At 46.1% G+C, this 61,137-nt stretch overlaps 2 protein-coding genes and 1 pseudogene across 2 annotated transcripts; all 3 read right to left on the bottom strand.

Moving 5' to 3' along the window:
* Nucleotides 1–5,498: 5,498 nt before the first annotated feature.
* Nucleotides 5,499–6,446, bottom strand: LOC119565145 (olfactory receptor 52E4-like). The gene has a single exon (XM_037889578.1). It carries the CDS (start codon nucleotides 6,444–6,446, stop codon nucleotides 5,499–5,501), a length of 948 nt encoding a protein of 315 aa, XP_037745506.1.
* A 20,478-nt stretch (nucleotides 6,447–26,924) lies between these two features.
* On the bottom strand, nucleotides 26,925–27,878 carry LOC119565144 (olfactory receptor 52E4-like). The gene has a single exon (XM_037889577.1). The coding sequence runs from the start codon at nucleotides 27,870–27,872 to the stop codon at nucleotides 26,925–26,927; it is 948 nt and encodes a 315-aa protein (XP_037745505.1). The 5' UTR covers nucleotides 27,873–27,878.
* Nucleotides 27,879–44,738: 16,860 nt separating this feature from the next.
* Nucleotides 44,739–45,685, bottom strand: LOC119565143 (annotated as a pseudogene).
* Between the last annotated feature and the right edge of the window lie 15,452 nt (nucleotides 45,686–61,137).

The raw sequence follows: 61,137 nt of genomic DNA, 5'->3' as shown, positions 1-61,137 counted from the left end.
AATGACTCTGGGCCCAGAGACCACATGGAACTCTACAACCAAGGTGTGGGACATGATGGCATCTGTGATGGGGCCCTGAACTGGGATGGAAGACGGCCACCCCTCCTCTGAAGGGGGCGCACCCATGGGCTCGCGGCGCAGCTGCTTGGCACAGGTCATCACCACAAGGGTCTTGGCGGCAGATGGATGAATTCATGTCTGCCCCAAGTTTGAGAGCGGGGTAGCAGCCCAGGGTAGGGGATAGAGAAGAGGAGGGGATGGTGTGACCAAGCCATCGCCCAGTTTGAGACCTCACCCACAGTTTCTCCCATCATTTGGGAAAGGGGCAAGATGTAACACCAGTGGTAAGGGGGAATGGAGGGAGTTGGGGAAGGGGAAAGGCCAACCTGTCCTCCTGGCTAGGATGGGTGCAGGGCAGTGGGGCACCACCCCCACCCCACCCCCGCCAATGACAGGGGATGTGGGGAGGCTGACCGAGGCAGGGAAGTGGGGCACTATGGAAAAGGGACACAAGTGTTTAGGGAGGGGCCATGGGTGCATGAAGCAAGGGGTCCAAGCAATGGGGGGAGCAATGGAAGGTAAGGGAAAAAGAGGGGCAAACTAGAAATTTGTGGGAGCAGGGCAGAAAAACCATAGGGAAAAGCTCTGGAAGATGGGGTGGGGCAGACAAACTATCCAACCCAGGAGAGCTATGGTGTGGGAGGCAAGCTTACAACACTCCAGGGCCAGCCAGGGAAGGATCCAGGAATGGTTGTGGGGTCCTTGCTTCTCTCCAGAGGGCAGGCCAGCAGGGCGCCCCAAGCAGCAGCAGCAGCATCCAGCCAGCAGGGCAGCCAAATAAAACTGGCCGGTTGCAATAGTGAGGTGGAGGGGGCTCCCTCCGAGCCAGAGGGGGAAGGACAATGGCTAATCCCCGACAAGGAATCTTAAGAGGGGTGCTGGTGTGAGTAATGTGGAATCTGAACACAAAATGAAAGATTTGATGGCAAAGCGGGCAAGGGGCAAATGTGTTACAAGCTCTGAAGGAATGTTGGACCTTGTGGCTCAGGAGCGTTTCTTAACCATATGTAAAGATGACGTGAAACAGTGTCGAGGGGAGAAAAAGTTGAAAACTGTGGATGTGATGTGTATCGGAGCAGTCACCCTGCTCCGGCTCAGCCAGGGTTAAAAGCCAGCCCTTGGCGAGGGCTGGGGCTGAGAAGCCAATCAGAAAAGGCTGAGTGGCAGCCAATGAGGGCCAGGCTGGGCCCTATAAAAAGGCTGCAGGGCCAGAAGGCAGGAGTCTCTCTCCAGCCTTGGAGGGAGAAGGGCCTAGCTTGGCAACTCCCCAGGCTGAGGCCTTGGATAAAGCCCCAAGCAGGTACTGGGGCTGCAGAGGTGTAGTGCGGGGATAGGCAGAGGCAGCTGGTCCAACCCCCTTGCCAATCATGAGTGGCCTTTACGGACTGCAGTTAGCCCCAGTGAGTGGGGGCTGGATGACAACTGGCAATAGCCATGGAGGCAAGGTGGGTGTAGAGGGTTCAGGTTTCCCCTGGGAGCGGAGACCCAATGTGTGGGGGTACTGCAGTGGGCAGAACCCCAGGGTAAGGGGCACCAGAGTCCGGGAGGGACACGGGGCCCTGAGGCAGGTGAGACACTGGCCAGCAGGGGGATCTCCGAAGCTAGAGTTGAGCTAATTCCCTGGACAACCAGCAGGAGGCATTTAAGCATGGTGGGAAATAGGGTTCCATTTTACCTCATTCCTCTCATTCACAACCCAAATCTCCTGTAAAAACAAATGAGTCCAGAAGGTGCGACTATTATAATTCCTCTGATCACCTGAGGAATAAACACCCTGTGCTGGGAGGAAGCAGGTAGTCCTTGGGGATGCTTTCACCTGAACACAGAAGTCTCTCGGGTGCCTGTCACTTATCATACTGGGTTTGTGAAATAAGCCTCTGAACAACTAGGCATGAAGCACATCAAGGCTGTCAGCATCAACGGCAGGGAACAACTTGGGTGGGAAGATACAGGGACAGAAATTTCTGTGGGTAGCAGGGGTATAGTGCAAGAAGGTGACACGCTGCCAGAAGAGATTTCTGAGCTTTTATTAGTAGAAGGTTACTGTCAAGGTTCCTCCCCGACTCTGAAGTCTAGGGTATAGATGTGGGGACGTGCATGAAAACCTCCTAAGCTTACTTTTACCAGCTTAGGTTAAAACTGCCCCAAGGTACGAATTAATTTTATCCTTTGTCCCTGGATCTCCACTGCCACCACCAAACTCTAACTGGGTTTACTGGGAAATGTAGTTTAGACACGTCTTTCCCCCCAAAATCCTCCCAACCCTTGCACCCCACTTCCTGGGGAAGGTTTGGTAAAAATCCTCACCAATTTGCATAGGTGACCACAGACCCAAATCCTTGGATCTGAGAACAATGAAAAAGCATTCAGTTTTCTTTCAAGAAGACTTCTAATAGAAGTAAAGAAATCATCTCTGTAAAATCAGGATGGTAGATACCTTACAGGGTAATTAGATTCAAAACATAGAGAATCCCTCTAGGCAAAACCTTAAGGTACAAAAAAGACACACCAACAGGAATAGTCATTCTATTCAGCACAGTTCTTTTCTCCTCCATTTAAAGAAATCATAATCTAACAAATACCTAGCTAGATTACTTACTAGAGTTCTAAGACTCCATTCCTGATCTATCCCCTGCAAAAGCAGCATACAGACAGACACAGACCCCTTGTTTCTCTCCCTCCTCCCAGCTTTTGAAAGTATCTTGTCTCCTCATTGGTCATTTTGGTCAGGTGCCAGCGAGGTTACATTTAGCTTCTTAATCCGTTACAGGTGAGAGGATTTTTCCTCTGGCCAGGAGGGGTTTTAAAGCGGTTTACCCTTCCCTTTATATTTATGACAGTTACACAATCCTTATGCCTTTGGCTAAAGTGCACATAGAAACTGATAGTTTTGAAGCTGTATTATCAGTGAGGGTAGCAGACCATAACCCTATTGATATGCTAATTGGCAACGATTTCTTCTGTGTAGCTCAGGCTGAGAAAGTGTCCGCCCGCAGAAAGAAAGACTGTTCCGCTGGGGCCCTAACGGAAAAGCAAAAATTGTCAGGAACTGCTGAAGGAATGAAAGAGAGTCTCCTTGGTTCCTCTGCACCAAAAGTACAGGCACAAGATGGAGTCCTGTGTCACATGAACTGATCACATGCCTCTGCATGTTTCAGTGAGTCACAGGAGGGACCATAAACTATATTCCAGCCAGAATGTCCCCAGGTAAGTCCATCAGGTGGGGATAAGTTTCTTCCATGGCACATGGTGTTCATTGTTGGGCCATCCACTTGAATATTCCATTCACATTGTGCTGGGTACACTGGATGTAAACTGCCTTGTGGGATTTACCACAGGAGCAAACACATAGTCAATATTCGTAACTGCAAATAAAAAAACGAGACGTGCATACAGATAAGAAAATCATATTCAGCAAACTGTAGCTTTATATTGAAACCTCACATGACCTATTGTTACAAGATTTGTTGCAAATATGTAACAATGGTGATATTTAATGAGGAAATGTTATTTCCTCCTTGACATAACACAAGAACTAAGCATCATCCAATCAAAGGAATAGGCAGCAGGTTTAAAACAAACAAAAGGAAGTATTTCTTCACAGTCAAGCTGTGGAACTATCTGCCATAGGATGTTGTGAAGGCCCAAACTATGACCTGGTTCCAGTAAGAACTAGAGAAGTCCATCAAGGGCTATTGCCCAGGATGGGCAGGGTTGTTGTCCCTAGCCGCTGTTTGCCAGAAGCTGGTAGTGGGTGACAGAACATGAATCACATGGGGATTCCCTCTGAAACACCTGGCACTGGGCACTGTTGGAAGACAGGCTTCTGGGCTACATGGACCATTGGTTTTACCCAGTGTGGCCATTCTGATCTTCTCCTTTAGACCCCAGATGTATCTGCCCCCTGCTGTAACCCACTACACCCTACCAGAGTGAGATACATCCCAGAGCCGAGATACATCCCAGGAGTCCTGACGGAGTCTCTCTCTCCACAGAGGTAGAAGCAAAGTAAGAATAAACATTAAAATTTTAACACTAACCAGTGTCCCTTAAGTGACTTCCCACAAGATGTGAGAACATGTTTCTATTAGAGGTGACTAGGTCCACTATTTATTCATTTATTTTCCAGATATATATTGTCACAAATATAAAGGGAAGGGTAAACCCCTTTAAAATCCCTCGTGGCCAGAGGAAAAACCCTTTCTCCTGTAAAGGGTTAAGAAGCTAGGATAACCTCGCTGGCACCAGAGGAAAATGACCAATGAGGAGATCAGATACTTTCAAAAGCTGGGGGGAGGGAGAAACAAAGGGTCTGGGTCTGTCTGGGTGATGCTTTTGCCGGGGACAGAACAGGAATGGAGTCGTAGAACTTGGTAAGTAATCTAGCCAGATCTGCGTTTGATTCTGATTTCTTTAAATGGCTGAGAAAATAAGCTTTGCTGAATGGAATGGATATGCCTGTTTTTGTGTCTTTTTGTAACTTAAGGTTTTGCCTAGAGGGATTTTCTATGTTTTGAATCTAATTACCCTGGAAGATATTTACTGTCCTGATTTTACAGAGGTGATTCTTTTTCCTTTTTCTTCTATTAACATTCTTCTTGTAAGAAACTGAATGCATTTTCATTGTTGTTAAAATCCATGGGTTTGGGTCTGTGTTCACCTACGCAAATTGGTGAGGATTTTTATCAAACCTTCCCCAGCAAGGGGGGTGCAAGGTTTTGGTGAGGATTTTGGGGGGAAAGACATTTCCAAACAACTCTTTCCCAGTAACCGGTTAAATGTTTGGTGGTGGCAGCGAAAGTCCAAGGGCAAAGGGTAAAATAGATTGTACCTTGGGGCAGTTTTAACCTAAGCTAGTAAAAGTAAGCTTTGGAGGTTTTCATGCAGGTCCCTACATCTGTACCCTAGAGTTCAGAGTGGGGAAGGAACCTTGAGATTTTATATATATATATATATATATATATATATATATACTCACAAGGTGGAAAATGTTCCAGCAACTGACAAGGGGAGGGGAAGAGAGGAGCAAGTGACAGGCGTAGGGCATTGGAGAGAAGACACACAGGAGGGGTGGAGCCTTGAGAGAACAGATGGGGCAAGATTGTCATTTCAGGAGTCCAACTACCAGCAATTGGAAAGGTGGCAACCCAGTGAATTGCACATAGACTGATTCCCCAGTTTATCATGCTGACACAGCACAGTAAGGACAGGAAAGGGTTTAATGTCTCTTGACTGTCCAGAGTAGCAGCCGTGTTAGTCTGCATCCGCAAAAAGAAAAGGAGGACTTGTTGCACTTTAGAGACTAACAAATTTATTTGAGCATAAACATTCGTGAGCTACAGCTCACTTCATCGGATGCATTCAATAAATGATTCAGGGAAGAGGGCCCAGCACCATGCACCAGCCAGCTCTGCACGGACCTCAGTCTGAGAAAACATTTAGGTCCATTTAGGAGTAAAGAGCCAGAGCAGCCTGCCCCGGATTTGTTTGGTCCTCGCCCCATAGATGATGGGGTGGAGCAAGGGGGGCACCAGGAGCTCCACATTGGCAATGAGAACAAGGAAGTGCAGTGGCACATTATGGCCAAACCGGTGCGTGAGAGAGGAGAAGAAACCTGGCATGTAGAAAGCTAAGATGGCACAAAGGTGAGAGATGCAGGTCCCAAAAGTTTTGAGTCGGGCATCCTTTGTGGGGAGGCGGAAGATGGCCCGGAGGATCTGAGTATAGGACACAGTGATGAAAAACACGTCCATTCCAATCTCAGAGAAAAGATCAAACAGGCCATAGTAACTACTGATGCGGATGTCAGCACAGGCCAGGTTCACCACAGCTATGTGCTCACAATAGGTGTGAGGGATGATGTTGGTTCTGCAATATGGCCACCTCCTGGCCAGGAAGGGGTAGGGTAATGCGAATATTCCACTGCGTAGCAGCACAGCCAGACCGATCTTGGCCACAACAGAGTTTGTCAGGATGCTGGAATGTCTCAGGGGATGGCAGATGGCCACGTAGCGATCAAAAGCCATGGCCACGAGGATTCCAGACTCCGTTGCTGAAAAGCAGAGAAGGACGTACATCTGGGTGAGGCAGGCACTGAAACTAATCTCCCTGGTATTGAACCAGAAGATATTCAGCATTTTGGGCAGGGTGGATGTGGACATGACCAGGTCAGTGATGGCCAGCATGCAGAGGAAATAGTACATGGGCCCATGGAGGCTTTGCTCCATCTTTACAATGAACAGGATGGTGAAGTTCCCCAAGACAGCTATGGTGTACATTGTGCAGAAGGGGATGGAGATCCAGATGTGGGCTGCCTCCAAGCCAGGAATGCCAAGCAGGATGAAGGTGGAGGGGTTGTAGAAATTGGTTGTGTTGGAATCTAACATGGAATAGGGGAGAAGGTGTCCAACTCTGAGGCGAAAGGCTGTTTCCTGCATATACCGTACGTTCCCCTGACTTTCTGTGTGTGCCCAGGATGCCTGGATGGAGAGAGAATGTTAATCTGAGATATTACATGCACTACTGGAGGCAGTTCTCATGGGTGAAGCAGATTGTTCGCTCTTCACTCACTGAAAAATGACATTTGAATTATTCAGAGAAAACAACTATGAACAATGACCATATTAAAGCCAATTCCACATTTTATGGGGCTCCCTGTGTTAATAAGTCCTACACTTAGTGGTGGGGGAACCTTAAGAGGCACCAGCAGGAAACACAAGTGTGGATACTGGTTATCCATCATTATTCCTTAATGCAATGAGAGCCAGCACAGGGACACCATGATGTAGGAGTTCCCCATTCATCAAGTGGCTTCATATGTGAGAGTGGAAAAAACAAACTTTTGTAAGACATATGCCAGGAGAAACAACCCAATTAGAACATACCTCAGGGAAAAGACCTGGGCACTGTTGAGAGCAGCTCAAGAGAAACACCTGCTGATTCAGAGCAGTGGACAAAACTAAAGCAATCTTCAGATCACTAAGATATGGGATGGAGAATACCATGTTCTGAATATGTGCTCACTTTTGGTCACCCAGTCTCCGTGCAGGATACAGCATATCTAAAAGGGATTTCCAAGACAGGCTCTGAGAATGGGGGAGGCTGCCATATGCAAACAGATAGAAAAGTCACGGTGACACCGCCTGATACTTGACACCATGCAGAAAAATCTGGGACTCTTTCGTTTACAGAAGAGACAAAGAAGGGAACATATGAGAGAGGAGAGGAAAAAAAAATGATACTGATTTATGTTCCAATGGACAAAGAGAGAACAGTTCCCCACCAGTACTATCTAGAGACACTGAGTGCTCCAAGAGGACTAATTCCCCAAAGCTGAAGAAAACTGACAGCAAAATTGATTGGAGGAAAAATTATACAGAAAAATATTAATGAAAATTGGTTGTTCTTTTGTGGAAAAAGTCATGATTCCACAGTAAACAAAGTGAACAACTTTGGGTAAAAATCCAGTTCAGTGGCAAAGGGAAGGCAGCAATTAGGGGGAAAAGAATATGTAGCAAAGGGGGAAAAGGGAAACCAGAGAGCCAAGAATACAAATGGAAAGTTATGAAAATTGATAAGGGACGTTAAAGATGTCAGGGAAAACTCCACATTTGGCAGGGCTAAGGATAACAAAAAAGGAGGTTATTAAGTATGTTAACAACAAGAGAAATCACAGAAAAATGTTATGGCAATTCCTGTGTTAAATGTCAAGTATTAAAAAATAAAGGGAAAGTGTTTTTTATAAAAGATTTGACAAGGTTAAAAAACAATGGAAAAGCTGGTCTGTGATTAGTTGTTTTTTGTTTTTTTTGAACGGGGCTGTTTGTAGTCAGGTTCTGCAGGGATCGGTTCTATGCCTGTGGCTATTCAATACTTTCATGAATGATCTGGAAGGAAATAGAAGATCACCGCAGATAAAATTTTTGGATGACCCAAAGATTGGCAGAGTGGTTGCAATGAGGTGGCCAGGGCAGGCATATCAATTGATTTGGAGCACTTGGAATGTGGGGCCCATGCAAACAAAATGTTTTAATAAGTCAAATGCAGAATCCTTGGAAAAGGGAATGCAGGCCCGACCCACAGACGACAGCACTGTATTATGGAATGCAAGGACCCGGAAAAGGATTTAGGGGACATTGTGGACAACCAACTCATCTTGAGAGCCCAGTGAGATGCTGTAGCATAAAGGGATGATGGGGTCCTCGGATACATAAACAGGGGAGAGGTGAGTTGGAGCAGGGGAAGGATTTTACCTCTGAAGATGTATAGACTTTGAAGATGTATATCTCTATAGCTTATCAAAAAGATGATCAGGTGGAAACTTTCATGGGGAGAAATCCATGCGTAGTAATGGCTCTGTAATCTACCAGAGAAAGGCTGATCAAGACCGAAGGGCTGGAAGCTGAAGCAAGGCAAATTCTAGCTATAAACTAGGGCCACATATTTAGCAATGAGGGTGATTAATCATTGAGACACACTGAGAAGGGAAGCAGTGGATTCTCCAAGTCCCCATGTTGGCAGATCGAGACTGGATGCTTTTCTGGAAGATCTGCTTCAGTGGTCTACACCAGGGTTAGGATGATATAGCTACATGTCTCTGGGGTGTGGATTTTTTTTGCTGTTTCAAAAAAGGCAAATGCAATGTTAGGTTATATGAGCAGAGGTATAACATGGCAGTCACAGTACGTGATCGTATTCCTCTACTCGGTGGGGGTTAGGTCTCAATAGTAATGTGTCCAATTTTGCTCACCAATGTATAGAAAGGATGTAGACAAACTGGAAAGGATCCATAGGCAAGAGACAAAGGTTATGCACAGGATGGAATGCAAGCCGTAGGAACCGGTATGTTTATTTGGAAAAGTGGAGATTAATGGGGGACAAGATAGTGAACTTCAAATACTTGAAAGGCTGCCATAAAAAGGTGGAGGAAAGTTATTTTGTCTTACATTGAGAGAGGCAGGACAAAAGGCAATGGGTTGAAACTCCAGCATAGCAGATTTAAATTAAATTTCAGGAAAATCTTCCTAACTTGAAGTACAGGAGGCCAATGGAACAGACACCCAGGGAAGTCATGGAATCTCCGTCTGTGGAGGTTTTCCAAAGACGTGTGAATAGCCATCAGTCTTAGATGACTAAGACAAAACAAATCTTGCATCTTGTCAGGGGGTTAGACTAGCAGACCTTTGCCTTCCCATTTAACTCTATGGCTCTATCATTCTATAATGCAAAATCCTAGTGTAGATCAGGCCTTCGTCACACACAAGCCTTTCGGCTCAATACAGAGGTAACTGAGTTGTAATTAGTGGGCCTATGCTTTACAGGAGGTCAGACTGGATGATCACATGGTCCCTTCTGACCTTAAACCCTATGGATCTATTGATAAAGTAAGTAGATCAGGCATTTATGTTTAATGTGTCTCATAACATGAACAAGGGAGCATTTAGTTAAATTGGAAGTCTGAACATACAAGAACGAGAAAAGAAATTGCTAACATAATCCATGTTTGGCCTGTAGAACTCCTTGCTACCGACATTATTGGAGTGAACAGCTTAGCTGAAAGGAATTCACAAATGGATTGGCCATTTATAGATTCTTAGATATTTAGGTCAGAAGGGACCATTATGATCATCTAGTCTGACCTCCTGCACAACACAGGCCACAGAATTTCACCCACCACTCCTGCAAAAAACCTCTCACCTATGTCTGATCTATTGAAGTCCTTGAATCGTGGTTTAAAGACTTCAAGGAGCAGAGAATCCTCCAGCAAGTGACCCAGGCCCCATGCTACAGAGGAAGGTGAAAAACCTCCAGGGCCTCTTCCAATCTGCCCTGGAGGAAAATTCCTTCCCGAACACAAATATGGCGATCAGCTAAATCCTGAGCATATGGGCAAGATTCATCAGCCAGATACTACAGAAAATTCTTTCCTGGGTAACTCAGATCCAACCCATTTAATATCCCATCACAGGCAACTGGGCCTATTTACGATGAATATTTAATTACCAAAACCATGTTATCCCATCATACCATCTCCTCCATAAACTTATCGAGTTTAATCTTAAAGCCAGATAGATCTTTTGCCCCCACTGCTTCCCTTGGAAGGCTGTTCCAAAACTTCACTCCTCTGATGGTAAGAAACCTTCGTCAAATTTCTATTCTAAATTTCCTGGTGGCCAGTTTATATCCATTTGTTCTTGTGTCCACATTGGTACTGAGTTTAAATAATTCCTCTCCCTCTCCGGTATTTATCCCTCTGATATATTTATAGAGAGCAATCATATCTCCCCTCAACCGTCTTTTAATTAGGCTAAACAAGCCAAGCTCCTTGAGTCTCCTTTCATAATACAAGTTTTCCATTCCTCAGATCATCCTAGTAGCCCTTCTCTGTACCTGTTCCAGTTTGAATTCATCCTTCTTGAACATGGGAGACCAGAACCGCACACAGTATTCCAGGTGAGGTCTCACCAGGGCCTTGTATAACGGTACTAAAACCCCCTTATCCCTACTGGAAATACCTCTCCTGGTGCATCCCAAGACCGCATTAGCTTTTTTCACAGCCATATCACATTGTCGGTGGAGTTGCTGTCATCACCTGTAGTTAAGGCTGCCTGATGCTTGAATAAAAGACCCCATTTTCAGTTGCTTATGAATTTGCCAAATTGTAGGTGTTTGGACTGAAATTTCCCATGCCGGGTGGCTGCTTTGAGCAGAATTATTTTTTGAAAGTTTCAGGAATAACAGTTCAGCCGACTTCTCGAATAAAACTTGGAGAAAGTATGTGTTTCCCACGTTGACAAATTCTTATTATTGTTCTAGTGAGGAGAGCTAGCACCTCCAAGCTTTCCAGCAGCTAAAAGTCAGGTATCAGCCCCTGTCCCTCTGTCCCATTAACAGCCAGAGCCCTGAAATGCAAGAGGAGAGGGTGACCGTGTCTGTGCGTTAAAACACAGCTGGCCCCTGATGTCTCTACTCAGTTCTTCCTCCAAGGGGAGCTTTGCCTCACTGGGGCCTGAGCAAAGTACAGGCCACTGATTCAGAATTTGGTCTTCTATTGTACATCTACTAACACCTGTCATTCTGAAGGATCCCCTCTGCCACTGAAATGCAGCCACCTCGGGGCAGTACTCCATCAGGCAGGACGACCAGGGGTGCCCAGAAAAGAGTTACATTTTGGCCAATGATTCTTTAGCAAACTCATCACCTATGGGAAGGGCCCTGGGATGTGTCATGGTTGTGCAGAGCAGAAAGGACCCCAGACGTCCTCTCTATCCCATCACGTCCACGTTGCACGGTGTTTGTCGAGCAGGTGATCTCCTCAGCAAGAGATGGGTACCTGTGAATTCTGAGATGGAAGCGTCTTCCCTGGGAATCCCCCTCAGGTAGCCGTGTCTCAAACCTCTCTCACCCCAGCATCTGCAGCAACATGCCACACCGAGAGCCCATCCAAGGGTGTGCACCGTTTATAATATAGCTCCGTGCAATCCCAGTGGGGTTCGCTCAGCCTCGAGGGGAGAAGAGAGCATCTGAAAGTAAACAGGCTGCAAAGAAGCATGTCTCTTCTTCTGTGCTAATTATTCAGCTTTAGGAGAAAACATTCATTAAGGGACTGTCCCAAAGGGAGATGAGAGCTCCTGGGCTCTGTGCTGAGTGAGAGAAGAATTGGCTGTTTGTGTATTTGTGTATATTTATAAAATACAGTTGATTTGAAAGAAAATAAGGGATAATTGCCTAGATGGATAGATAGATAGATAGGAGACAGACAGATCTGGAAAAAGGTGACCCAGGGGAGACGTGAGCATTTTCTGCTGTTGCTATGGGCTCAGAGATCAGTAAATCTCATGTGCAGAGGTAAACTCCTTCCCCTGCTCCAACTCACCACTCCCCTCTCTATGCATCCAAGCCCTTTCGGCCACAGCATCGCACTGGGAGCTCAGGATGAGTTGGTTATCCACAGTGATCACCTAGTGCTTTTCAGGGTCTCTGCGTTCCATAATACAGTGCCCTGGTCTGTGGGTCGGGCCTGCATTCCCTGTTCCAAGAGGATCACTTTGCATTTGTCTTTATTAAAACATATTGTTTGCATGGGCCCAGCTCACCAAATGTTCCACATCAAATGTTATGCCTGCCCCGGCCACCTCATTGCAACCACTCTGCCAGCCTTTGGGACATTTGCTTCTTTTATCTGCAGTGATTTCCTCTTTCCTTCCAGATCCTTGACTGAAATACTGAACAGCATCTGGCCTAGACATGAGCCCTGCAGAACCCCACTAGAAACAGCCCCATTCACTGACAATGGCCATTGACAGCGGTTTCCGTTATCCGCCAGCCAGTTTTCAGTCCATTTTACGTGTGCTCCACTGATATTGAAGCGTTTTCCTTTTACTATCGGAATGTTTCCCCTGCTAAATCAAGTGCCTCAGAGAAAGCAATTTTACTGCATCTGTGCAGTTCCCTTGATCAACCAAACCTGCATTCTCTTTAAACAATGACATTGGGGGTTTTTTGACAACACCTGTTTTCCATAAACCAAGTTGTTGACTGCTATTAATTATATTCCTGGACTTTTTAAAAACTAATCCCAGACCACTCTTTCCATTGTTTCCTAGCCTTGTCAAATCTTTTTTTTAAAACTTTCCCTTTGTAAAACAACCTTTACATTTCACACAGTACTGCCCTGTACTTGCCTTTTCTTTTTTGTTTGCTCTGCTGCTGCCTGATTGAACACTTCTGCTTCCCCATGAGCTGCGTGGTCATTGTTCAGTTCATACCTCTGGTGTTCACAACTCTAATTTTCTACTATCGATGCTCCTTAACACCCTCCCAGATAGCTAACGGCCTGGAACGCATTTCATTGTGTCAGGTGATACGAGTGTCATACTGCTTCTTTCCGAATGCAGGGAAAAAATGGAACATATTTACCTTTTCTGCAACATTAACAAGTTTCCTTTCTCTGTCTAGTAATTGGCCTAAATCTTTTCAAGGATTTCTTCGGATGTTAATATACTTAGTAACCTCCTTTTTCATTTCCTTAGACATGCTCAACATGGATTTGTCCCTGAAGTCTTTAAAGTCCCTTATCAGTTTTAATAAATTCCAATTTGTATTACTTCCTGTCCATTTTCCCTTTCACCCCAAGTGTAATATATCGCTTTCTGCTGCAATTGCTACCTTCCCTTCACTACGGAAGTGGGTTTTTAGTCAAAGTTGTCCACCTCCTTGACTGTGGACTCCTGGCTTTTTAGCTGTCTAGTAAACTCCTCTTAAATAACTCCCAGTTTTCATTCCCATTTTTCTTTCTGAATTTCCTGCCATTAGTTTTGCTGAGAATTTTCCTCAGCTTTGGGCAATTACCCTTGTTGAAGCACTAAATATCTATCGATATTACTGGTTGGGAACTGTTCTCTGTTTGTGCATGTGAATGTAATCCGTTCCATTCTTTATTTTTCTCTCCTCTATCATATGCCTCCTTCTTTGTCTTTTCTCTTAACTCAACACTTTTCAGTCTGTCCGCATGTGGCAGCGTTTCCCATTCCCATAGCCTGTTTCAGAAATCCCCTTTCTATCTGCTCAATGCTTTATAGAGATTGGGTGCCCACAACTGAGCACATATCCAGAGCAGGTTATTCTCCAGCCTATTCCGTAGGCATCCAAACATTGTCACTGTCTGGTGAGTGCTGCAAATGAGCAGGTGTTTCCGTGGAGCTGCAATGAGTGAGGCTTTTTCCCTGGTGTGTGTCCTAGTTGGGATGTTTCCCCTGGCACATGACTTGGCAAAGGTTTCGTTTTTTACCACTCTCATATTTTGAGCAGCCGGGTAATGGGGAACTCCATACAGCATGGACACTTTTGCCTGGGTTTCTTCGTGTTAAGGAAGAATGAGGGATAAACTGCACCCATACACATTTTTCCTGCTGGTGCCCATGAAGGTTTCCCACACCATGACTTGTAGGAATCGTTGACCAACGGAGCACCATGAAATATGGAATTGGCATTAATAGGGTCAGTTGTTCATAATTTACTTCTCTGAATCATGTAAATCTCATTTTTCAGTGTGTGAAGAATGAACGATCTGCTTCACCCATGAGAACAGACTCCAGTAGTGCATGTAGTGTCTCATATTTACATTCTCTCTCCATCCAGGCATTTGTATTGCGACCATCACCCTAGACTCTGGGCACATACAAGAAATCAGGGGAACATACAGTACATATAAGACACACCACTCTACTTCAGAGTTGGACACCTTCTCCCCTACTCCATGTCAGATTCCAACACAACCGACTTCACCAACCCCTCCACCTTCCTCCTGCTGGGCATTCCTGAGGGGTTAAGAAGCTCTAATAACCTATTTGGCACCTGACCTGAAGGACCATTGAGGAAAGTAGATATTTTCAAATCTGGCGGGTGGGGCGGGGGAGGATTTCTTTGTGGCTCTCTTGCTTTGTTCCCTCTCCAGATGGAGGGAGAGACCAAGCAGGTACAACATCTCCTGAAAACATACCTGGAATGATCCATCTAAAATTATAGAAATTGTAAGTTAGGCAAGAAAATGTGTTAGGTTATCTTTTGTTTTGGCTTGTGAATTTTCCTATGCTACAAAGGTAATTTTATTCCTGTTTTTCTAACTGTGAAGCTGAGGCAGAGGGGAATCTTCTGTGTTTCAAATCTTTTTATTACCCTGTAAAGTTACCTTTCATCCTGATTTTGCAGGTGTGATTCTTTTACTTTTTGGTTTCCAAAGAAAGTTCTTCTTTTAAGAACCTGATTGATTTTCAGTGTCCTGAGGACAAAGGGTCTGGTCTGTGCTCACATTGCTAACCAATTGGTTGGTATATTACTCTCAAGCCTCCCCAGGAAATGGGGGTGAAGAGGCTTGGGGGGACATTTTGGGGGGATAAGGATTCCAAGTGACCCATCCCTGAATTTTTGTATAAATCACTTATTGGTGTAGGGATACCGTCCAAGGACTAGGAAAGGAATCTGTGCCTTGGGGAAGTTTTTAACCTAAGCTGGTAGAATATAAGCTTAGGAGGTCTTTCATGCAGGTCCCCACATCTGTACCCCAGAGTTCAGAGTGTGTGGAGGGGAACCCTGACAGTGTAGCCAGCCAGCCCCCTTGACTTTGAACCCCCTTAAATTGTGTTCGATGAAAGCATCTTCCAGAAATTCTTCCAGGTCTAGATCCACAAAGGAATTCATGTAAATACTGAATTTAGGCTCCACGGCCATTTTCAAACCCCGGCTCATCTGCTGTCCAACCATGTAGGAGCCTAAGATTCCACCAGTAGCCTGCACAAAGTAACCTGAAAGCTGACGCTGCTTCACAGCTAACGAGCTGCTCAGAGTCTTTGCTCAGGCCTCAATTCTGGTGGGTTTCTCCAACGAGATGTTCCTCTCACCCATCTGCCCCGCAAACCCGCTCTGTTAGGGGTTCTCTGACCATGCCTCCTGGATGGGGCTTTGCAGGTCATGAATGTATGTGTGTATGTCTCTGTGTGTGTGTGTACACATGGGTCCATGTGTGTCCATGTACGTCCATGCGTGTGTGTGTGCGCGCGCGCATGTGTGTGTGTATGTGCATGTGGATCCATGTTTGTGGGTGTGCGCTCATGGTCTGTGATACTTCTTACTACAGACCCAGGCCACAGAATACTATTAATATTATTAGAATAGGTTTTTTTCTGGAGGTTCCCAAGGCATGCCACTGAGTGTGTACAGGACTAGCAAGGTGCAAGCACTGCCAAATTCAAGTACCTTTAGGAGTAAAGGGATTTCAGCACTGGAATGTTTAAGATTGCCTTTAATGTCAACAACATCAGGCACCCAGGCAGACAGGTGAGTGTTGCCCACTGCCAAGTAACCCAGGGAGGAAGGGGGGAATTACAAGAGGCTCGACTTAAATGTATACCCCAATCTAAAATAACATTGTAAGAGAACCAAAAAGTGTTACCGTAGCTGAACAACAAAGTAAAAGAAGCAGTGAGAGGAATTATTTAAGCTCAGTACCAATGTGGACACAAGAACAAATGGATATAAACTGGCCACCAGGAAATTTAGACTAGAAATTAGACAAAGGTTTCTAACCATCAGAGGAGTGAAGTTTTGGAATAGCCTTCCAAGGGAAGCAGTGGGGGCAAAAGATCTATCTGGCTTTAAAATTAAACTCGATAAGTTTATGGAGGAGATGGTATGATGGGATAACATGGTTTTGGTAACTAAATATTCATGGTAAATAGGCCCAATGGCCTGTATGGGATATTAGATGGGGTGGGATCTGAGTTAGACAGGAAAGAATTTTCTGTAGTATCTGGCTGATGAATCTTGCCCATATGCTCAGGGTTCAGCTGATCGCCATATTTGGGGTCAGGAAGGAATTTTCCTCCAGGGCAAATTGGAAGAGGCCCTGGAGGTTTTTCACCTTCCTCTGTAGCATAGGGCACTGGTCACTTGCTGGAGGATACTCTGCTCCTTGAAGTCTTTAAACTATGACTTGAGGACTTCAATAGCACAGATATAGGTGAGAGGTTTATCGCAGGAGTGGTGGGTGAAATTCTGTGGCCTGCGTTGTGCAGGAGGTCAGACTAGATGATCATAATGGTCCCTTCTGACTTAAATATCTATGAATCTATGAGAGGCAAAAAGGCTTCATTTAAATAGTGGAATTTAAATCCTATTGAGGAAAATCGAAAGGAGCATAAACTCTGGCAAATGAAGTTTAAGAGTATAATTTGGGAGGTTAAAAAAAGAATTTGAAGAACAGTTAGCCAAAGACTCAGAAAGTAATAGCAAAAAGAGTTGAAAGGAGAAGGAACTACTAGGATGATAATATGGGATATGATATGATACCAGATATGCTGGTGTGAACGTTCTGGTTGAGAAAAGGCTCCAGTAGTCCATGTAGTGTCTCATATTTACATTCTCTCTCCATCCAGGCATTTGTATTGCGACCATCACCCTAGACTCTGGGCACATACAAGAAATCAGGGGAACGTACAGTACATATAAGACACACCACTCTACTTCAGAGTTGGACACCTTCTCCCCTACTCCATGTCAGAGTCCAACACAACCGACTTCACCAACCCCTCCACCTTCCTCCTGCTGGGCATTCCTGAGGGGTTAAGAAGCTCTAATAACCTATTTGGCCCCTGACCTGAAGGACCACTGAGGAAAGTAGACACTTTCAAATCTGGCGGGTGGGGCGGGGGAGGATTTGTTTGTGGCTCTCTTGCTTTGTTCCCTCTCCAGATGGAGGGAGAGACCAAGCAGGTACAACATCTCCTGAAAACATACCTGGAATGATCCATCTAAAATTATAGAAATTGTAGGTAAGGCAAGGAAATGTGTTAGGTTATCTTTTGTTTTGGCTTGTGAATTTTCCTATGCTACAAAGGTAGCATTTTCAAACCCCGGCTCATCTGCTGTCCAACCGTGTAGGAGCCTAAGATTCCACCAGTAGCCTGCACAAAGTAACCTGAATGCTGACACTGCTCCACAGCGAACGAGCTGCTCAGAGTCTTTGCTCAGGCCTCAATTCTGGTGGGTTTCTCCAACGAGATGTTCCTCTCACCCATCTGCCCCGCAAACCCGCTCTGTTAGGGGTTCTCTGACCATGCCTCCTGGATGGCGCCTTGCAGGTCATGAATGTATGTGTGCATGTCTCTGTGTGTGTGTGTGTGTGTACACATGGGTCCATGTGTGTCCATGTACGTCCATGCGTGTGTGTGTGTGTGCGTGTGGATCCATGTTTGTGGGTGTGCACTCATGGATCCATGTGTGTGCGTGTGTGCGCATGTCAAGTTGCAATGGGGGAGGTTTAGATTGGATATTAGGAAAAACTTTTTCACTAAGAGGGTGGTGAAACACTGGAATGCGTTACCTAGGGAGGTGGTAGAATCTCCTTCCTTAGAGGTTTTTAAGGTCAGGCTTGACAAAGCCCTGGCTGGGATGATTTAACTGGGAATTGGTCCTGCTTCGAGCAGGGGGTTGGACTAGATGACCTTCTGGGGTCCCTTCCAACCCTGATATTCTATGATTCTATGATTCTATGTCGGACCATGTACATGTGTTTTCATTTGCGTCTGTTTGTCTGCATCCCCAGAAAGTAGGGAGGAGGGGTTTTGATTCATTAGGAACTGGGGAAAGGGGGAAGGCTATACAGGAAGGCTGGGCTCTACCAAAATGAAAATGGAACCAGATTGCTGGCACTTGAAATTAAGAGGGTCATAGAGCAGTTTTTAAACTAAGTGATGCAGGAAACCTGAGAGGTGCAGAGGAGCATGTGTTTCAGACAGAGACATCCCTGAGGGGAGGATCTGTTAATGGAGATTCTCTAGGTCCTAGTGAGGAGGAGAGGAAGGAAGATGGTAAAATACAGGTAGGATCTGATGACAAAGAGTCAAAGGAAAAAGAGTCCCATTCAATTACATACTGTAAGGGCAGACAGCTAAAAAGTGACAATTTTTACAGTGCTTATCCATGTCAGCAGGGTCTGAAGGAATGCTTCCCTGACAGCTAGCTGGGAGGAGGAAGAGACCCTGGGTGTGTTTATGTAAATGCAGTTTGCTCCTGCTTTGCTTAGATTTGCTAGCTAGTCAGCAGATGGAGAGGGTGTTTTGCTCATTGTAATCAACTTAGCTGATATTGGTTTACGAATTATGTTAGTACTGAATTCAGGGATAGTGAAATATGGTAACCAATGGGTAATTGTTTTGGGAACACAGAAAAGCAGGACTGTGCTTAATCTGTTCCAAAGCGAGGGTGTTCATGGTTAGCAGAAAGGACTTTTTAAGCAGGGGGGCTCCACTGTTAGAGCTCTGTGAGAGTAAGAAGCTTAGGGGCAGGCATTCTGGTCAGAAAATTGCAGGGTCTCCCCAGGGGCATTACCTAGACTGGTTTGACTTGTTTTCTCAACTGTTCAAAGAATAGAGCTAAATAGGCTCTGAGTATTGCCTCTCAGAGGGGCCTCGGGGGTGGTGTGTAAATTTCCAAGGTTCCTGGGTAGAGGCTCAAGTCGGTTCTGTGTTGGATAGAGGGAAAGGAACACCTAGATATTGAACCCGGCCGTGGTTGCTGCTGGCTCCACCTGGCAGAAGGGTTATATATACAAATGCTAGAAATCTAAATAATAAGACGGTTCAACTAGGGTGCCTTACATTCAAGGAGGATATCGATAGAATCGGCATGACAAAAACTTGGTGGAATGAGACTGATCAGTGGTACACGGTGATACCAGGGTACGAAATATATTGGAAGGACAGAAGAGGTCATGCTGGTGGAGATGTGGCATTATATGTGAAAGAAAGAATAGAATCTAATGAAGTACAATTTGGAAATTAACCAAACTGGACCACAGAATCTCTCTGGCTAGTAATTTGATACTCGAATAATAAGAATATAGCAGTAGGGATATATCACCGACCACTTGGCCAGGATGGTGATAGTGACTGTGAAATGCTCAGGGAGATTTGAGAGGCTGTTAAAATAATTTAAAAAAAAACACAAAACCCTTAATAATAATGGGGGATTTCAACTATCCCCATATTGACTGGGTACAAGTCACCTGAGGATGGGATGCAGAAATAAAGTTTCTTGACACCTCAAATGACTGCTTCTTGGAGCAGCTAATCAGGGAACCCACAACGGGAGAGTCAATTACTGAATTAGTCCTATGTGGAGCACAGGATCTGGTCCAAGAGGTGAATATAGCTGAAGCACTTGGTAATAAGGACCATAATCTAATTCAATTTAACATCCCTGTGGTGGGGAAAACACCACAGCAGCCAAACACTGTACTATTTAATTTCACAAAGGGGAATGACACTAAAATGAAGAAGTTAGATAAAAAGAAATTGAAAAGAACAGGACGAAAAGTGAAATCCTGCAAGCTGCATGGAAACTACTTAATAGAGTGTAGGCTCCTTTTACTAGACTGGCCTCTGAACTTTATTGGGAGTGTACCAGCTGGGAAGATCCTGTCTGATGCCTTGGGGAAAGAGTGACACTCTCCCTCTTCCAGGAATCTTAGAATCACAGGAAGTGCAGAGGGAGCACGTGGTGGGCTCCCTTTTCAGAAGAGGAGTGAGATTGCTTGTGTGGAGCTCTGTCCACACACGGAGCTGCTGCTAGGAAGCCAAGAGAGGCTGCTAAGAGCCCGCTGGGGATCTGATCGAGCGGGGAGCCTCAGAGGCTGTTGGTGGCTTCCCTGGAGCCAGGGCAGAGACTGTCGCTGTGCCTGGAGCCGAATGAGGTGGGCCTGCAGTGGAGGAACTGTGAGTAACCCCCACCCTTGTTGGGAAAGCGCAGGCAAGGGAAGGGGCACCGCAGAGAGACTGAGTCTGAGGAGAGGCAGCTTGATCTTCCCACCAAATTAGGACGCAGAGCGGCTAACATTTGGTGGGGCCAGCTCCAATCGTCAGAGGGGTTAAGCAGCTTGTTGCCATGGCTGGACTGATACACAGATCCAACAGAGCGCTGTTTCAAGGTGCAGATCTCCAAGGACGCCCATGCAAGCAAATATCTAGGACTCTGCAATCCAGAGTATACACTCCAGGGTGGGGTACATGGAGGCAGTGTAAATGCCATTTAAGTAAGTTTCATGTATCACTATAGCCCATGTTTGTTAATTGATTTTATTCAACTGATTTTATTCATAAACTCCTGGCAAATGAAGTTTAAGGGTATAATTAGGAAGGTTAAAAAAAGAATTTGAAGAACAGCTAGCCAAAGACTCAGAAAGTAATAGCAAAAAAAGTTGCGAGGAGAAGGGACTTCTAGGATGAACCATCCTGGGCACTCTAAGAAGAATTCTGTGCTGAGTAAAGTACTTGCTCAGAAGGAGAAACAGAGTCATCCTCTGGGCCAGGCAGGACAGATTGGAAATGTTAAAGTAGGCTGAAGACAGTTTTTCCTCCTTGGAGAGGGAAGATCCTTGATGAACGCTGCTGGGTACCGTGAAACACCAATGGATCTCGAGCCCTTCTAGACCATATATCTGGAGCAAGCCAAACTAATAGGCTCCAGCCAGGCAATTTACTGACTAATGCCATCAAAGGAAGAGTGCTGGTGAGTCTTCTAATCTCACGTGTGAAGTCTGTGGGGTTGCATTCTCAGAATAGAACTGCAGAGGTACACTGGGATAAGGAAGTGGTTCCTTGGGTGAAGGTAACATTTGAAGAGAATGGAAATGAGCTGTGGGTGAGAAGGAGGGAGAAGTGAGTACAAGTTACTTTTCCTCTAAAGATGTGGCGGGAGACTGCCTGTTCCAGTTCAAGCCTCGCTCCAAGGGCTGGTTCCTGCACAGGGGGCTAACTGAGGGTGCTTCCAGAAAAGCGTCAAGGAGTCTTTTCTAAGGATGAGGTGATCAATTTCAATGACTGTGTCAAAGGTGTCCGTGACAGCCCAAAGAGAGCCATTGAAGTTGCTCTCAGTAAAACTAAAGATGCAGCCCAAAGTAGGAAAAGGACTTGTGATCGCAAGTCCAGTGGGGCTCTCATAAGCTGTGGTAAGCAGGTAGCAGTTTGAAACCATAGATGCTGGGTCATAATAAAATACAAGGGAAGTGGGAGTCAAATGCCCACATTGTGGTCACTCACAATAATCCTGCCCTGCCAGTTTACACTATCCAGCCTGAATGTGGAGGTCCTGAGAGAGTGGTCCATGGGGACCAGCTAAAACATTGGACTTTTAGTCCAGCCAGGGCACACAGGAGTTGCAGAGCATCATGTCCGGAGGAGACTGAAACCAATGGGGCAAATGCAAACCCTGATGAAAATAGACTGATCCCTCAAATTGACCTGGTGTTACCTGGGGACAAGGGAAACAGAAAATATGGGTAATGAACCACCAGTCTTAAGAAAGTCCCAGAGAACTACTAAGGGTGTCCTGATCATTAAACTTAGAGATGATCATGTTATTGGTTCTATGTAGTCTTTAGTGAATATTATCTATAGTATAAAGAATTGGACAGGGGATGTTAAGTATGATAAATGTACTTTTATTCATTGCAAATGTATTTTTTTAATATATAAATGTTGATAATATGGGGCCCAAATATGCTGGTGTGAAGATTCTGGCTGTGGCAGAATTATAGTAAGGAGGGATGTAAATTACTGGCCGCTCACTAAAATTCAGTGAGGATTTTTGATTGGCCCTTTCCTAAAGGAAGGGGAAGGGTCCAAACCAGCCCCCAGAGTCAGTGAGGAGAGGCCAACATTAGCTGTCAGCCTGATTGACAGGGCAGGCAGACCAGGGAGGAAGTCTGGAGGTCAGGAGGTTCCCATCCTCTGTGTGAGCTGGGCCTGACTGGGCAGAGCTGAGCAGAGACAGGCCGGCCAGAACCAGAACCAGAGAAGTAGCCCAGGGCGTTGAGCTGGGAGCAGAGCTGCAGCAGCCCGAAGCAGAGGGGCCAGAGAAGCAGCCCAGGGAGCTGGAGGCCGAGAAGCAGCAGCAGCGCTGGGGCTGGGGCTGGGGCTGGGGCTGGGTGCAGTGTACAGTTGGGGAGAGCAAGGAAGACCCTGGGCAGAGGGACCAGCACAGGGAAATACCCCTCCTCAAGAGGCCTTGCAGGCCAGAATTGGAGGGGAATCGTAAATCTGTTGGGTGAGGATGGTGCTGTGGAGAGGGGCCCTACCACCTAAAGCCTGAGACATATGGCCACTGACAAGCGTCTGACCCACAGCACCCCTGCAGCACAGCCAGGGCCTGGGCAAGAGGCCTGGGACATGGGAGGGACAGACTGTGAACTGCCCTGACACTCCAGAGACGGCTGGTTTTGGTGTTCCTGTAGAAGAGGGGGTTCTATGTTTTTCTTTATCCTTTCCATATTTCCTATTTTTGTTTGTTTTTTTTTCGCTTGGTGTTCATTTTTAAAAATATGGTTGGCTTCATTGTGAGGGCTGAGAATGATCCTTGCAGGCAGGAGGATCTCCAGCCGGCCTTGCACCAATCCCTGAAACGCAGGGGGAAGTCACAGAAGTTGCGAGCCCACCAGTAGACCAGGATGTTCTGCCTCCCGGTTACCCTCCACTCCTTCAAAACAGCCCTTATGGCCCAGACGATGAGATGGAAGTCTCCCAGTGCTGGAGAGGGAGCTTCACCTTATGCTTGAAACCACAGGTGTCCACCAGAAAATGGTGTAGCTCATCCCTCAGCACAGTGGGGGACAGGGTTGCGGACCCATGATCATCATCTCGCTGGGCCCCTGTTACGACCCTGTGGCCCATGGAGATGGGCAAAGAGGGGGCAGACCACTGGTGCGGCGATTGTACCTGTGGCTCTGTGCAACCCGTCTCTGTGCCCGGAAAGGGATAGAGAGGTGGAGGGAAGAGAGCAGCTCCCAAAGAGTCAGGGAGAGGAGACAAAAAAAAACGCCCCCTGAGGTTAGTCCAAGGACAGGGGAAATGACACAACCCCTGAGTGGCAGCAGTATAGAAGATGAAGGGAAAGAAATGAGGGATGTGACAGGGGCAGAGGTGGGGCTGGGGCCAGGAACGGGATTAGGAGCAGGGGCAGAAGTTTGACTAGGAAGCCCAGCAGCAAAGCCAAAGGGATGCAACACCTCTTGACTGGGTCCAGGGGCTGAGGGGATGGTGACAGGAGGGGAGACCGCAATGACTCTGGGCCCAGAGACCACATGGAACTCTACAACCAAGGTGTGGGACATGATGGCATCTGTGATGGGGCCCTGAACTGGGAGGAAAGACGGCCACCCCTCCTCTGAAGGGGGCGCAGCCATGGGCACGCGGCGCAGCTGCTTGGCACAGGTCATCACCACAAGGGTCTTGGCAGCAGATGGATGAATTCATGTGTGCCCCAAGTTTCAAAGATTAAAACTGTGGATGTGATGTGTATCGGAGCAGTCACCCTGCTCTGGCTCAGCCAAGGTTAAAGCCAGCCCTTGGCGAGGGCTGGGGCTGAGGAGCCAATCAGAAAAGGCTGAGAGGCAGCCAATGAGGGCCAGGCTGGGCCCTATAAAAAGGCTGCAGAGCCAGAAGGCAGGAGTCTCTCTCCAGCCTTGGAGGGGGAAGGGCCTAGCTTGGCAACTCCCCAGGCTGAGGCCTTGGATAAAGCCCCAAGCAGGTACTGGGGCTGCAGAGGTGTAGTGTGGGGAAAGGAAGAGGCAGCTGGTCCAACCCCCTTGCCAATCATGAGTGGCCTTTACGCACTGCAGTTAGCCCCAGTGAGTGGGGGCTGGATGACAACTGGCAATAGCCATGGAGGCAAGGTGGGTGTAGAGGGCTCAGGTTTCCCCTGGGAGCGGAGACCCAATGAGTGGGGGTACTGCAGTGGGCAGAACCCCAGGGTAAGGGGCACCAGGGTCCGGGAGGGACATGGGGGCCTGAGGCAGGTGAGACACTGGCCAGCAGGGGGGCACTCCAAAGCTGGAGTTGAGCTAATTCCCTGGACAACCAGCAGGAGGCGCCGCGCCGGTGAGTCTTCACTTCGTTACAGGATGGCTTCTCTCTCTGATGATTTTGAGCAAACAGAGGCATCTAGTCTGAATAAACTACAGACACAGGGGTTTAAACATGGTGAGAAAGAGGGTTCCATTTTACCTCATTCCTCTCATTCACAACCCAAATCTCCTGTGAAAAGAGATGAGTCCAGAAGGTGCAACCATTATAATTCCTCTGATCACCTGAGGAATAAACGCCCTGTGCTGGGAGGAAGCAGGTAGTCCTTGGGAATGCTTTCACCTGAGCACAGAAGTCCCTCGGGTGCCTGTCACTTATCACACTGGGTTTGTGAAATTAGCCTCTGAACATCTAGGCATGAAGCACATCAAGGCTGTCGACATCAACGGCAGGGAACAACTTGGGTGGGAAGTTACAGGGACAGAAATTTCTGTGGGTAGCAGGGGTATAGTGCAAGAAGGTGACACGCTGCCAGAACAGATTTCTGAGCTTTTATTAGTAGGAGGATACACAATCCTTATGCCTTTGGCTAAAGTGCACATAGAAACTGATAGTTTTGAAGCTGTATTATCAGTGAGGGTAGCAGACCATAACCCTATTGATATGCTAATTGGCAACGATTTCTTCTGTGTAGCTCAGGCTGAGAAAGTGTCCACCCTCAGAAAGAAAGAGTGTTCCGCTGGGGCCCTAATGGAAAAGCAAAAATTGCTAGGAACTGCTGAAGGAATGAAAGAGAGTCTCCTTGGTTCCTCTGCACCAAAAGTACAGGCACAAGATGGAGTCCTGTGTCACATGAGCTGATCACATGCCTCTGCATGTTTCAGTGAGTCACAGGAGGGACCATAAACTATATTCTAGCCAGAATGTCCCCAGGTAAGTCCATCAGGTGTGGATAAGTTTCTTCCATGGCACATGCTGTTCATTGTTGGGCCATCCACTTGAATAGTCCCTTCACATTGTGCTGGATACACTGGATGTAAACTGCCTTGTGGGATTTACCACAGGAGCAAACACATAGTCAATATTCGTAAATGCAAATAAAAATACGAGACGTGCATACAGATAAGAAAATCATATTCAGCAAACTGTAGCTTTATATTGACACCTCACATGACCTATTGTTACAAGATTTGTTGCAAATATATAACAGATGTATCTCCCCCTGCTGTAACCCACTACACCCCACTCCCCTCCCAGAGCTGAGATACATCCCAGGAGTCCTGACGGGGTCTCTCCCTCCACAGAGGTAGAAGCAAAGTAAGAATAAACATTAAAATTTTAACACTAACCAGTGTCCCTTAGGTGACTTCCCACAAGATGTGAGAACATGTCACTTTTAGCGGTGACTAGGTCCACTATTTATTTATTTTCCAGATATATATTGTCATAAATATAAAGGGAAAAGTAAACACATTTAAAATCCCTCCTGGCCAGAGGAATAACCCTTTCACCTCTAAAGGGTTAAGAAGCTAGGATAACCTCGCTGGCACCAGAGGAAAATGACCAATGAGGAGACCAGATATTTTCAAAAGCTGGGGGGAGCGAGAAACAAAGGGTCTGGGTCCGTCTGTGTAATGCTTTTGCCAGGAACAGAACAGGAATGGAGTCTTAGAACTTGGTAAGTAATCTAGCTAGATCTGTGTTAGATTCTGATTTCTTTAAATGGCTGAGAAAATAAGCTGTGCTGAATGGAATGTCTTTTTGTAACTTAAGGTTTTGCCTAGAGGGATTCTCTATGTTTTGAATGTAATTACCCTGTAAGGTATTGACCATCCTGATTTTACAGAGGTGATACTTTTTCCAAACAACTCTTTCCCAGTAACCGGTTAAACATTTGGTGGTGGCAGCGAAAGTCCAAGGGTAAAGGGTAAAATAGTTTGTACCTTGGGGAAGTTTTAACCTAAGCTGGTAAAAGTAAGCTTAGGAGGTTTTCATGCACGTTCCTACATCTGCACCCTAGAGTTCAGAGTGGGGAAGGAACCTTGACATATGAGGTAGAAAATGTTCGAGCAACTGGCAATGGGAGGGGAAGACGGGAGCAAGTTACAGGGGTAGGGCCTTGGGGAGAAAACACACAGCACGGGTGGAGCCTTGACAGAACAGATGGGGCAAGATTGCCATTTCAGGAGTCCAACTACCAGCAATTGGAAAGGTGGCAACCCAGTGAATTGCACATAGACTGAGTCCCCAGTTTATCATGCTGACACAGCACAGTAAGGACAGGAAAGGGTTTAATGTCTCTTGACTGTCCAGAGTAGCAGCCGTGTTAGTCTGTATCTGCAAAAAGAAAAGGAGGACTTGTGGCACTTTAGAGACAAACAAATTTATTTGAGCATAAGCATTCGTGAGCTACAGCTCACTTCATCGGATGCATTCAATAAATGATTCAGGGAAGAGGGCCCAGCACCATGCACCAGCCAGCTCTGCACGGACCTCAGTCTGAGAAAACATTTAGGTCCCTTTAGGAGTAAAGAGTCGGAGCAGCCTGCCCCGGATTTGTTTGGTCCTCACCCCGTAGATGATGGGGTGGAGCAAGGGGGGCACCAGGAGATACACATTGGCAATGAGAACAAGGAAGTGCAGTGGCACATTATGGCCAAACCGGTGCGTGAGAGAGGAGAAGAAATCTGGCGTATACAAAGCTAAGATGGCACAAAGGTGAGAGATGCAGGTCCCAAAAGTTTTGAGTCGGGCATCCTTTGTGGGGAGGCGGAAGATGGCCCGGAGGATCTGAGTATAGGACACAGTGATGAAAAACACGTCCATTCCAATCTCAGAGAAAAGATCAAATAGGCCGTAGTAACTACTGATGCGGATGTCAGCACAGGCCAGGTTCACCACAGCTATGTGCTCACAATAGGTGTGGGGGATGACGTTGGTTCTGCAATATGGCCACCCCCTCGCCAGGAAGGGGTAGGGTAATGAGAGTATTCCACTGCGCAGCAGCACGGCCAGACCGATCTTGGCCACAACAGAGTTTGTCAGGATGCTGGAATGTCTCAGGGGATGGCAGATGGCCACATAGCGATCCAAAGCCATGGCCACGAGGATTCCAGACTCCATTGCTGAGAAGCAGTGAAGGACGTACATCTGGGTGAGGCAGGCACTGAAACTGATCTCCCTGGTATTGAACCAGAAGATACTCAGCATTTTGGGCAGGGTGGATGTGGACATGACCAGGTCAGTGATGGCCAGCATGCAGAGGAAATAGTACATGGGCCCATGGAGGCTTTGCTCCATCTTTACAATGAACAGGATGGTGAAGTTCCCCAAGACAGCTATGGTGTACATTGTGCAGAAGGGGATGGAGATCCAGATGTGGGCTGCCTCCAAGCCAGGAATGCCAAGCAGGATGAAGGTGGAGGGGTTGTAGAAATTGGTTGTGTTGGAATCTGACATGGAATAGGGGAGAAGGTGTCCAACTCTGAGGCGGAAGGCTGTTTCCTGCATGTACCGAACGTTCCCCTCACTTTCTGTGTGTGCCCAGGATGCCTGGATGGAGAGAGAATGTTAATCTGAGATATTACACGCACTACTGGAGGCAGTTCTCATGGGTGAAGCAGATTGTTCGCTCTTCACTCACTGAAAAATGACATTTGAATTATTCAGAGAAAACAACTATGAACAATGACCATATTAAAGCCAATTCCAAATTTTATGGGGCTCCCTGTGTTAATAAGTCTGACACTTAGTGGTGGGGGAACCTTAAGAGGCACCAGCAGGAAACACAAGTGTGGATACTGGTTATCCATCATTATTCCTTAATGCAATGAGAGGCAGCATAGGGACTCCATGCTGTAGGAGTTCCCCATTCATCAAGTGGCTTGATATGTGAGAGTGGAAAAAACCAAACTTTTGTAAGACATATGCCAGGAGAAACATCCCAATTAGAACATACATCAGGGAAAAGACCTGGGCGCCATTGACAGCAGCTCAAGAGAAACACCTCCTGATTCAGAGCAGTGGACAAAACAAAAGCAATCTTCAGATCACTAAGATATGGGATGGAGAATACCATGTTCTGGATATGTGCTCAGTTTTGGTCACCCAGTCTCCATGCAGGATATAGCATATCTAAAAGGGATTTCCAAGACAGGCTCTGAGAATGGGGGAGGCTGCCATATGCAAACAGACAGAAAAGTCACAGCTACGCCCCCTGATACCTGACACCAGGCAGAAAAGTCTGGGACTCTTTCGTTTACAGAAGAGACAAAGAAGGGAACATATGAGAGAGGAGAGGAAAATAAAAAATGATACTGATTTATGTTCCAATGGACAAAGAGAGAACAGTTCCCAACCAGTACTATCTAGAGACACTGAGTGCTCCAAGAGGACTAATTCCCCAAAGCTGAAGAAAACTGTCAGCAAAATTGATTGGAGGAAAAATTATACAGAAAAATATGAATGAAAATAGGTCGTTCTTTTTCAGAAAAAGTCATGATTCCACAGTAAACAAAATGAACAACTTTGGGTAAAAATCCACTTCAGTGGCAACGGGAAGGCAGCAATTAGGGGGGGAAAGAATATGTAGCAAAGGGGGAAAAGGGAAACCAGAGAGCCAAGAATATCAATTTTCATAACTTTCCATTTGTAAGGGACATTAAAGACATCAGGGAAAACGCCACGTTTGGCAGGGCTAAGGATAACAAAAAAGGAGGTTATTAAGTATGTTAACAACAAGAGAAATCACAGAAAAATGTTATGGCAATTCCTGTGTTAAATGTCAAGTATTAAAAAATAAAGGGAAAGTGCTTTTTATAAAAGATTTGACAAGGTTAAAAAACAATGGAAAAGCTGGTCTGGGATTAGTTTTTTTTAAAAAAAGTGTAGATATGTAATTAATGCCAGTCAACAACAGGGTTTATACAAAGCAGATCTTGTCAAATAAACCTGATTTCACCCTTTTTGGAGAGTACACATTTGTGGATCAAGGGAACACATGTGGTGGATCAAGGGAACCATGCAGAGGCAATGGACCTTGATTTCTCAGAGGCATTTGATTTAGTGGAGGAAAATATTGAGTTAAAAAAATTAACACCCTACAATATCAGTAGAGAACATGCAAAATGGACTGAAAACTGGCTAAGTGACGGATCTCAGAAAGCTGTTGTTGATAGGCCTTCGTCAGTGAACGGGGCTGTTTGTAGTCAAGTTCTGCAGGGATCGGTTCTATGCCTGAGGCTATTCAATACTTTCATGAATGATCTGGAAGGAAATAGAAGATCACTGCAGATAAAATTTTCGGATGACCCAAAGATTGGCAGAGTGGTTGCAATGAGGTGGCCAGGGCAGGCATACCGATTGATTTGGAGCACTTGGAATGTGGGGCCCATGCAAACAAAATGTTTTAATAAGTCAAATGCAGAATCCTTGGAACAGGGAATGCAGGCCCGACCCACAGACGACAGCACTGTATTATGGAATGCAAGGACCCGGAAAAGGATTTAGGGGACATTGTGGACAGCCAACTCATCTTGAGAGCCCAGTGAGATGCTGTAGCATAAAGGGATGATGGGGTCCTCGGATACATAAACAGGGGAGAAGTGAGTTGGAGCAGGGGAAGGATTTTACCTCTGCAGATGTATAGACTTTGAAGATGTATATCTCTATAGCTTATCAAAAAGATGATCAGGCGGAAACTTTCATGGGGAGAAATCCATGCCTAGTAATGGCTCTGTAATCTACCAGAGAAAGGCTAATCAAGACTGAAGGGCTGGAAGCTGAAGCCAGGCAAATTCTAGCTATAAATTAGGGCCACATATTTAGCAATGAGGGTGATTAATCATTGAGACACACTGAGAAGGGAAGTAGTGGATTCTCCAAGTCCCCATGTTGGCAGATCGAGACTGGATGCTTTTCTGCTTCAGTAGTCTACACCAGGGTTAGGATGATATAGCTACTCTCTGGGGTGTGGATTTTTTTGCTGTTTCAAAAAAGGCAAATGCAATGTTAGGTTATATGAGCAGAGGTATAACATGGCAGTCACAGTACGTGACTCCCACCTATGTCTGAGCTATTGAAGTCCTCAAATCATGGTTTAAAGACTTCAAGGAGCAGAGAATCCTCCAGCAAGTGACCCCTGCCCATGCTACAGAGGAAGGCGAAAACCTCCAGGGCCTTTCCAATCTGCCTGGAGGAAAATTCCTTCCGACCCCAGATACGGCGATCAGCTAAACCCTGAGCATATGGGCAAGATTCATCAGCCAGATACTACAGAAATTCTTTCCTGGGTAACTCAGATCCCACCCCATCTAATATCCATCACAGGCCGTTTGGGTCTATTTACCATGAATATTTAATTACCAAAACCATAAAGAAAGGAGTACTTGTGTCACGTTAGAGACTAACCAGTTTATTTAAGCGTAAAGCTTTCGTGAGCTACAGCTCACTTCATCAGATGCATCCAATGAAGTGAGCTGTAGCTCACGAAAGCTTTATGCTGAAATAAATTGGTTAGTCTCTAAGTGCCACCAGTACTCCTTTTCTTTTGCGAATACAGTACTAACATGGCTAACATCTGAAGGATCCCCTCTGCCACTGAAATGCAGCCACCTCAGGGCGGTAGTCACTCAGGCAGGAGGACCAGGGGTGCCCAGAAAGAGTTACATTTTGGCCAGTGATTCTTTAGCAGACTCATCACCTATGGGAAGGGCCCTGGGATGTGTCATGGTTGTGCAGAGCGGAAAGGACCCCAGACGTCTCTCTATCCCATTCATGTCCACGTTGCTCGGTGTTTGTCGAGCAGGTGATCTCCTCAGCAAGAAATGGGTACCTGTGAATTCTGAGACGGAAGCATCTTCCCTGGGAATCCCCCTCAGGTAGCCGTGTCCCAAACCTCTCTCAACCCAGCATCTGCAGCAACATGCCACACCGAGAGCCCATCCAAGGGTGTGCACCGTTTATAATATAGCTCTGTGCAATCCCAGTTGGGGTTCGCTCAGCCTCGAGGGGAGAAGAGAGCATCTGAAAGTAACAGGCTGCAAAGAAGCATGTCTCTTCTTCTGTGCTAATTATTCAGCTTTAGGAGAAAACATTCATTAAGGGACTGTCCCAAAGGGAGATGAGAGCTCCTGGGCTCTGTGCTGAGTGAGAGAAGAATTGGCTGTTTGTGTATTTATGTCTATTTATAAAATATAGTTGATTTGAAAGAAATAAGGGATAATTGCCTTGATGGATGGATAGATAGATAGATAGGAGACAGACAGATCTGGAAAAAGGTGATCGAGGGGAGGACATGAGCATTTTCTGCTGTTTGGTATGGGCTCAGAGATCAGTAAATCTCATGTGCCAGAGGTAAACTCCTTCCCCTACTCCAACTCACCACTCCCCTGTGTATGCATCCAAGCCCTTTTGGCCACAGCATCGCACTGGGAGCTCAGGTGACGTGGTTATCCACAGTGATCACTTAGTGCTTTTTCAGGGTCTCTGCGTTCCATAATACAGTGCCCTGGTCTGTGGTCGGGCCTGCATTCCCTGTTCCAAGAGGATTCACTTTGCATTTGTCTTTATTAAAACATGTTGTTTGCATGGGGCCCAGCTCACCAAATGTTCCAGATCAAATCATAGAATCATAGAATATCAGGGTTGGAAGGGACCTCAGAAGGTATCTAGTCCAACCCCCTGCTCGAAGCAGGACCAATTCCCAGTTAAATCATCCCAGCCAGGGCTTTGTCAAGCCTGACCTTAAAAACCTCTAAGGAAGGAGATTCTACCACCTCCCTAGGTAACGCATTCCAGTGTTTCACCACCCTCTTAGTGAAAAAGCTTTTCCTAATATCCAATCTAAACCTCCCCCATTGCAACTTGAGACCATTACTCCTCGTTCTGTCGTCTGCTACCATTGAGAACAGTCTAGAGCCATCCTCTTTGGAACCCCCTTTCAGGTAGTTGAAAGCAGCTATCAAATCCCCCCTCATTCTTCTCTTCTGCAGACTAAACAATCCCAGCTCCCTCAGCCTCTCCTCATAAGTCATGTGCTCTAGACCCCTAATCATTTTTGTTGCCCTTCGCTGGACTCTCTCCAATTTATCCACATCCTTCTTGTAGTGTGGGGCCCAAAACTGGACACAGTACTCCAGATGAGGCCTCACCAGTGTCGAATAGAGGGGAACGATCACGTCCCTCGATCTGCTTGCTATGCCCCTACTTATACATCCCAAAATGCCATTGGCCTTCTTGGCAACAAGGGCACACTGCTGACTCATATCCAGCTTCTCGTCCACTGTCACCCCTAGGTCCTTTTCCACAGAACTGCTGCCCTAGCCATTCGGTCCCTAGTCTGTAGCGGTGCATTGGATTCTTCCATCCTAAGTGGCAGGACCCTGCACTTATCCTTATTGAACCTCATCAGATTTCTTTTGGCCCAATCCTCCACTTTGTCTAGGTCCTTCTGTATCCTATCCCTACTGCCACCGTATCTACCACTCCTCCTAGTTTAGTATCATCCGCAAATTTGCTGAGAGTGCAATCCACACCATCCTCCAGATCATTTATGAAGATATGAACAAAACCGGCCCCAGGACCGACACCCTGGGGCACTCCACTTGACACCGGCTGCCAACTATGTTATGCCCTGCCCCAGCCGCCTCATTGCAACCACTCTGCCAGCCTTTTGGGACATTTGCTTCTTTTATCTGCAGTGATTTCCTCTTTCCTTCCAGATCCTTGATTAAAATACTGAACAGCATCTCGGCCTAGACATGAGCCCTGCAGAACCCCACTAGAACAGCCCCATTCACTGACAATGGCCATTGACAGCGGGTTTCCGTTATCCGCCAGCCAGTTTTCAGTCCATTTTACGTGTGCTCCACTGATATTGAAGCGTTTTCCTTTTATTATCGGAATGTTTCCCCTGCTAAATCAAGTGCCTCAGAGAAAGCAATTTTACTGCATCTGTGCAGTTCCCTTGATCAACCAAACCTGTATTCTCTTTAAACAATGACATTGGGGGTTTTTTGACAACACCTGTTTTCCATAAACCAAGTTGTTGACTGCTATTAATTATATTCCTGGACTTTTTCAAAACTAATCCCAGACCACTCTTTCCATTGTTTCCTAACCTTGTCAAATCTTTTTTTTAAAACTTTCCCTTTGTAAAACAACCTTTACATTTCACACAGTACTGCCCTGTACTTGCCTTTTCTTTTTTGTTTGCTCTGCTGCTGCCTGATTGCACACTTCTGCTTCCCCGTGAGCTGCGTGGTCACTGTTCAGTTCATACCTCTGGTGTTCACAACTCTAATTTTCTACTATCGATGCTCCTTAACACCCTCCCAGATAGCTAACGGCCTGGAACGCATTTCATTGTGTCAGGTGATACGAGTGTCATACTGCTTCTTTCCGAATGCAGGAAAAAAATGGAACATATTTACCTTTTCTGCAACATTAACAAGTTTCCTTTCTCTGTCTAGTAATTGGCCTAAATCTTTTCAAGGATTTCTTCGGATGTTAATATACTTAGTAACCTCCTTTTTCATTTCCTTAGACATGCTCAACATGGATTTGTCCCTGAAGTCTTTAAAGTCCCTTATCAGTTTTAATAAATTCCAATTTGTATTACTTCCTGTCCATTTTCCCTTTCACCCCAAGTGTAATATATCGCTTTCTGCTGCAATTGCTACCTTCCCTTCACTACGGAAGTGGGTTTTTAGTCAAAGTTGTCCACCTCCTTGACTGTGGACTCCTGGCTTTTTAGCTGTCTAATAAACTCCTCTTAAATAACTCCCAGTTTTCATTCCCATTTTTCTTTCTGAATTTCCTGCCATTAGTTTAGCTGAGAATTTTCCTCAGCTTTGGGCAATTACCCTTGTTGAAGCACCTAAATATCTATCGATATACTGGTTGGAACTGTTCCCTCTGTTTGTGCATGTGCATGTAATCCGTTCCATTCTTTATTTTTTCTCTCCTCTATCATATGCCTCCTTCTTTGTCTTTTTCTCTTAACTCAACACTTTTTCAGTCTGTCCGCATGTTGGCAGCGTTTCCCCATTCCCCATAGCCTGTTCAGAAATCCCCTTTCCTATCTGCTCAATGCTTTATAGAGATTGGGTGTCCCACAACTGAGCACATATCCAGAGCAGGTATTCTCAGCCTATTGCGTAGGCATCCAAACATTGTCACTGTCTGGTGCAGGCTGCAAATGAGCAGGTGTTTCCGTGGAGCTGCAATGAGTGAGGCTTTTTCCCTGGTGGTGTCCTAGTTGGGATGTTTCCCCCCTGGCACATGACTTGGCAAAGGTTTCGTTTTTTTACCACTCTCATATTTTGAGCAGCCGGGTAATGGGGAACTCCATACAGCATGGCACTTTTGCCGGGTTTCTTCGTGTAAGGAAGAATGAGGGATAAACTGCACCCATACACATTTTTCCTGCTGGTGCCCATGAAGGTTTCCCGCACCATGACTTGTAGGAATCGTTGACCAATGGAGCACCATGAAATATGGAATTGGCATTAATAGGGTCAGTTGTTCATAATTTACTTCTCTGAATCATGTAAATCTCATTTTTCAGTGTGTGAAGAATGAACGATCTGCTTCACCCATGAGAACAGACTCCAGTAGTGCATGTAGTGTCTCATATTTACATTCTCTCTCCATCCAGGCATTTGTATTGCGACCATCACCCTAGACTCTGGGCACATACAAGAAATCAGGGGAACATACAGTACATATAAGACACACCACTCTACTTCAGAGTTGGACACCTTCTCCCCTACTCCATGTCAGATTCCAACACAACCGACTTCACCAACCCCTCCACCTTCCTCCTCCTGGGCATTCCTGAGGGGTTAAGAAGCTCTAATAACCTATTTGGCACCTGACCTGAAGGACCATTGAGGAAAGTAGATATTTTCAAATCTGGCGGGTGGGGCGGGGGAGGATTTGTTTGTGGCTCTCTTGCTTTGTTCCCTCTCCAGATGGAGGGAAGACCAAGCAGGTACAACATCTCCTGAAAACATACCTGGAATGATCCATCTAAAATTATAGAAATTGTAAGTTAGGCAAGAAAATGTGTTAGGTTATCTTTTGTTTTGGCTTGTGAATTTTCCTATGCTACAAAGGTAATTTTATTCCTGTTTTTCTAACTGTGAAGCTGAGCCAGAGGGGAATCTTCTGTGTTTCAAATCTTTTTATTACCCTGTAAAGTTACCTTTCATCCTGATTTTGCAGGTGTGATTCTTTTACTTTTTGGTTTCCAAAGAAAGTTCTTCTTTTAAGAACCTGATTGATTTTCAGTGTCCTGAGGACAAAGGGTCTGGTCTGTGCTCACATTGCTAACCAATTGGTTGGTATATTACTCTCAAGCCTCCCCAGGAAATGGGGGTGAAGAGGCTTGGGGGGACATTTTGGGGGGATAAGGATTCCAAGTGACCCATCCCTGAATTTTTGTATAAATCACTTATTGGTGTAGGGATACCGTCCAAGGGCTAGGAAAGGAATCTGTGCCTTGGGGAAGTTTTTAACCTAAGCTGGTAGAATATAAGCTTAGGAGGTCTTTCATGCAGGTCCCCACATCTGTACCCCAGAGTTCAGAGTGTGTGGAGGGGAACCCTGACAGTGTAGCCAGCAGCCCCCTTGACTTTGAACGACCTTAAATTGTGTTTGATGAAAGCATCTTCCAGAAATTCTTCCAGGTCTAGATCCACAAAGGAATTCATGTAAATACTGAATTTAGGCTCCACGGCCATTTTCAAACCCCGGCTCATCTGCTGTCCAACCATGTAGGAGCCTAAGATTCCACCAGTAGCCTGCACAAAGTAACCTGAAAGCTGACGCTGCTTCACAGCGAACGAGCTGCTCAGAGTCTTTGCTCAGGCCTCAATTCTGGTGGGTTTCTCCAACGAGATGTTCCTCTCACCCATCTGCCCCGCAAATCCGCTCTGTTAGGGGTTCTCTGACCATGCCTCCTGGATGGGGCCTTGCAGCTCATGAATGTATGTGTGCATGTCTCTGTGTGTGTGTGTACACATGGGTCCATGTGTGTCCATGTATGTCCATGCGTGTGTGTGCGCGCGCGCGTGTGTGTGTATGTGCATGTGGATCCATGTTTGTGGGTGTGCGCTCATGGTCTGTGATACTTGTTACTACAGACCCAGGCCACAGAATACTATTAATATTATTAGAATAGGTTTATTTCTGGAGGTTCCCAAGGCATGCCACTGAGTGTGTACAGGACTAGCAAGGTGCAAGCACTGCCAAATTCAAGTACCTTTAGGAGTAAAGGGATTTCAGCACTGGAATGTTTAAGATTGCCTTTAATGTCAACAACATCAGGCACCCAGGCAGACAGGTGAGTGTTGCCCGCTCCCAAGTAACCCAGGGAGGAAGGGGGGAATTACAAGAGGCTTGACTTAAATGTATACCCCAATCTAAAATAACATTGTAAGAGAACGAAAAGTGTCACCGTAGCTGAACAACAAAGTAAAAGAAGCAGTGAGAGGAATTATTTAAGCTCAGTACCAATGTGGACACAAGAACAAATGGATATAAACTGGCCACCAGGAAATTTAGACTAGAAATTAGACAAAGGTTTCTAACCATCAGAGGAGTGAAGTTTTGGAATAGCCTTCCAAGGGAAGCAGTGGGGGCAAAAGATCTATCTGGCTTTAAGATTAAACTCGATGTGTTTATGGAGGAGATTGTATGATGGATAACATGGTTTTGGTAACTAAATATTCATGGTAAATAGGCCCAATGGCCTGTGATGGGATATTAGATGGGGTGGGATCTGAGTTAGACAGGAAAGAGTTTTCTGTAGTATCTGGCTGATGAATCTTGCCCATATGCTCAGGGTTCAGCTGATCGCCATATTTGGGGTCAGGAAGGAATTTTCCTCCAGGGCAGATTGGAAGAGGCCCTGGAGGTTTTTCACCTTCCTCTGTAGCATGGGGCACTGGTCACTTGCTGGAGGATACTCTGCTCCTTGAAGTCTTTAAACTACGACTTGAGGACTTCAATAGCACAGATATAGGTGAGAGGTTTATCGCAGGAGTGGTGGGTGAAATTCTGTGGCCTGCGTCGTGCAGGAGGTCAGACTAGATGATCATAATGGTCCCTTCTGACCTAAATATCTATGTATCTATGAGAGGCAAAAAGGCTTCATTTAAATAGTGGAATTTAAATCCTATTGAGGAAAATCGAAAGGAGCATAAACTCTGGCAAATGAAGTTTAAGAGTATGGGGCAAAGATATGCTGGTGTGAACGTTCTGGTTGTGGTAAAATTTTAGTAAGGAGGAATGTATATTACTGGCCACTCACTTAAATTCAGTGAGGATTTTTGGTTGGCCCTTTCCTAGTCCCAAAAGGAACGGGAAGGGTCCAAACCAGTCCCCAGAGTCAGTGAGGAGAGGCCAACATTACCTGTCAGCCTGATTGACAGGGCAGGCAGACCAGGGAGGAAGTCTGGAGGTCAGGAGGTTCCCATCGTCTGTGTGAGCTGGGCCTGCCTGGGACAGAGCGGGGTTGAGCTAAGGAGACAGCAGGGGCCTGGGCAGAGCTGAGCAGAGACAGGCCGGCCAGAACCAGAACCAGAGAAGTAGCCCAGGGAGTTGAGCTGGGCGCAGAGCTGCAGCAGCCCGAAGCAGAGGGGCCAGAGAAGCAGCCCAGGGAGCTGGAGGCCGAGCAGCAGCAGTGCTGGGGCTGGGGCTGGGGCTGGGTGCAGTGTACAGTTGGGGAGAGCAAGGAAGACCCTGGGCAGAGGGACAAGCGCAGGGAAATACCCCTAGTCAAGAGGCCTTGCAGGCCAGAATTGGAGGGGAATCGTAAATCTGTTGGGTGAGGATGATGCTGTGGAGAGGGGCCCTACCACCTAAAGCCTGAGACATATGGCCACTGACAGAGCAAGTGTCCCACCCACAGCACCCCTGCAGCACAGCCAGGGCCTGGGCAAGAGGCCTGGGACATGGGAGGGACAGACTGTGAACTGCCCTGACGCTCCAGAGACGGCTGGTTTTGGTGTTCCTGTAAAAGAGGGGGTTCTATGTTTTTCTTTATCCTTTCCATATTTCCTCTTTTTTTTTTCAGTTGGTGTTCATTTTTGAAAATATGGTTGGCTTCATTGTGAGGGCTGAGAATGATCCTTGCAGGCAGGAGGATCCCCAGCCGGCCTTGCACCGATCCCTGAAACGCAGGGGGAAGTCACAGAAGTTGCGAGCCCACCAGTAGACCAGGATGTTCTGCCTCCCGGTTACCCTCCACTCCTCCAAAACAGCCCTCATGGCCCAGACGATGAGATGGAAGCCTCCCCAGTGCTGGAGAGGGAGCTTCACCTATGTTTGAAATCACAGGTGTCCACCAGAAATGGGTGAAGCTCATCCCGCAGCACGGTGGGGGACAGGGTTTGCGGACCCATGATCATCATCTCGCTGGGCCCCTGTTACCACCCTGTGGCCCATGGAGATGGGCAAAGAGGGGGCAGACCACTGGTGCGGCGATTGTAACTGTGGCTCTGTGCAACCCGTCTCTGTGCCCGGAAAGTGATAGGGAGGGATACGGAGGGAAGAGAGCAGCTCCTAAAGAGTCAGGGAAGGGAGACAAAAAAAAAACACCCCCTGAGGTTAGTCCAAGGACAGGGGAAATGACACAAACCCCTGAGTGGCAGCAGTTATAGAAGTGAAAGGAAAGAAATGAGGAATGTGACAGGGGCAGGAGTGGGGCTGGGGCCAGGAACGGGATTAGGAGGCAGGGGCAGAAGTTTGACTGGGAAGCCCAGCAGCAAAGCCAAAGGGATGGACACCTCTTGACTGGGTCCAGGGTCTGAGGGGATGGTAAACAGGAGGGAGAGACCTCAATGACTCTGGGCCAGAGACCACATGGAACTCTACAACCAAGGTGTGGGACATGATGGCATCTGTGATGGGGCCCTGAACTGGGAGGGAAGACGGCCACCCCTCGTCTGAAGGGGGCGCACCCATGGGCTCGCGGCGCAGCTGCTTGGCACAGGTCATCACCACAAGGGTCTTGGCGGCAGATGGATGAATTCATGTCTGCCCCAATTTTGAGAGCAGGGGTAGCAGCCCAGGGTAGGGGATAGAGAAGAGGAGGGGATGGTGTTGACCAAGCCACCGCCCAGTTTGAGACCTCACCCACAGTTTCTCCCATCATTTGGGAAAGGGGCAAGATGTAACACCAGTGTAAGGGGGAATGGAGGGAGTTGGGGAAGGGGAAAGGCCAACCTGTCCTCCTGGCTAGGATGGGTGCAGGGCAGTGGGGCACCACCCCCACCCCACCCCCGCCAATGACAGGGGATGTGGGGAGGCTGACCGAGGCAGGGAAGTGGTGCACTATGGAAAAGGGACACAAGTGTTAGGGAGGGGCCATGGGTGCATGAAGCAAGGGGTCCAAGCAATGGGGGGAGCAATGGAAGGTAAGGGAAAAAGAGGGGCAAACTAGAAATTTGTGGGAGCAGGGCAGAAAAACCATAGGGGAAAAGCTCTGGAAGATGGGGTGGGGCAGACAAACTATCCAACCCAGGAGAGCTATGGTGTGGGAGGCAAGCTTACAACACTCCAGGGGCCAGCCAGGGAAGGATCCAGGAATGGTTGTGGGGTCCTTACTTCTCTCCAGAGGGCAGGCCAGCAGGGCGCCCCAAGCAGCAGCAGGAGCATCCAGCCAGCAGGGCAGCCAAATAAAACTGGCCGGGTTGCAATAGTGAGGTGGAGGGGGCTCCCTCCGAGCCAGAGGGGGAAGGACAATGGCTAATCCCCCGACAAGGAATCTTAAGAGGGGTGCTGGTGTGAGTAATGTGGAAACTGAATACAAAATGAAAGATTTGATGGCAAAGCGGGCAAGGGGCAAATGTGTTCCAAGCTCTGAAGGAATGTTTGGACCTTGTGGCTCAGGAGCGTTTCTTAACATATGTAAAGATGACGTGAAACAGTGTCGAGGGGAGAAAAAGTTGAAAACTGTGGATGTGATGTGTATCGGAGCAGTCACCCTGCTCCGGCTCAGCCAGGGTTAAAAGCCAGCCCTTGGCGAGGGCTGGGGCTGAGAAGCCAATCAGAAAAGGCTGAGTGGCAGCCAATGAGGGCCAGGCTGGGCCCTATAAAAAGGCTGCAGGGCCAGAAGGCAGGAGTCTCTCTCCAGCCTTGGAGGGAGAAGGGCCTAGCTTGGCAACTCCCCAGGCTGAGGCCTTGGATAAAGCCCCAAGCAGGTACTGGGGCTGCAGAGGTGTAGTGCGGGGATAGGCAGAGGCAGCTGGTCCAAACCCCTTGCCAATCATGAGTGGCCTTTACGCACTGCAGTTAGCCCCAGTGAGTGGGGGCTGGATGACAACTGGCAATAGCCATGGAGGCAAGGTGGGTGTAGAGGGTTCAGGTTTCCCCTGGGAGCGGAGACCCAATGTGTGGGGGTACTGCAGTGGGCAGAACCCCAGGGTAAGGGGCACCAGAGTCCGGGAGGGACACGGGGCCCTGAGGCAGGTGAGACACTGGCCAGCAGGGGGATCTCCGAAGCTAGAGTTGAGCTAATTCCCTGGACAACCAGCAGGAGGCATTTAAGCATGGTGGGAAATAGGGTTCCATTTTACCTCATTCCTCTCATTCACAACCCAAATCTCCTGTAAAAACAAATGAGTCCAGAAGGTGCGACTATTATAATTCCTCTGATCACCTGAGGAATAAACACCCTGTGCTGGGAGGAAGCAGGTAGTCCTTGGGGATGCTTTCACCTGAACACAGAAGTCTCTCGGGTGCCTGTCACTTATCATACTGGGTTTGTGAAATAAGCCTCTGAACAACTAGGCATGAAGCACATCAAGGCTGTCAGCATCAACGGCAGGGAACAACTTGGGTGGGAAGATACAGGGACAGAAATTTCTGTGGGTAGCAGGGGTATAGTGCAAGAAGGTGACACGCTGCCAGAAGAGATTTCTGAGCTTTTATTAGTAGAAGGTTACTGTCAAGGTTCCTCCCGACTCTGAAGTCTAGGGTATAGATGTGGGGACGTGCATGAAAACCTCCTAAGCTTACTTTTACCAGCTTAGGTTAAAACTGCCCCAAGGTACGAATTAATTTTATCCTTTGTCCCTGGATCTCCACTGCCACCACCAAACTCTAACTGGGTTTACTGGGAAATGTAGTTTAGACACGTCTTTCCCCCAAAATCCTCCCAACCCTTGCACCCCACTTCCTGGGGAAGGTTTGGTAAAAATCCTCACCAATTTGCATAGGTGACCACAGACCCAAACCCTTGGATCTGAGAACAATGAAAAAGCATTCAGTTTTCTTTCAAGAAGACTTCTAATAGAAGTAAAGAAATCATCTCTGTAAAATCAGGATGGTAGATACCTTACAGGGTAATTAGATTCAAACATAGAGAATCCCTCTAGGCAAAACCTTAAGGTACAAAAAAGACACACCAACAGGAATAGTCATTCTATTCAGCACAGTTCTTTTCTCCTCCATTTAAAGAAATCATAATCTAACAAATACCTAGCTAGATTACTTACTAGAGTTCTAAGACTCCATTCCTGATCTATCCCCTGCAAAAGCAGCATACAGACAGACACAGACCCCTTGTTTCTCTCCCTCCTCCCAGCTTTTGAAAGTATCTTGTCTCCTCATTGGTCATTTTGGTCAGGTGCCAGCGAGGTTACATTTAGCTTCTTAACCCGTTACAGGTGAGAGGATTTTTCCTCTGGCCAGGAGGGGTTTTAAAGCGGTTTACCCTTCCCTTTATATTTATGACAGTTACACAATCCTTATGCCTTTGGCTAAAGTGCACATAGAAACTGATAGTTTTGAAGCTGTATTATCAGTGAGGGTAGCAGACCATAACCCTATTGATATGCTAATTGGCAACGATTTCTTCTGTGTAGCTCAGGCTGAGAAAGTGTCCGCCCGCAGAAAGAAAGACTGTTCCGCTGGGGCCCTAACGGAAAAGCAAAAATTGTCAGGAACTGCTGAAGGAATGAAAGAGAGTCTCCTTGGTTCCTCTGCACCAAAAGTACAGGCACAAGATGGAGTCCTGTGTCACATGAACTGATCACATGCCTCTGCATGTTTCAGTGAGTCACAGGAGGGACCATAAACTATATTCCAGCCAGAATGTCCCCAGGTAAGTCCATCAGGTGGGGATAAGTTTCTTCCATGGCACATGGTGTTCATTGTTGGGCCATCCACTTGAATATTCCATTCACATTGTGCTGGATACACTGGATGTAAACTGCCTTGTGGGATTTACCACAGGAGCAAACACATAGTCAATATTCGTAACTGCAAATAAAAAAACAAGACGTGCATACAGATAAGAAAATCATATTCAGCAAACTGTAGCTTTATATTGAAACCTCACATGACCTATTGTTACAAGATTTGTTGCAAATATGTAACAATGGTGATATTTAATGAGGAAATGTTATTTCCTCCTTGACATAACACAAGAACTAAGCATCATCCAATCAAAGGAATAGGCAGCAGGTTTAAAACAAACAAAAGGAAGTATTTCTTCACAGTCAAGCTGTGGAACTATCTGCCATAGGATGTTGTGAAGGCCCAAACTATGACCTGGTTCCAGTAAGAACTAGAGAAGTCCATCAAGGGCTATTGCCCAGGATGGGCAGGGTTGTTGTCCCTAGCCGCTGTTTGCCACAAGCTGGTAGTGGGTGACAGAACATGAATCACATGGGGATTCCCTCTGAAACACCTGGCACTGGGCACTGTTGGAAGACAGGCTTCTGGGCTACATGGACCATTGGTTTTACCCAGTGTGGCCATTCTGATCTTCTCCTTTAGACCCCAGATGTATCTGCCCCCTGCTGTAACCCACTACACCCTACCAGAGTGAGATACATCCCAGAGCCGAGATACATCCCAGGAGTCCTGACGGAGTCTCTCTCTCCACAGAGGTAGAAGCAAAGTAAGAATAAACATTAAAATTTTAACACTAACCAGTGTCCCTTAAGTGACTTCCCACAAGATGTGAGAACATGTTACTATTAGAGGTGACTAGGTCCACTATTTATTCATTTATTTTCCAGATATATATTGTCACAAATATAAAGGGAAGGGTAAACCCCTTTAAAATCCCTCGTGGCCAGAGGAAAAACCCTTTCTCCTTTAAAGGGTTAAGAAGCTAGGATAACCTCGCTGGCACCAGAGGAAAATGACCAATGAGGAGATCAGATACTTTCAAAAGCTGGGGGGAGGGAGAAACAAGGGTCTGGGTCTGTCTGGGTGATGCTTTTGCCGGGGACAGAACAGGAATGGAGTCGTAGAACTTGGTAAGTAATCTAGCCAGATCTGCGTTTGATTCTGATTTCTTTAAATGGCTGAGAAAATAAGCTTTGCTGAATGGAATGGATATGCCTGTTTTTGTGTCTTTTTGTAACTTAAGGTTTTGCCTAGGGGGATTTTCTATGTTTTTGAATCTAATTACCCTGGAAGATATTTACTGTCCTGATTTTACAGAGGTGATTCTTTTTCCTTTTTCTTCTATTAACATTCTTCTTGTAAGAAACTGAATGCATTTTCATTGTTGTTAAAATCCATGGGTTTGGGTCTGTGTTCACCTACGCAAATTGGTGAGGATTTTTATCAAACCTTCCCCAGCAAGGGGGGTGCAAGGTTTGGTGAGGATTTTGGGGGGAAAGACATTTCCAAACAACTCTTTCCCAGTAACCGGTTAAATGTTTGGTGGTGGCAGCGAAAGTCCAAGGGCAAAGGGTAAAATAGATTGTACCTTGGGGCAGTTTTAACCTAAGCTAGTAAAAGTAAGCTTTGGAGGTTTTCATGCAGGTCCCTACATCTGTACCCTAGAGTTCAGAGTGGGGAAGGAACCTTGAGATTTTATATATATATATATATACTCACAAGGTGGAAAATGTTCCAGCAACTGACAAGGGGAGGGGAAGAGAGGAGCAAGTGACAGGCGTAGGGCATTGGAGAGAAGACACACAGGAGGGGTGGAGCCTTGAGAGAACAGATGGGGCAAGATTGTCATTTCAGGAGTCCAACTACCAGCAATTGGAAAGGTGGCAACCCAGTGAATTGCACATAGACTGATTCCCAGTTTATCATGCTGACACAGCACAGTAAGGACAGGAAAGGGTTTAATGTCTCTTGACTGTCCAGAGTAGCAGCCGTGTTAGTCTGCATCCGCAAAAAGAAAAGGAGGACTTGTTGCACTTTAGAGACTAACAAATTTATTTGAGCATAAACATTCGTGAGCTACAGCTCACTTCATCGGATGCATTCAATAAATGATTCAGGGAAGAGGGCCCAGCACCGTGCACCAGCCAGCTCTGCACGGACCTCAGTCTGAGAAAACATTTAGGTCCCTTTAGGAGTAAAGAGCCAGAGCAGCCTGCCCCGGATTTGTTTGGTCCTCACCCCATAGATGATGGGGTGGAGCAAGGGGGGCACCAGGAGCTCCACATTGGCAATGAGAACAAGGAAGTGCAGTGGCACATTATCGCCAAACCGGTGCGTGAGAGAGGAGAAGAAACCTGGCATGTAGAAAGCTAAGATGGCACAAAGGTGAGAGATGCAGGTCCCAAAAGTTTTGAGCCGGGCATCCTTTGTGGGGAGGCGGAAGATGGCCCGGAGGATCTGAGTATAGGACACAGTGATGAAAAACACGTCCATTCCAATCTCAGAGAAAAGATCAAACAGGCCATAGTAACTACTGATGCGGATGTCAGCACAGGCCAGGTTTACCACAACTATGTGCCCACAATAGGTGTGAGGGATGATGTTGGTTCTGCAATATGGCCACCTCCTGGCCAGGAAGGGGTAGGGTAATGCGAATATTCCACTGCGTAGCAGCACAGCCAGACCGATCTTGGCCACAACAGAGTTTGTCAGGATGCTGGAATGTCTCAGGGGATGGCAGATGGCCACATAGCGATCAAAAGCCATGGCACGAGGATTCCAGACTCCGTTGCTGAAAAGCAGAGAAGGACGTACATCTGGGTGAGGCAGGCACTGAAACTAATCTCCCTGGTATTGAACCAGAAGATATTCAGCATTTTGGGCAGGGTGGATGTGGACATGACCAGGTCAGTGATGGCCAGCATGCAGAGGAAATAGTACATGGGCCCATGGAGGCTTTGCTCCATCTTTACAATGAACAGGATGGTGAAGTTCCCCAAGACAGCTATGGTGTACATTGTGCAGAAGGGGATGGAGATCCAGATGTGGGCTGCCTCCAAGCCAGGAATGCCAAGCAGGATGAAGGTGGAGGGGTTGTAGAAATTGGTTGTGTTGGAATCTAACATGGAATAGGGGAGAAGGTGTCCAACTCTGAGGCGGAAGGCTGTTTCCTGCATATACCGTACGTTCCCCTGACTTTCTGTGTGTGCCCAGGATGCCTGGATGGAGAGAGAATGTTAATCTGAGATATTACATGCACTACTGGAGGCAGTTCTCATGGGTGAAGCAGATTGTTCGCTCTTCACTCACCGAAAAATGACATTTGAATTATTCAGAGAAAACAACTATGAACAATGACCATATTAAAGCCAATTCCAAATTTTATGGGGCTCCCTGTGTTAATAAGTCCTACACTTAGTGGTGGGGGAACCTTAAGAGGCACCAGCAGGAAACACAAGTGTGGATACTGGTTATCCATCATTATTCCTTAATGCAATGAGAGGCAGCATAGGGACTCCATGCTGTAGGAGTTCCCCATTCATCAAGTGGCTTGATATGTGAGAGTGGAAAAAAACAAACTTTTGTAAGACATATGCCAGGAGAAACAACCCAATTAGAACATACCTCAGGGAAAAGACCTGGGAACTGTTGAGAGCAGCTCAAGAGAAACACCTGCTGATTCAGAGCAGTGGACAAAACTAAAGCAATCTTCAGATCACTAAGATATGGGATGGAGAATACCATGTTCTGAATATGTGCTCACTTTTGGTCACCCAGTCTCCGTGCAGGATACAGTATATCTAAAAGGGATTTCCAAGACAGGCTCTGAGAATGGGGGAGGCTGCCATATGCAAACAGATAGAAAAGTCACGGTGACACCGCCTGATACTTGACACCATGCAGAAAAGTCTGGGACTCTTTCGTTTACAGAAGAGACAAAGAAGGGAACATATGAGAGAGGAGAGGAAAAAAAAATGATACTGATTTATGTTCCAATGGACAAAGAGAGAACAGTTCCCAACCAGTACTATCTAGAGACACTGAGTGCTCCAAGAGGACTAATTCCCCAAAGCTGAAGAAAACTGACAGCAAAATTGATTGGAGGAAAAATTATACAGAAAAATATTAATGAAAATTGGTTGTTCTTTTGTGGAAAAAGTCATGATTCCACAGTAAACAAAGTGAACAAATTTGGGTAAAAATCCAGTTCAGTGGCAAAGGGAAGGCAGCAATTAGGGGGAAAAGAATATGTAGCAAAGGGGGAAAAGGGAAACCAGAGAGCCAAGAATACAAATGGAAAGTTATGAAAATTGATAAGGGACGTTAAAGATGTCAGGGAAAACTCCACATTTGGCAGGGCTAAGGATAAGAAAAAAGGAGGTTATTAAGTATGTTAACAACAAGAGAAATCACAGAAAAATGTTATGGCAATTCCTGTGTTAAATGTCAAGTATTAAAAAATAAAGGGAAAGTGTTTTTTATAAAAGATTTGACAAGGTTAAAAAACAATGGAAAAGCTGGTCTGGGATTAGTTGTTTTTTGTTTTTTTTGAACGGGGCTGTTTGTAGTCAGGTTCTGCAGGGATCGGTTCTATGCCTGAGGCTATTCAATACTTTCATGAATGATCTGGAAGGAAATAGAAGATCACCGCAGATAAAATTTTTGGATGACCCAAAGATTGGCAGAGTGGTTGCAATGAGGTGGCCAGGGCAGGCATATCAATTGATTTGGAGCACTTGGAATGTGGGGCCCATGCAAACAAAATGTTTTAATAAGTCAAATGCAGAATCCTTGGAAAAGGGAATGCAGGCCCGACCCACAGACGACAGCACTGTATTATGGAATGCAAGGACCCGGAAAAGGATTTAGGGGACATTGTGGACAACCAACTCATCTTGAGAGCCCAGTGAGATGCTGTAGCATAAAGGGATGATGGGGTCCTCGGATACATAAACAGGGGAGAGGTGAGTTGGAGCAGGGGAAGGATTTTACCTCTGAAGATGTATAGACTTTGAAGATGTATATCTCTATAGCTTATCAAAAAGATGATCAGGTGGAAACTTTCATGGGGAGATATCCATGCCTAGTAATGGCTCTGTAATCTACCAGAGAAAGGCTGATCAAGACCGAAGGGCTGGAAGCTGAAGCAAGGCAAATTCTAGCTATAAACTAGGGCCACATATTTAGCAATGAGGGTGATTAATCATTGAGACACACTGAGAAGGGAAGCAGTGGATTCTCCAAGTCCCCATGTTGGCAGATCGAGACTGGATGCTTTTCTGGAAGATCTGCTTCAGTGGTCTACACCAGGGTTAGGATGATATAGCTACATGTCTCTGGGGTGTGGATTTTTTTTGCTGTTTCAAAAAAGGCAAATGCAATGTTAGGTTATATGAGCAGAGGTATAACATGGCAGTCACAGTACGTGATCGTATTCCTCTACTCGGTGGGGGTTAGGTCTCAATAGTAATGTGTCCAATTTTGCTCACCAATGTATAGAAAGGATGTAGACAAACTGGAAAGGATCCATAGGCAAGAGACAAAGGTTATGCACAGGATGGAATGCAAGCCGTAGGAACCGGTATGTTTATTTGGAAAAGTGGAGATTAATGGGGGACAAGATAGTGAACTTCAAATACTTGAAAGGCTGCCATAAAAAGGTGGAGGAAAGTTATTCTGTCTTACATTGAGAGAGGCAGGACAAAAGGCAATGGGTTGAAACTCCAGCATAGCAGATTTAAATTAAATTTCAGGAAAATCTTCCTAACTTGAAGTACAGGAGGCCAATGGAACAGACACCCAGGGAAGTCATGGAATCTCCGTCTGTGGAGGTTTTCCAAAGACGTGTGAATAGCCATCAGTCTTAGATGACTAAGACAAAACAAATCTTGCATCTTGTCAGGGGGTTAGACTAGCAGACCTTTGCCTTCCCATTTAACTCTATGGCTCTATCATTCTATAATGCAAAATCCTAGTGTAGATCAGGCCTTCGTCACACACAAGCCTTTCGGCTCAATACAGAGGTAACTGAGTTGTAATTAATGGGCCTATGCTTTACAGGAGGTCAGACTGGATGATCACATGGTCTCTTCTGACCTTAAACCCTATGGATCTATTGATAAAGAAAGTAGATCAGGCATTTATGTTTAATGTGTCTCATAACATGAACAAGGGAGCATTTAGTTAAATTGGAAGTCTGAACATACAAGAACGAGAAAAGAAATTGCTAACATAATCCATGTTTGGCCTGTAGAACTCCTTGCTACCGACATTATTGGAGTGAACAGCTTAGCTGAAAGGAATTCACAAATGGATTGGCCATTTATAGATTCTTAGATATTTAGGTCAGAAGGGACCATTATGATCATCTCCTGCACAACACAGGCCACAGAATTTCACCCACCACTCCTGCAAAAAACCTCTCACCTATGTCTGATCTATTGAAGTCCTTGAATCGTGGTTTAAAGACTTCAAGGAGCAGAGAATCCTCCAGCAAGTGACCCAGGCCCCATGCTATAGAGGAAGGTGAAAAACCTCCAGGGCCTCTTCCAATCTGCCCTGAAGGAAAATTCCTTCCCGAACACAAATATGGCGATCAGCTAAATCCTGAGCATATGGGCAAGATTCATCAGCCAGATACTCCAGAAAATTCTTTCCTGTCTAACTCAGATCCCACCCCATCTAATATCCCATCACAGGCCATTGGGCCTATTTACCATGAATATTTAATTACCAAAACCATGTTATCCCATCATACCATCTCCTCCATAAACTTATCGAGTTTAAGCTTAAAGCCAGATAGATCTTTTGCCCCCACTGCTTCCCTTGGAAGGCTGTTCCAAAACTTCACTCCTCTGATGGTTAGAAACCTTCGTCTAATTTCTAGTCTAAATTTCCTGGTGGGCAGTTTATATCCATTTGTTCTTGTGTCCACATTGGTACTGAGCTTAAATAATTCCTCTCCCTCTCCGGTATTTATCTCTCTGATATATTTATAGAGAGCAACCATATTTCCCCTCAACCTTCTTTTAGTTAGGCTAAACAAGCCAAGCTCCTTGAGTCTCCTTTCATAAGACAAGTTTTCCATTCCTCAGATCATCCTAGTAGCCCTTCTCTGTACCTGTTCCAGTTTGAATTCATCCTTTTTAAACATGGGAGACCAGAACTGCACACATTATTCCAGGTGAGGTCTCACCAGGGCCTTGTATAACGGTACTAAAACCTCCTTATCCCTACTGGAAATACCTCTCCTGGTGCATCCCAAGACCGCATTAGCTTTTTTCACAGCCATATCACATTGTCGGTGGAGTTGCTGTCATCACCTGTAGTTAAGGCTGTCTGATGCTTGAATAAAAGACCCCATTTTCAGTTGCTTATGAATTTGCCAAATTGTAGGTGTTTGGACTGAAATTTCCCATGCCGGGTGGCTGCTTTGAGCAGAATTATTTTTTGAAGGTTTCAGGAATAACAGTTCAGCCGACTTCTCGAATAAACCTTGGAGAAAGTATGTGTTTCCCACGTTGACAAATTCTTATTATTGTTCTAGTGAGGAGAGCTAGCACCTCCAAGCTTTCCAGCAGCTAAAAGTCAGGTATCAGCCCCTGTCCCTCTGTCCCATTAACAGCCAGAGCCCTGAAATGCAAGAGGAGAGGGTGACCGTGTCTGTGCGTTAAAACACAGCTGGCCCCTGATGTCTCTACTCAGTTCTTCCTCCAAGGGGAGCTTTGCCTCACTGGGGCCTGAGCAAAGTACAGGCCACTGATTCAGAATTTGGTCTTCTATTGTACATCTACTAACACCTGTCATTCTGAAGGATCCCCTCTGCCACTGAAATGCAGCCACCTCGGGGCAGTACTCCATCAGGCAGGACGACCAGGGGTGCCCAGAAAAGAGTTACATTTTGGCCAATGATTCTTTAGCAAACTCATCACCTATGGGAAGGGCCCTGGGATGTGTCATGGTTGTGCAGAGCAGAAAGGACCCCAGACGTCCTCTCTATCCCATCACGTCCACGTTGCACGGTGTTTGTCGAGCAGGTGATCTCCTCAGCAAGAGATGGGTACCTGTGAATTCTGAGATGGAAGCGTCTTCCCTGGGAATCCCCCTCAGGTAGCCGTGTCCCAAACCTCTCTCACCCCAGCATCTGCAGCAACATGCCACACCGAGAGCCCATCCAAGGGTGTGCACCATTTATAATATGGCTCTGTGCAATCCCAGTGGGGTTCGCTCAGCCTCGAGGGGAGAAGAGAGCATCTGAAAGTAAACAGGCTGCAGAGAATCATGTCTCTTCTTCTGTGCTAATTATTCAGCTTTAGGAGAAAACATTCATTAAGGGACTGTCCCAAAGGGAGATGAGAGCTCCTGGGCTCTGTGCTGAGTGAGAGAAGAATTGGCTGTTTGTGTATTTATGTCTATTTATAAAATATAGTTGATTTGAAAGAAAATAAGGGATAATTGCCTAGATGGATAGATAGATAGATAGATAGGAGACAGACAGATCTGGAAAAAGGTGACCCAGGGGAGACGTGAGCATTTTCTGCTGTTGCTATGGGCTCAGAGATCAGTAAATCTCATGTGCAGAGGTAAACTCCTTCCCCTGCTCCAACTCACCACTCCCCTGTCTATGCATCCAAGCCCTTTCGGCCACAGCATCGCACTGGGAGCTCAGGATGACTTGGTTATCCACAGTGATCACCTAGTGCTTTTCAGGGTCTCTGCGTTCCATAATACAGTGCCCTGGTCTGTGGGTCGGGCCTGCATTCCCTGTTCCAAGAGGATCACTTTGCATTTGTCTTTATTAAAACATATTGTTTGCATGGGCCCAGCTCACCAAATGTTCCACATCAAATGTTATGCCTGCCCCGGCCACCTCATTGCAACCACTCTGCCAGCCTTTGGGACATTTGCTTCTTTTATCTGCAGTGATTTCCTCTTTCCTTCCAGATCCTTGACTGAAATACTGAACAGCATCTGGCCTAGACATGAGCCCTGCAGAACCCCACTAGAAACAGCCCCATTCACTGACAATGGCCATTGACAGCGGTTTCCGTTATCCGCCAGCCAGTTTTCAGTCCATTTTACGTGTGCTCCACTGATATTGAAGCGTTTTCCTTTTATTATCGGAATGTTTCCCCTGCTAAATCAAGTGCCTCAGAGAAAGCAATTTTACTGCATCTGTGCAGTTCCCTTGATCAACCAAACCTGTATTCTCTTTAAACAATGACATTGGGGGTTTTTTGACAACACCTGTTTTCCATAAACCAAGTTGTTGACTGCTATTAATTATATTCCTGGACTTTTTCAAAACTAATCCCAGACCACTCTTTCCATTGTTTCCTAGCCTTGTCAAATCTTTTTTTTAAAACTTTCCCTTTGTAAAACAACCTTTACATTTCACACAGTACTGCCCTGTACTTGCCTTTTCTTTTTTGTTTGCTCTGCTGCTGCCTGATTGCACACTTCTGCTTCCCCGTGAGCTGCGTGGTCACTGTTCAGTTCATACCTCTGGTGTTCACAACTCTAATTTTCTACTATCAATGCTCCTTAACACCCTCCCAGATAGCTAACGGCCTGGAACGCATTTCGTTGTGTCAGGTGATACGAGTGTCATACTGCTTCTTTCCGAATGCAGGAAAAAAATGGAACATATTTACCTTTTCTGCAACATTAACAAGTTTCCTTTCTCTGTCTAGTAATTGGCCTAAAACTTTTCAAGGATTTCTTCGGATGTTAATATACTTAGTAACCTCCTTTTTCATTTCCTTAGACATGCTCAACATGGATTTGTCCCTGAAGTCTTTAAAGTCCCTTATCAGTTTTAATAAATTCCAATTTGTATTACTTCCTGTCCATTTTCCCTTTCACCCCAAATGTAATATATCGTTTTCTGCTGCAATTGCTACCTTCCCTTCACTACGGAAGTGGGTTTTTAGTCAAAGTTGTCCACCTCCTTGACTGTGGACTCCTGGCTTTTTAGCTGTCTAGTAAACTCCTCTTAAATAACTCCCAGTTTTCATTCCCATTTTTCTTTCTGAATTTCTTGCCATTAGTTTAGCTGAGAATTTTCCTCAGCTTTGGGCAATTACCCTTGTTGAAGCACTAAATATCTATCGATATTACTGGTTGGGAACTGTTCTCTGTTTGTGCATGTGAATGTAATCCGTTCCATTCTTTATTTTTCTCTCCTCTATCATATGCCTCCTTCTTTGTCTTTTCTCTTAACTCAACACTTTTCAGTCTGTCCGCATGTGGCAGCGTTTCCCATTCCCATAGCCTGTTTCAGAAATCCCCTTTCTATCTGCTCAATGCTTTATAGAGATTGGGTGCCCACAACTGAGCACATATCCAGAGCAGGTTATTCTCCAGCCTATTGCGTAGGCATCCAAACATTGTCACTGTCTGGTGAGTGCTGCAAATGAGCAGGTGTTTCCGTGGAGCTGCAATGAGTGAGGCTTTTTCCCTGGTGTGTGTCCTAGTTGGGATGTTTCCCCCTGCACATGACTTGGCAAAGGTTTCGTTTTTTACCACTCTCATATTTTGCGCAGCCGGGGGTAATGGGGAACTCCATACAGCATGGACGCTTTTGCCTGGGTTTCTTCGTGTTAAGGAAGAATGAGGGATAAACTGCACCCATACACATTTTTCCTGCTGGTGCCCATGAAGGTTTCCCGCACCATGACTTGTAGGAATGGTTGACCAATGGAGCACCATGAAATATGGAATTGGCATTAATAGGGTCAGTTGTTCATAATTTACTTCTCTGAATCATGTAAATCTCATTTTTCAGTGTGTGAAGAATGAACGATCTGCTTCACCCATGAGAACAGACTCCAGTAGTGCATGTAGTGTCTCATATTTACATTCTCTCTCCATCCAGGCATTTGTATTGCGACCATCACCCTAGACTCTGGGCACATACAAGAAATCAGGGGAACATACAGTACATATAAGACACACCACTCTACTTCAGAGTTGGACACCTTCTCCCCTACTCCATGTCAGATTCCAACACAACCGACTTCACCAACCCCTCCACCTTCCTCCTCCTGGGCATTCCTGAGGGGTTAAGAAGCTCTAATAACCTATTTGGCACCTGACCTGAAGGACCATTGAGGAAAGTAGATATTTTCAAATCTGGCGGGTGGGGCGGGGGAGGATTTGTTTGTGGCTCTCTTGCTTTGTTCCCTCTCCAGATGGAGGGAAAGACCAAGCAGGTACAACATCTCCTGAAAACATACCTGGAATGATCCATCTAAAATTATAGAAATTGTAAGTTAGGCAAGAAAATGTGTTAGGTTATCTTTTGTTTTGGCTTGTGAATTTTCCTATGCTACAAAGGTAATTTTATTCCTGTTTTTCTAACTGTGAAGCTGAGCCAGAGGGGAATCTTCTGTGTTTCAAATCTTTTTATTACCCTGTAAAGTTACCTTTCATCCTGATTTTGCAGGTGTGATTCTTTTACTTTTTGGTTTCCAAAGAAAGTTCTTCTTTTAAGAACCTGATTGATTTTCAGTGTCCTGAGGACAAAGGGTCTGGTCTGTGCTCACATTGCTAACCAATTGGTTGGTATATTACTCTCAAGCCTCCCCAGGAAATGGGGGTGAAGAGGCTTGGGGGGACATTTTGGGGGGATAAGGATTCCAAGTGACCCATCCCTGAATTTTTGTATAAATCACTTATTGGTGTAGGGATACCGTCCAAGGGCTAGGAAAGGAATCTGTACCTTGGGGAAGTTTTTAACCTAAGCTGGTAGAATATAAGCTTAGGAGGTCTTTCATGCAGGTCCCCACATCTGTACCCCAGAGTTCAGAGTGTGTGGAGGGGAACCCTGACAGTGTAGCCAGCCAGCCCCCTTGACTTTGAACCCCCTTAAATTGTGTTTGATGAAAGCATCTTCCAGAAATTCTTCCAGGTCTAGATCCACAAAGGAATTCATGTAAATACTGAATTTAGGCTCCACGGCCATTTTCAAACCCCGGCTCATCTGCTGTCCAACCATGTAGGAGCCTAAGATTCCACCAGTAGCCTGCACAAAGTAACCTGAAAGCTGACGCTGCTTCACAGCGAACGAGCTGCTCAGAGTCTTTGCTCAGGCTTCAATTCTGGTGGGTTTCTCCAACGAGATGTTCCTCTCACCCATCTGCCCCGCAAACCCGCTCTGTTAGGGGTTCTCTGACCATGCCTCCTGGATGGGGCTTTGCAGGTCATGAATGTATGTGTGTATGTCTCTGTGTGTGTGTGTACACATGGGTCCATGTGTGTCCATGTATGTCCATGCGTGTGTGTGCGCGCGCGCGTGTGTGTGTGTATGTGCATGTGGATCCATGTTTGTGGGTGTGCGCTCATGGTCTGTGATACTTCTTACTACAGACCCAGGCCACAGAATACTATTAATATTATTAGAATAGGTTTTTTTCTGGAGGTTCCCAAGGCATGCCACTGAGTGTGTACAGGACTAGCAAGGTGCAAGCACTGCCAAATTCAAGTACCTTTAGGAGTAAAGGGATTTCAGCACTGGAATGTTTAAGATTGCCTTTAATGTCAACAACATCAGGCACCCAGGCAGACAGGTGAGTGTTGCCCACTGCCAAGTAACCCAGGGAGGAAGGGGGGAATTACAAGAGGCTCGACTTAAATGTATACCCCAATCTAAAATAACATTGTAAGAGAACCAAAAAGTGTCACCGTAGCTGAACAACAAAGTAAAAGAAGCAGTGAGAGGAATTATTTAAGCTCAGTACCAATGTGGACACAAGAACAAATGGATATAAACTGGCCACCAGGAAATTTAGACTAGAAATTAGACAAAGGTTTCTAACCATCAGAGGAGTGAAGTTTTGGAATAGCCTTCCAAGGGAAGCAGTGGGGGCAAAAGATCTATCTGGCTTTAAAATTAAACTCGATAAGTTTATGGAGGAGATGGTATGATGGGATAACATGGTTTTGGTAACTAAATATTCATGGTAAATAGGCCCAATGGCCTGTATGGGATATTAGATGGGGTGGGATCTGAGTTAGACAGGAAAGACTTTTCTGGAGTATCTGGCTGATGAATCTTGCCCATATGCTCAGGGTTCAGCTGATCGCCATATTTGGGGTCAGGAAGGAATTTTCCTCCAGGGCAAATTGGAAGAGGCCCTGGAGGTTTTTCACCTTCCTCTGTAGCATAGGGCACTGGTCACTTGCTGGAGGATACTCTGCTCCTTGAAGTCTTTAAACTATGACTTGAGGACTTCAATAGCACAGATATAGGTGAGAGGTTTATCGCAGGAGTGGTGGGTGAAATTCTGTGGCCTGTGTTGTGCAGGAGGTCAGACTAGATGATCATAATGGTCCCTTCTGACCTAAATATCTATGTATCTATGAGAGGCAAAAAGGCTTCATTTAAATAGTGGAATTTAAATCCTATTGAGGAAAATCGAAAGGAGCATAAACTCTGGCAAATGAAGTTTAAGAGTATAATTTGGAAGGTTAAAAAAAGAATTTGAAGAACAGTTAACCAAAGACTCAGAAAGTAATAGCAAAAAAAGTTGCAAGGAGAAGGAACTACTAGGATGATAATATGGGATATGATATGATACCAGATATGCTGGTGTGAACGGTCTGGTTGAGAAAAGGCTCCAGTAGTCCATGTAGTGTCTCATATTTACATTCTCTCTCCATCCAGGCATTTGTATTGCGACCATCACCCTAGACTCTGGGCACATACAAGAAATCAGGGGAACGTACAGTACATATAAGACACACCACTCTACTTCAGAGTTGGACACCTTCTCCCCTACTCCATGTCAGAGTCCAACACAACCGACTTCACCAACCCCTCCACCTTCCTCCTGCTGGGCATTCCTGAGGGGTTAAGAAGCTCTAATAACCTATTTGGCCCCTGACCTGAAGGACCACTGAGGAAAGTAGACACTTTCAAATCTGGCGGGTGGGGCGGGGGAGGATTTGTTTGTGGCTCTCTTGCTTTGTTCCCTCTCCAGATGGAGGGAGAGACCAAGCAGGTACAACATCTCCTGAAAACATACCTGGAATGATCCATCTAAAATGATAGAAATTGTAGGTAAGGCAAGGAAATGTGTTAGGTTATCTTTTGTTTTGGCTTGTGAATTTTCCTATGCTACAAAGGTAGCATTTTCAAACCCCGGCTCATCTGCTGTCCAACCGTGTAGGAGCCTAAGATTCCACCAGTAGCCTGCACAAAGTAACCTGAATGCTGACACTGCTCCACAGCGAACGAGCTGCTCAGAGTCTTTGCTCAGGCTTCAATTCTGGTGGGTTTCTCCAACGAGATGTTCCTCTCACCCATCTGCCCCGCAAACCCGCTCTGTTAGGGGTTCTCTGACCATGCCTCCTGGATGGCGCCTTGCAGGTCATGAATGTATGTGTGCATGTCTCTGTGTGTGTGTGTGTGTACACATGGGTCCATGTGTGTCCATGTACGTCCATGCGTGTGTGTGTGTGTGCGTGTGGATCCATGTTTGTGGGTGTGCACTCATGGATCCATGTGTGTGCGTGTGTGCGCATGTCAAGTTGCAATGGGGGAGGTTTAGATTGGATATTAAGAAAAACTTTTTCACTAAGAGGGTGGTGAAACACTGGAATGCGTTACCTAGGGAGGTGGTAGAATCTCCTTCCTTAGAGGTTTTTAAGGTCAGGCTTGACAAAGCCCTGGCTTGGATGATTTAACTGGGAATTGGTCCTGCTTCGAGCAGGGGGTTGGACTAGATGACCTTCTGGGGTCCCTTCCAACCCTGATATTCTATGATTCTATGATTCTATGTCGGACCATGTACATGTGTTTTCATTTGCGTCTGTTTGTCTGCATCCCCAGAAAGTAGGGAGGAGGGGTTTTGATTCATTAGGAACTGGGGAAAGGGGGAAGGCTATACAGGAAGGCTGGGCTCTACCAAAATGAAAATGGAACCAGATTGCTGGCACTTGAAATTAAGAGGGTCATAGAGCAGTTTTTAAACTAAGTGATGCAGGAAACCTGAGAGGTGCAGAGGAGCATGTGTTTCAGACAGAGACATCCCTGAGGGGAGGATCTATTAATGGAGATTCTCTAGGTCCTAGTGAGGAGGAGAGGAAGGAAGATGGTAAAATACAGGTAGGATCTGATGACAAAGAGTCCCATTCAATTACATACTGTAAGGGCAGACAGCTAAAAAGTGACATTTTTTACAGTGCTTATCCATGTCAGCAGGGTCTGAAGGAATGCTTCCCTGACAGCTAGCTGGGAGGAGGAAGAGACCCTGGGTGTGTTTATGTAAATGCAGTTTGCTCCTGCTTTGCTTAGATTTGCTAGCTAGTCAGCAGATGGAGAGGGTGTTTTGCTCATTGTAATCAACTTAGCTGATATTGGTTCACAAATTATGTTAGTACTGAATTCAGGGATAGTGAAATATGGTAACCAATGGGTAATTGTTGTGGGAACACAGAAAAGCAGGACTGTGCTTAATCTGTTCCAAAGCGAGGGTGTTCATGGTTAGCAGAAAGGACTTTTTAAGCAGGGGGGCTCCACTGTTAGAGCTCTGTGAGAGTAAGAAGCTTAGGGGCAGGCATTCTGGTCAGAAAATTGCAGGGTCTCCCCAGGGGCATTACCTAGACTGGTTTGACTTGTTTTCTCAACTGTTCAAAGAATAGAGCTAAACAGGCTCTGAGTATTGCCTCTCAGAGGGGCCTCAGGGGTGGTGTGTAAATTTCCAAGGTTCCTGGGTAGAGGCTCAAGTCGGTTCTGTGTTGGATAGAGGGAAAGGAACACCTAGATATTGAACCCGGCCGTGGTTGCTGCTGGCTCCACCTGGCAGAAGGGTTATATATACAAATGCTAGAAATCTAAATAATAAGACGGTTCAACTAGGGTGCCTTACATTCAAGGAGGATATCGATAGAATCGGCATGACAAAAACTTGGTGGAATGAGGATGATCAGTGGTACACGGTGATACCAGGGTACAAAATATATTGGAAGGACAGAAGAGGTCATGCTGGTGGAGATGTGGCATTATATGTGAAAGAAAGGATAGAATCTAATGCAGTACAATTTGGAAATTAACCAAACTGGACCACAGAATCTCTCTGGCTAGTAATTTGATACTCGAATAATAAGAATATAGCAGTAGGGATATATCACCGACCACTTCGCCAGGATGGTGATAGTGACTGTGAAATGCTCAGGGAGATTTGAGAGGCTGTTAAAATAATTTAAAAAAAAACCACAAAACCCTTAATAATAATGGGGGATTTCAACTATCCCCATATTGACTGGGCACAAGTCACCTGAGGATGGGATGCAGAAATAAAGTATCTTGACACCTCAAATGACTGCTTCTTGGAGCAGCTAATCAGGGAACCCACAACGGGAGAGTCAATTACTGAATTAGTCCTATGTGGAGCACAGGATCTGGTCCAAGAGGTGAATATAGCTGAAGCACTTGGTAATAAGGACCATAATCTAATTCAATTTAACATCCCTGTGGTGGGGAAAACGCCACAGCAGCCAAACACTGTACTATTTAATTTCACAAAGGGGAATGACACTAAAATGAAGAAGTTAGATAAAAAAGAAATTGAAAAGAACAGGACAAAAAGTGAAATCCTGCAAGCTGCATGGAAACTACTTAATAGAGTGTAGGCTCCTTTTACTAGACTGGCCTCTGAACTTTATTGGGAGTGTACCAGCTGGGAAGATCCTGTCTGATGCCTTGGGGAAAGAGTGACACTCTCCCTCTTCCAGGAATCTTAGAATCACAGGAAGTGCAGAGGGAGCACGTGGTGGGCTCCCTTTTTAGAAGAAGAGGGAGATTGCTTGTGTGGAGCTCTGTCCATACGTGGAGCTGCTGCTAGGAAGCCAAGAGAGGCTGCTAAGAGCCCGCTGGGGATCTGATCGAGCGGGGAGCCTCAGAGGCTGCTGGTGGCTTCCCTGGAGCCAGGGCAGAGACTGTCGCTGTGCCTGGAGCCGAATGAGGCGGGCCTGCAGTGGAGGAACTGTGAGTAACCCCCACCCTTGTTGGGAAAGCGCGGGCAAGGGAAGGGGCACCGCAGAGAGGCTGAGTCTGAGGAGAGGCAGCTTGATCTTCCCACCAAATTAGGACACAGAGCGGCTAACATTTGGTGGGGCCAGCTCCAATCGTCAGAGGGGTTAAGCAGCTTGTTGCCATGGCTGGACTGATACACAGATCCAACAGAGCGCTGTTTCAAGGTGCAGATCTCCAAGGACGCCCATGCAAGCAAATATCTAGGACTCTGCAATCCAGAGTATACACTCCAGGGTGGGGTACATGGAGGCAGTGTAAATGCCATTTAAGTAAGTTTCATGTATCACTATATCCCATGTTTGTTAATTGATTTTATTCAACTGATTTTATTCATAAACTCCTGGCAAATGAAGTTTAAGGGTATAATTAGGAAGGTTAAAAAAAGAATTTGAAGAACAGCTAGCCAAAGACTCAGAAAGTAATAGCAAAAAAAGTTGCGAGGAGAAGGGACTTCTAGGATGAACCATCCTGGGCACTCTAAGAAGAATTCTGTGCTGAGTAAAGTACTTGCTCAGAAGGAGAAACAGAGTCATCCTCTGGGCCAGGCAGGACAGATTGGAAATGTTAAAGTAGGCTGAAGACAGTTATTCCTCCTTGGAGAGGGAAGATCCTTGATGAACGCTGCTGGGTACCAGGAAACACCAATGGATCTCGAGCCCTTCTAGACCATATATCTGGAGCAAGCCAAACTAATAGGCTCCAGCCAGCCAATTTACTGACTAATGCCATCAAAGGAAGAGTGCTGGTGAGTCTTCTAATCTCACGTGTGAAGTCTGTGGGGTTGCATTCTCAGAATAGAACTGCAGAGGTACACTGGGATGAGGAAGAGGTTCCTTGGGTGAAGGTAACATTTGAAGAGAATGGAAATGAGCTGTGGGTGACAAGGAGGGAGAAGTGAGTACAAGTTACTTTTCCTCTAAAGATGTGGCGGGAGACTGCCTGTTCCAGTTCAAGCCTCACTCCAAGGGCTGGTTCCTGCACAGGGGGCTAACTTAGGGTGCTGCCAGAAAAGCGTCAAGGAGTCTTTTCTAAGGATGAGGTGATCAATTTCAATGACTGTGTCAAAGGTGTCCGTGACAGACCAAAGAGAGCCATTGAAGTTGCTCTCAGTAAAACTAAAAATGCAGCCCAAAGTAGGAAAAGGACTTGTGATCGCAAGTCCAGTGGGGCTCTCATAAGCTGTGGTAAGCAGGTACCAGTTTGAAACCATAGATGCTGGGTCATAATAAAATACAAGGGAAGTGGGAGTCAAATGCCCACATTGTGGTCACTCACAATAATCCTGCACTGCCAGTTTACACTATCCAGCCTGAATGTGGAGGTCCTGAGAGAGTGGTCCATGGGGACCAGCTAAAACATTGGACTTTTAGTCCAGCCAGGGCTCACAGGAGTCTCAGAGCATCATGTCCGGAGGAGACTGAAACCAATGGGGCAAATGCAAACCCTGATGAAAATAGACTGATCCCTCAAATTGACCTGGTGTTACCTGGGGACAAGGGAACAGAAAATATGGGTAATGAACCACCAGTCTTAAGAAAG

The sequence above is a fragment of the Chelonia mydas genome, chromosome 1, assembly GCF_015237465.2.
Source record: "Chelonia mydas isolate rCheMyd1 chromosome 1, rCheMyd1.pri.v2, whole genome shotgun sequence".
Classification (NCBI taxonomy): Eukaryota; Metazoa; Chordata; order Testudines; family Cheloniidae; genus Chelonia; species Chelonia mydas.
The sequence above is the reverse complement of the archived record's forward strand: the minus strand, read 5'-3'. Positions and strand labels throughout refer to the sequence as shown.

What these genes read in the sequence shown, in the direction of transcription:
- LOC119565145 (XM_037889578.1), bottom strand. Translation starts at nt 6,446, where the DNA reads ATGTTAGATTCCAACACAACCAATTTCTACAACCCCTCCACCTTCATC.
- LOC119565144 (XM_037889577.1), bottom strand. Translation starts at nt 27,872, where the DNA reads ATGTCAGATTCCAACACAACCAATTTCTACAACCCCTCCACCTTCATC.